Here is a 67872-nt window from a genome sequence, read left to right as displayed (position 1 = left end):
GTCATTTCATCAGAATCAGCTGATTTTACCTGAATACTAGTAAAACTGCTATTACAGGAGAGCATCCATAGCTCACATCGCACCCCGAAGGCTAAAGGCTGCATTAAAACTTTGATGTTTGTATTACCACACGATGCCACCAACCTGTTATGGCGTCTCTGTGTCTTTTCATATAATATATTACTCCATGTTTTGTTTTTTTCAAGGTCAGCTTTGACCTGGGATCCCAACAATGAAGATCAAATGCTTAGTCAACCCAATGGCCTTTGTGGGAAGTAGAAAGTTTCTACTGATTTTCACAGTTGCTGTGACCTTGACCTGCGACCATCACACAAAATTTGAAAATGAAACCTTAAAACTGTGGACGCCTGACTGCTAACAAACAAACAAACAGACCGATTACATGCTCTCTCCCTTTGGTGGAAGAACAGGGACTGGATGTTGATCCTGGTGTTAAAAATAGGTGAAAATGGGAATTTTCACATGTTCCAACTTGTTTTGAGCAGCCACCCATCACACGTGGAGACACAATGCCTTAAAAAGTGCATTTTGGATAAAATTTAAGTTTTCTCAGAAAACAACACGATCAAAATTACATTAAAAAGCTCCAGATTTTAACCCAGCTCTACTTGCTTCTCAGTTTTCAGCCTTTTTATATGTTGTCTTTGTACCAGATATTATCATATATAAAGCTACTTTGGGCTGCTCCTTTATTCACAGCAGGTAGCTCCACACATGCCTGATGCAACCACTCTCTGAGCCAAATGAGGGACCTTTCACCTGTTAGGTGAATGTGTAAACTGCTCCAGATGTTATCGGATAACAGGCGTGAAATGACGTGTAAATCATCTCCTTTATTTAAATATTTTTTAGTCCCAGCTTTGTGGAAAATAATTCCATCCATGAGCGGAAAAACAGTCCACAGAGTCTGAGAGGCACGTGACAGTTTATTTTCACACTTTGAAACTTTAAAGCAGCCAGTCAGTTAACCTAAAGCAAAGATAAGCCCCGCCCACCTTTTAGCTGTCGCCAACACTTGCTGCTGAGCACGTCTGTGTCTACAGAGGCCCAAGTAGGTCAAACTAAAGATCAGGTTTGCATGCTAAACTTTGTTCTGGGTGAGAGGCGGGCATCAGGACAGGAAGTTACTTCAGAGGCGAGAAAGGACACGGCAACATGAGCTGGTTCCTCTGAGAGTCCAGATTGACGATGTTGTTTCTCACTGAAAGACACAGATTATCGATTATTGATTAATGTATGAGGGATTTTTGTCAGTGTGCGATGTCATGATGGGCGGAGTCTCACCTGCAGCCACCACTCTGGCATCATGGTGAGCTGTGTGTCGGATTTCAGCTCTATGGTCGGGGCTCTCGAACCACCAGAGGGCGTGAACTGACGAGATGCACACAGTGACATTGTCAACCACTCACAGTCCCATGATCACTCACAGTGACATCGTCACCTCAATACCTCTATTTTGCAGTCCAAACTCGCAGTGGAAAGCTCCTATCAGCTTGCCGTACCCAGGTGCATCATGGGCATTGATAGCGGCCTGGAAGGCCTTTCCCCAAACTGCTGGTCCACCAGGACGCATCTGGAAAGAAACCAGCTCGTACACACCTGAAACAAACAAACAAAACAGGTGAGTGTTGACCAGCTGGGGATGATGTCACTGACACGTGAAACACAGAGGGCGGGGCTTACCACCCTCTTGCAGCGGACTTTGCAGGCGGCTCCAAGGAACCATATAGGTGACTTCGTTGTCCTGTGACGTCAGCATTGGTAAGGCCTTGGAGAGGTACTCTGACACCCAGGCGGGATCCTGAGCGAGCGTCGCCCGGACCTCTGCCCGCTGGGCGTAACTGTCTGAGGAGTGGGTAGGGACCCGTTACCTTTTAAAAGCCCCATGAAGAAGAAACACCTTCATATTGTGTGAGAGAAGAAGAAACAGGTCCTCACCATACTTCCATATGTGGAAGGCCTTGTTCAGGCCACCGTACTCAACGCTCCAGTAGCCGACCAGCTCGGAGTGGGCAGTGCGCAGGTGGATCTTCTCATTGGTCAGCTTGAGGAAGGCGGCATTCTGATCCGGGAGGATGCAGTAGGTGCGGAACTCATAGAAGGTTCTGTGTTTCTGCTGGGGACCGGTGCCGAAGTGCGCACGTGGCTGCAGAGAGGAGGGAGGAGTGCAGAGGTCTCACTCTGACAGAAAAGAAGGAGCATGGAGTTCATCGATACTCAAAACACATTCTGGTTTCTGTTGTCCTAAAATCAGCGTTTGTATGATACAGCAACAAGAACACGCAAGCCAATCAGCAAACAAAGAAACACATTTGGATCAAAAGGTCTGAATCATGGGCCAATGCTGCTGGGGCACAAGTCAGGGACCGATCGCCATTGGCTGGGTCACCTGAACGAGGACATCTGATGTCACAGGACTGAAACACCGGATGACTTCAGGAAACATCACTGATGATGTGACTGCTGAAAGAAGTGTACAGAAGTGTGTACAGGGCTATACTCCCTCATAAACTGACAGGATGAAGATTAACAGTGTGAATGGGTAATTTTATAATAAATAAGCAAATGAGTGTGTACCATCAGACTGTCCTTTATCTAAATAAAATTGGGGTTGAGGGTCATGAAATTATTTCTGTTTACCTAATATCACTAACTCCTCTGTGAGATGCAGTTTTTCAGCATAACGAACCATCTAAGGCTGGAACCAGAACCACAACCAGAACTGCTAAAGCATGTTTAAGGTAGCAGGAAGTCATTTGTTTGTTTGTTTTTTTTGTTTTTAATTTGTCAGAGATGTTTCTTATTTAACCACTCCCCTTCTCCCATGCCTTTTTGGGTCCCACATTAAAAAACTCAAAACAATCTGTTTATAAGTCTGTATTGGGGGCATGTGAGCCCTTTAATCTGTGTTAGAGATATGACCAGTGTTAGAGGAACATCCAGAACCCAGCATGGGAGGACAGACCCTGATAAAAATCAACACAAAACTGTCGTCATGGAAACGGTTTTAGTTGTATCCTGCTGCCACCTGCTGGGCTCCTTAAAACACTGCAGCTGAGGGATACGTGACCGTGGACCACAGAGCAGGCTCTGTTTGTGTCTCCGTGTGTACTCGTGTGCGTATTCACGTGAACCCACTGCTTTTCTGCTGCTGGTTAATTTTAAACTTGTGATCTTTGACCCAGATCAAAGCTCAGCAGGTCACACACGGAGCTCACAAACATGAAGTCTAGAGCAGGAATGTGCGTGTGCACAGGTTAAAGTTTACATGTTCCAGCTCGGACGTGCGTGCACTGTCAGGGTCAAGGTGCAGATTCGGTGCACTGACCTGCTGGGCTGGTTCTGGGCTGCAGCTGGACTCACCTGAGCAGCAGCAGCGGGTCTGAGGAGTAGCGCGGCGGACCTCAGAGAGCAGCTCAGCTTCAACATGTTGAGAAAGTGTCCGAAACGAGTGGAACTGCAGAAAGAAAGTCAGGCAGGACGTGTGCAGATCCTCTATGAGCGTGAGGTCTCACTCCTTAGTACTTCCTTCCGCTCCCTCTCAATGAGATGATTCCTATCAGGGTTTTTTTTTTTTTTTTTTTTAAATTCTACTGGTCAGTCCCTTGACACTGGCACTGACTCTGCCTGATGTCTCTTCTTTCTTACCTGCCCCCTTACTATCCCTGTGTCTGATTGGACTGATGCACCCAGTCCCTGCTCCAATCCAGCTGCACCACCACCTACTTTACCACCAGCTGGGGTCATTGAATGAGTTACTCAGAAGGCTCCAACCACGCATGACAGTACCTTTTCAATGTACGTGGAGACACGATGAGGGATTTTACATCCACAGCAATCAATAACACATAGGTAACTTGGTTGTAGCTGCTAGCTGCCTCCAGGCTTCTCCACCTAACGAGTAAAGACACAAATAAGACTTAAATACTATCTGGTGACAAATATTTATTGTGAATTGTCTGTGCTAAAGAATAAAATAAGCAAATTAATTAAGGCCAATCTGTAAACACTTTGTTTTTGCTTTTTGTTTTTTAAAGTTGTGCGTCTAAATTTAAGGCGGAGTGAGCTCTCCTGTCTTAACGTCTCAGATAGCAGGACATTATGACGTCACGACTTTTAAAACGTTTTCCATTTGGCTGAATTTATGAATTACTTTATTATCACTATCTCACGCGCAGTGTTTGATTTTTGATTGCTTAAAAAAAATAAAGTAAATGTTAAGTAAATTATTATTTTTTATTAAACCGGAACAAAAACAAACCACTAGCTTTACGTCACGTCCACAGGAGGAAGTTGAAGCAGAGAGGTCGGCTCCTCCGCGTGTGCTGAGTGCGCGTGCGGCAGTCGGGATGCTAACGATCCTGCAGGTGTGCGTCCGCCGCCACCTGTGGAGGAGCGCGTGTTCTTCTGCCGCGGGAGCGCAGAGGGGCTCTGGGGCCGCGGGGGGTCGCGGTCTGAGCCGGCCCGGGGTCCGGACCTGCACCGTAGACCCGAACCTGGAGGAGCAGTTCGTGTTTCTGGACTGCACAGGTGAGCGCGCAGGTGCTACAGGGATAAGAACAGGTTCAGCCCAGCAGGTGGTTAGCTGTTCTGCAACAGTTTAATGTGGAGATATCTCTGTTTATGTGTATCTCTGTATATGTGTTTAATATGGAGATATATCGGTTTATCAAAGAGAAACACTAAAATCAAGCACCAGCTGACAGTTCAACCTTAACTGGAAAGTTGAACTCTCCGGGAATAGTTTTTTCTCATTTATTATTATTATTATTTCTGCTGGATCAGTAAAGGTATTAGCATAGCATTACTTGTCTGTCTTCTGCTATGTTCATATGATCAACAGGAACAGACGGGTACTACTAAGAATCTCTTAATAATGCTTTGAATACTCTTTAAAAGCTTTAGACCCTCCTGCTGTCTGCACATTGAGGTCTGCGGGATCTTCCAGGAGTGGCAATGCTATTTTTTAGTGGAATGATTGGTTGGTGGTGGTTCTGTAACATAAGCTGCTCTGGAGCAGGTTAGGTGTGCAATCACTGAAAACCGAGCCTTAAAGCCCCAATTCCAGCTTCAGAGGACAGGTGTCTGCAAAGGTGTCATGAGTCTATCTTCTTCTCTCCTGGTTCAGATGCAGATGAGGACTCCAGTCAGGAGGAGAAAGAGCTCCTCCATCAACTGAGTGCCACCACTTCCTCCTCCTCCTCCGCTGCTGCGCCCGGATCATTGGTCGATACTCAGTTGTCCCCGCAGAAACACCTGAGGTCTCTCGAGCGTCAGCTGCAGCTGTTGAGGCATGGCGTCCTGAAGGAGCCGCAGGCAAAGCTGGACTCCCTGATCCAGTTCCATGATGTGGACTTCCCGTTGGACGAGAGCATTGTGGCTGCAAAGAAGAAAAAGAAGGCGGCTGTGGGGAAAGGCGAGCACAAGATCTACGGCACCCCCGACGTGGACGAGCCGGTCAGCGACACGTGCTGCTCAGGCTGCGGCGCCATGCTGCACTGCGCCGCCGCCGCTGTCCCTGGCTACCTGCCCAGTGAGAAATACAAGGTGCTGGTCCAGGAGGGTCGTCTGAGCGGCGCCACCTGTCAGCGCTGCCACCTGCTCACCCACCACCACAAGGCCCTGAACCTGCAAATGCCCAAAGACCAGTACCGGGACGTGGTGCGGCAGATCCGCCCGCACAAGGCTCTGGTGCTGCTCATCGTCGACCTACTCGACGTGCCGGACTCCATCATCCCCGACCTGCCTGAGCTGGTGGGACGCAACAAATACATCGTTGTTCTTGGCAACAAGATCGACCTGCTGCCCGGAGACTCGCCGAACTACCTGCAGCGACTCAAGCGGCAGCTCTCTCAGTACTGCAAGGAAGCCGGCTTTGGCGATCAGGTGACCGACGTCCACCTGATCAGTGCTAAGACTGGGTACGGCATAGAGGAGCTGATCTCCAGTCTGCAGCGGTCCTGGAAGTACAAAGGTGATGTGTACCTGGTGGGCAGCGCCAATGCCGGGAAGTCGACGCTCTTCAACACGCTCCTGGAGTCCGACTACTGCAAGTCCAGAGCCTCAAATGTCATTCACAAGGCTACCATCTCACCGTGGCCAGGTCTGCACCAGACTCCATGTACATTTTCCCCAATTTATCGTATCTTTGTTTTCATCCAGATACAGAGAAGTCCCAGAGCATGATGGGAGATGTTTATGAATTTGAAGTGGCTGCTTCTTAATTCGGGTTGAAAAAAATTCTGTCACAAACAAATCTGTCAGCGATACATTCAAGACAAATGCTACTGGTTTTAGATTTTTAGTTAAATCTATTCCGATCATATTTATTCTTTTGAGTTTCCTGTTTTCCCGTAGAATAATTTAAAGGAGCTTAGTTAACAGTTACTAATGACAGCTGCCCCCACGAGAGATGGTGTCAGAGAGTCTATTTTTATTTTAAGACATTTGGCAATAAAAAAAAAAAAAAAAAAATATATATATATATATATATATATATATATATATATATATATATATATATATATATATATATATATATATATATATATATATATATATATCTCTAAATACTGTTTTAATGATTTAATTCTTCTCCTCTTCAATTATTTCTGATATTCTTGTCTCTTGGTTAAACTGTTGAGTTTCCCATCATCATGTGACTGTTTCCTCCTGCTGTGGTGCATTCAGGGACGACTCTGAACCTGCTGAAGTTCCCCATCATCAACCCAACTCCGTACAGGATGTTCAGGCGTCAGGAGCGACTGAAGGAGGCGTCGCAGCAAAAGGAGAGCGAGCTGTTGCCAGAAGAGCTAAAAAGGCTGCAGTACTTCAGCAAGCAGGGATACTTAGTGGGTAAGTGGTGAAGGAGCAGGAAAGACGAGGAGGTGCTTCCTGTCTGAACATGTGTTTATCTCTTCAGGTCGCATTGGCAGAACATTCCGGGTTGAAGGATTCAGACCGAATGAGATCCAGTTTGATCCTGACAGCCTGGCATTTGGAGAAAACGAAGATGGCGAGGAGACCACGACAGGTGGGCGAACTGATGCAGGAATCTGTCGAAAGCATTTTATGAGAATCCAAAAATGTTTAAGTGATCATTATTGAAGCTTTAATTAGTGGTTATCTTGCTGTAACATGCTTTACCTTCTTCCTGTATTCAGACTGATATTTACTTACTCCACAGGAGACTCCATTAATGTTCTCTCCCATCTAAGCCTCCAGTTGTGATGCTCATAAATTATTACAAGTCTCATAGAGTTTTACTACACTGCTGATTTGACCTTTGACCTCTGTGTGACGTTGCCTTCCAGCTGCCAGCAGGTCAACTGAGGAGCTGAGTCACAACGAGCTAAAAGACGCCCACTGGCTGTACGACACGCCGGGAATCATGAAGGAGCTTGATGTGAGGCTCATTTTAATCTTCAGGCTTGGAGCTAGTCCTTTAAGAAGACTTTCTTATGATTGGCTACCCTTCGTCCCAATTATTGTAGTCACCTGAGTTCATTCTCTAAGCAAATATCTCTGGAGTCACCCTTACACTTTCATTAACTATAAATCAGTGGCAGAAGCTCTGATTTTACATGTTAACTGTAAATGCCAGCCTCCACACAGCAAGGGGCACTGCTCCACTGAATAGACTTCTCCTCAGTGTGTTCCTGACATTGGATGTTCACAAATCTTTCTTTTCCTCTCTCTTTCTCAGATTCTAAACCTGCTGCATGAACAGGAAGTGAGGTTGGTAGTTCCCACCCAGGCCATTGTCCCGCGAACGTTCGTTCTGAAGCCCGGCACGAGTCTGTTTGTGGGAGCTCTGGCCAGGATCGACTTCCTGCAGGTGAGAAGAAGAAGCTGAACAAAAGAACTGAAATCCAACTACTGTGGCGAAGAGTGAAAAAGAGCAAGAGAGGCAAGCTGTTAGTCAGAGTGGAGGAGCAGCACCAGTGAGAGCGGACTCCATCTCCACTGAGGTGGATGAGCTAGTGACTGTAGTCCTCGAAGTTTGGGGGAGGGGGTAGGGCAAGGCAGAACAAGGAATACTTTTGGATCAGAGTCCAACAGCGGGATGAGGCTTGCTGGAGAGGCCACTGAACGTATTCTTCAGTCATTTATTTATTAATGAGTACAGGTGTGGTCACCTGTACCTGTGGGTGTGAATGTCACAGTTGGCTGGGGAAAAAATTAAAGGGAAAAATCCAAAATAAATTTCAAACTTGTCAACCTAAATCTTTTTTTTCCTTTGAAGTCTTTACAATAATTCCACTTTGAACAAAGAACACTTCAAGTTTCTGTTATCCTGACCACACCAACGAGCCAGTATCTGTTTAAATTAACCCAGATGTTGTTAAATAAATTGATACATTCATGATTGGAGATGTTTAAGGATTACAAATATCACAGTGGCACATGGACGTAAGCCTGGGCTCTGAAACGGCACCACTGGTACTTGAACATGTGGATGTTCCTGAAGCAGCTGCTGCCACAAATAGAAATGAGCTCTTTGGTGCTTCTGAGCGACTAATAAGTGATTGATAAGCTGCTGATCTGCGCTGTCCTCCACAGGGAGAAAAGTCCTGCTGGTTTTCTGTCGTGGCCTCCGATCGGGTGCCGGTTCACATCACTAGCCTGGAAAAAGCCGACAGCATTTATGAGAAACACGGTGGACACGTGCTGCTGGGGGTGAGTTGCATGAGCCCTGCACAGTGCTGCTTTCGAGTGCTTGTGATTATTAATGCTTGTGTGCGTGCTGCGTTCAGGTGCCTGTCGGAGGCTCGGAGCGCATGAAGGAGTTTCCTGCATTGGTTCCTCAGGAGTTCAGTTTGGAGGGTCGGGGTTACCTGGAGGCTGCTGCTGACATCAAACTGTCATCTGCAGGTAAATTCATAAACATCACCTGCAGCACCTTCAGTGTCTCACCTGCCTCACCTGCCCATCTCTCGCACTGTCTCTCTGCAGGCTGGGTGGCTGTGACAGCAGTGGAGGGCGATCAGCTGCTGTTGAGAGTTCACGGGCCGCAAGCTGCAGGCTTCGGTTTGAGGACGCCGTCGCTGCTTCCTCACGTCATCTCTCTGAAAGGAGAACGTATCCGCAAGTCTGCTGCATACAAACCAATGAAAGCCGTGGGTCTGCTGCACAGCGGACTGTCGGCCACTGGAACCGAGAGGCTGCAGGTGAAGAGGAAGAAGAAGAAGAACTGAGCCAAGGGTAGAGGATGTGGAGGAGGCGCTCTCACCACCAAGACTCTCTGCAGGTGGTTGTAGCTCCACATCTAGAAGAACTGACCTCTGACCTCAAGGAATGTGATTCTGGATCAATTTGGCTTTGTTGGAGGATGTGTGTCGTTTTGTTAAATAAATATACATATTTCATACTGTTATCGTCAATGGCGTTTATACAGCTGTGTCTTAATGTTCTGACAGTGACAGGCTGAAATTCAGCCACAATAAATACGAAGTTATACTATCGAAATAAAATTAAATTCACACTTTTAAACCAACGTCCTCACAAACTGGGCCTCCAGTGCCGTTTCCTCACCTCTTTATTTGTGGTTCTTAAATAATTCACTTGTTTCCCCCGAGAAACTCCTGTTTCTTTCACTCTTTCTGGTAGACTTTAACCTCCTGGACAGTGTTCATCATTTGTTTTGTTATTTTCAGAGCGTCTTCTTTGAAATGGTTTATTTTATTGATGTTGCTCATAAGTGACATTAGACTTTGTATTTCATTAAGTTGTATACTAATTTTCCCTGAGCCAGTTCTGCTAAAGGTCTATTCCTGGTAAAGGGGAGTTTTTCCTTTCCACTGTCACCAAGTGCTTGCTCATAAGGGGTCATTTGATTGTTGGGGTTATCTCGCTGTTATTGCAGGGTCTTTATGCTTGTTGTTGTGATTTGGCACTATATAAATAAAATTTAATTTGTTTTAAATGTAAGGTGTAAAATCAGAGGTCTAGGTGGAAATACCCTCACATTAAATCTTTTTACTATTTAAACTCGTGTTCACAAAAATCTGTTGGGAAAACTGTTAATTTGGGGGGTTTTGGTGTTAGCTGGTCGTGATGCTTTGATTCCATTCTGTGCAAAAACACATCCATGTGTGATATTTTAAATGTTGTAAATATTTAAAGTCACACCAGATTTTCTTTGAAGTCTGATTTTTAGAAATAATGAGGCTTTTAATAGACTCCGAGCTCCGGTTAATTCTGAATATGTTCCAACTTTATTAAAAACGGGCAGACAGATGCTGAAGTTGCTGATAGTGTTTGGAAATCTTTATTTACAAAAAAGCAGAAGAAAGTACGTTACAGATTAAAGCTTTAATCGGTTAGTTTTTAGCTGAAGAGCGCACTCAAGCTACTCACAATAACATCAGACAGTTAGACAAACATTTCTAATTTGATTTAAACCTGACAGGAGAAGACGTTTCATCTTGTTAAACAGGCTGCAAACCTTTGTAAACGATAAAGTTGGTGTAATATTATCTGATCATTTTCATCACTCAGTTACTCTGATATTAAGCTGTACATGGGGCATGGTGGAGGCCAAGGTGCTCAAGTTGAGGCTTCAAGACGGAAACTAAAATACAAAGTCTGTAGAAGCAGGAAGAACCTTCTGATCGCAGTGTGAATTAGCAACAAAAGCGGTTTCGGGACGGACTTTTTGGCTCACGTAAATGTAGTGTCCTCTGAACGCAGCCCCAAATAAATTTTGTTCCTTTCTTTAAAAAGATCATTTTCACCTTTCTGTCACAGTTCAGTTAGGCTTAGAGATGCCTGAGAGCAAGCACTGAGGGCAGTGCTTGCTCTGGAAGACTCGATGAGCCCCAATGGGCTTAATTACAGAAAAGATCAAATAACACCATCCTTATCGTTAAGTTACAGAAACTACACAAGCTGCTGCTGACACAAACCTTTACAAGCAGTAACTCATACACATGATGTCGTTTTCATTTGATAGTAATAAGCCTCTGTAATAATAACAGTCCTCGGATGACGATCACTCTGTACAGTTGGAAAGAAAACACTTTGGCGTCTCCACTAAATGAAAAATAACCCCCCAACCCCTAACCATTAATGGAATTTAATGTTTTACTACAGCTGGTGTAATAACCAGATCTTTAATCAAAGCATTCACAAACTGGTACCAGGGCCACACTAAGGGGAAAAGGGAATTTTGAGAATAAAATTCATCTTCCTGTTGGCGCCTCTATAATATGGGCTGTGCTGACAAATTTGCACAGTCTGGTGAAAAGTATCCGGAATTCAGCTATTCCAGTTAGGCACATTTGAGCAGACTCAAATAGCTGCTAATGCACAGATGCAAGAACATCAGTGGTCACAATAGTGAGAGGCCACCACAGGAAACGGTGAGACACTTAAAGTGTTTGATCCTGAAGGCGTGGGGCTCAGGTGCTATGTGGTTTGAAGCCTGCTCAACACACACACACACACACACACTTTTTTTGTGGAAGCACAAAATAATTGTGTGAGCAGGTTTTCATCCTTTCAAAAATCTGGTTATTTTAAGTAGACTTACTATTTAGTTTGGTTTTAATCAATCTTTTCCATAAAGTAGCCCTAACACTAGTCCCTAACACAAAAATAGCATATTCAGACCAAATGCAAAGTGAAGTTTAAGTGCAGCGTGATTACAAACAAAGTTTGGAAAAGGTTGTGAAGAACTGAACACAAATTCAACAGATTTGCTTTGAGCTGTGTCGATTTTCCTGCAGACTGTCCATTTACTTCAAGCCAGAAATGGAGGAAAAGCCAGCTGCTAAATGATAAGGAGAGTAATCTTAGGACTTCATTTGAATGTTACATGACTCCAGGTATTGGTGAGGTTTATTAAGAAGCAGTCATCCCACTGGCTATTAATATATGTGATTGTGAAAAGGTCCAAAAACAATCCAGCGACTCTGCTTCAGGTTTTGTTTGAACACACCAAAGGAGAAAAGCATTTTTCTGCAGACTTGAACCTTCAGACGACAAATATAAAAACAAATGAGAAGAAAAGCGCAACATTTCAACAGCTGATTGTCAAAGGCACTGAATGTTTTTTCTTTAAAAAAAAAAAAAAGGGGGGAAAAAATTCCACTTTTACACTAGAAAATCTTTCTTTTTTTCCCTACATGGAGACTTCACGACACTGACAGGTTTAAAAAGGTCTCCAGATGTTCTGTGGAGGTCATGAAAATTGATATGATGTTAAAATTCATTGTATGTGCAACAGCAGAGTTGAGGTGGACATGATCTGAGAGAGAGAAAAGCCAGTGTGTCGGCTCAAACTGACCCTACAGACCAGACCAGACCAGCATGTAAAAGTTCAAAAGGGTCTGAGCACCTAACATAGCCCCCGACGCCTCTTCCAGGACTCCACAGGAGGAGGCGGATTCTGGAAGACCTTCCAGAATCCTGGAAGTCTTCAAATCAGCAAAACAAGAGCAAATCTGGTGATAACTGAATAGAATCAGCTGCTAAATTTAAAGAGTTGGTGCTCGGACACCAAATGATGAGACATTTGTTCAGTTTATACGTTTGTGCAGTCTTATTTCACACAACTGGAGTGTCTGCACTTTAAAGCAGAGACGGGTCCTAAAGATGCACAGTGTGCTGGATACAACTCCTCATTTCTGGGAACTGCTGTCCATGTAGTAGACGTTCACCAGGTGGCGGTTCAAGTGGCGCCGATACTCCACCTCCAGGGGGAACGTGCGGTCGCAAAAGATGCACATGTGACTCTTTAGCTCAGTAGGAGTTGGGATCTCATCAGTGGGTGTTTCTGGGTCATTGGACATCTTAGTCGACCCGGCGCCGTTGCCATTGAGGCCGGAGTCGTCGCTGCCCTCGGAGGCGCTGTCGCTGATGTCACTCCCTCCTTCGTGGCTGCTGTGGATGCCCTCGTCATCCTCGGGCTCGGTGGGTTTGCTTCGCTGCCCAGGGAGCACCAGAGAAGGTGGTGACTTGGGTTTTAGGAATGTTGGCGCAGGTTGTTCTTCAGCAGGAGAAGGCGTGTCCTCACCGGAGCTGCAGGTGGGTGAAATGTCCGTCTTCTTAGAGTGTTTGTTTGGAGTCTTTTCTGGCTCTGGTGGAGCATGTGTACTTGCGGTGGTTCTTGCTGCAGGGATGTGTTCTGTTGGGTCGCTGTGAGCGGTTTCCTTTGAGTTGTCCAGATGAGAAGAAACTTTCTGAGCCTCTGAGCATGGACTGTTGATTGAAGTTGCTCGACCCTCTGCTGGCTCCACAGCAGGCTGAGGGGTGGGGGCTTTCTTGTTGGAGCTCCTCGTCTTCTTCTGCTTTGCTGGTATTGCCCCATTGGACTTGTGTGCTGTCAGACTGGACTCAGTAACCTTACTGGTGTTTTGTGAGGCAGGTTTAGACTGAACATCCTCCACAGCTGAGGCTTTCACCCTCCTGGTCTTGGATGGAGTGCAGGGCTTGCTGGAAAGATCTAAAGCCTCCACAGCTCTCCTCTTTAATGCCTTTTCCTTGACTACCTTTTCCTTCTGACCTTTCTCTGGACACTTGTGTTTCTGTGGAGCTTGTTTGACGTGCTCTGCAGTCTTCTCAGACTTCTTTGTTCCAGACTTTCTGGCTTTGCTGGCATTTTTGCTGTCATTCTTCTGATTTTCTTTCTCTTTCTCAGGCATCCCTTTTTGTTCCTCTTTGTGCAGCTTCTGCCTGGCTGATCTTGCCTCCTCTGGCCTTTGTTGGTCAGATTTCTCTCTCTCTGCTGGGTCTTTCTGGGTTATGCGTGCTTCTGCTTGGTTCTGAACAGCTACTTTCTCTGTTGCAAGCTTCTTGGCTCGTCTCTTCACTTTGTTCTCTAAACTTTCTGTCTCCATCTGTATTTCTTTAACAGATGCGTTCTCCACCGGACTCTCAGTGACCTTCTCGACCTTCTTCTGTCTTGTGATCTTTTTCTCTGGTTCCACTTTGTCCTTCGCTTTTGGCAGTTTCTCAGATGTGATGGTTGATTTCTTCTGAACCTTGCCAGGTGTTTCGGTCTGTACCGATTGGCCAGTGCTGGGCCGAGTGTTCTTTCTGATTGACAGATTGATAGGACTCGACTCCTCCTCCCCGTTGTCCATGTCCAGGTCTTCCTCAATGCTGGATGAATCATCAAGCTTATTTGCTCCAGAGTCTGACTTTTCCTCTGCACTCTCGGGACCTGGTTTCTTGACTCGCAGCTTGACTTTGGAAACATCCAGGGCAACATTGCAGCCAGAGTGCCTAGACTTGATGTGATACTGCAGGTTGCATTTCTTGGAGGCAGCATACTTGCAGAGGGGACAGAGAAACTGCCGAGGATTGAGGTGGAGTTCAACATGCTTCTTGTAGTTGCTGCGATCAGCGGTCTTGTACTCACAGTAGGGGCAGGAAAGAGGTTTGGGACCATTGTGGACCTGTCGAGCATGTCGAGTCACCTCGTGTTGGTTGGCTGCCAGGTAGGTACAGCTCTCGCACTTGAAAGGACGCTCACCTGCACACAAGAAAGTGAGGTGTTACACCCTTGCAGTGAAGGCAGTAGGATATAGAAAAGCTTCATGCAGCAGGTGAGTCTGATACTTGAGGATCTATATACGTCAGTAGACTGATTCCTTATGTTTGTCTGTAACTGCTATATGTCTGTATTCACAACCCTGAGGTCCCTTTCTTAACCATAAAGAACAAAAAACACACCATGCACAAGTCTGACTCATCTCTAGTTCAAAGTAATCTCCTTGTGCACCTGTGGACAACTTCCCATTGTGGCTGCTGTTTTTTGAATGAGCTCCATGGTGAAATCGAGCAAACTAGCTTCCAAACATCAACTTCGGTTTAAAGTGGCCACCTTTCAGGCCAAAGATCATCACTGCTGAAGTTGAACGGTCTCCAGCTGGAGCCCATAGACCAAACATTTATCCAACGGTGTGAGGGAGGGCAATTACTGCTGACCAAACCAACAAAACTTTACCATCCTACCCTCCTCACAGAATTTGGTTACGTGGAGATTGGTCAAATTGCTGTTAATGTGCTTTTTGCTTTTTATAGGTGGAGTTTTTATTTAACCTTTTCTCAGCAAATCTATAAATTGTATCTTGTTTAGTAAAATCTGCAAAATTATTACTTTCAAATCATTCAGGTTTATTCGTGTATTCGATGGAAGCCAAAAAACTGAAACAGGATCGTTCATGCAGGAGTTTGAGGATCACAGAAGAGCAGATAAAACTGAAACCACTTAATCAGAGGCCGTTTTCTGACCCCGCTGATATGTTTTCAGATTCATCTGCTCTTCGGTGTGAATGCCCCACAGAGCAACACAACACAACACAGGAGGTGGTAGCATATAGTTCTGCTGTTACCATGTTAGTCCAACAGCGACAGCTTCAGTGAGAGCAACACAAACAGAAATGTTCAGAGTGAGTCAGAGGAACAAAAACAGAGCGAAAACATCAGTGATATTAATTCTACTTAGTCCTATCATATATCACTAATATCACCATGCTACATCTACTAAAGTACAGCAGTGTGAGCACTAAAACTACTGTAATACTAATACTTTAACAATTTTACTCTCGGGTCTTGAATATTCAACTATGAGCTAGATAAGAAAGAAAGGTACATTTCAGAATCTAGACCAAGGGTGTCAAACTCGGCCGTATTTTATAAATATGGGACAATCCTGCTTTCAAGGGACAAGAAACTACTACTACTAGGGCTGCACGATTAATCGTTAGAAAATCGCGATCTCGATTCATACTTATGTGCGATCTCATTTCCAAATGACAACGATTTAAAAAAAAAAAAAAAAAAAAAAAAGACGACGACGATTGTACCGCATTTTGATCCGGGACGCACTCTGCATGAAAACAAGCGCTCACTCTTCCTGCTCAACAAATGACAAGGGCGGAGCCTTATACCACGTGATACAGAAGCTGTGCCGTGTGATGCTAAAGTTAGCAGGGAAAAAACAACGGAGAGCACGTCAGGGATGACAAGAAAGTGACAGGAGAAAATCCGTTCCGGTCAACCACCCAAACACCAATAACGGGAACCTTATACAGCGCTTCCCTATACACGTCGAACTCAAAGAAATTATGGAGGCTATCACTTATCACCTGACCAAAGATATGGCACATCAACACTGTGCAAAACGAGGGATTTAGGAAAATGATCAACACCCTAGACAAACGCTACACAGTGCCGTCCCGCAACTATTTTTCTATCGTTGCACTACCTGCTCTATACACGCAGCGTCGAGCAACGGTGGAGACGGAATTTCAAGCAGTACAACATTTTGCAGCAACAACAAAACGTGAGACATTTGTTGTTTTTATGTTTATTTATTGTTTTTATGTTCAGTCTCAACTGTTACGAAGTTGATGTGCAGTTAATAAGTGCAATAAATATTTATACTGGAAAAGAAAATCGTGAGAGAATCGTGATCTCAATTCTAAGCCAAAAAATCATGATTCTCATTTTATGCAAAATCGTGCAGCCCTAACTACTACTACTGCCCTGACAAACTGCCCGGGTCTTTACGCCATCTGCTTAATCCTGGAACAAGTGCCAAACAAAGAGAGCAAACCACTCACTCTGGCTGGCTAAGAGAAACATCGAGCAGTGTTGTACAACTGATTTAACAGTTTACTATTCAACTCTCCGACTGATTTATTAGCCTCTACAGTTAGTTTTACCTGAGTGAGTCCTCATGTGTCGGGTCAGGTGGGTCTTCTGTGAGCTTGAGTAGTCGCAGTATGGACACTGGAATGGGCGAACACCTGAAATAGACAGAAAATAACACTGAGGTCCCACGACTACCTACATACAGACACTTTTAGTGCCTAAAAGACTTCAGACAGGCAAAAGACAGAAACGCAGAGGGTCGTCGTACCAGTGTGAGTCCGAATGTGTTGGATATAGTTGCTCTTGCGGTCAGAGAAGTAGGAGCACTGGCTGCAGGTGTGCAGTTTGCTGGGGAAGTGATTCCTTAGATGTTTCCTCCAGTGGTACTGACTGACGGTGGTGTATGGACACAGAGTACACTTAAACACCCTGCAGAGACACAGCGGCAGCACACACTCGTTACTCAGGTCGGTAAAACAACTGGTCATTAATTTTCCTGCAAAATGCTGGTATATGGAGGCAAAGTGTGTGTGTCAGTGCACAAGTGCAGGTCTTACCTGTGGTCTTCACCCTCCTTGTTGTGGTGTTTCAGGTGGGCGATATAGTGGTCGTATCGGTTGGTGTTGTAGCCGCAGCGCTCGCACCTGATCAGCCCTTTGATGTCATCTGCATTGGCTGCCACCTCCCCGCCGCTCTCGGCCTCACCACCTGCCGGGTCCTCGGGTGCTTCCGCCTCCTTTGCCTTGGTCTTGCTCCTCCCCTCCACCCGGTTCACCACCATCATCTTGCTGATACTGTGGGTGCTTAGATGATCCACAAACTCCTGCTCATTTTCCGCCTGGAAGTGACATGGTTTGCAGAGGAACGGTTTCTTCTTCTTCATGCTCTCCGTCACAGCAGGCGGGGTCTCTTTGCGTTTGGCACCCTGGGGAGGTGGTGTTTTAGTGGTGGTGGCGGAGGAGGAGCAGGGCTGAGGCGGGCAGGACAGATCTTCAGCTTTGTCTTCCTCATCCTTGTTCTCATTCTCCTCTGTCCTGTTTCCAACAACCACAGCACGGATACCTGGGCCCAGAGTCTCGGGATACTTCTCAATACCGGCATCTCTCTGATTCTGGTTCTCGTAGCCATACCTGATCGCACACACAGGTGAGTTAGTGGCCAGATGAAACAGGTATCTGCAATATTACTATCAGGTTCTATAGAGCAGGTCTTTCTTTTATTATCAGTAATATCTCAATCAGAAAATCTAGAGCATGCTTTAAAATATTTTGCCTGCTGTGGGCATCCTTTGCACAAACGAGGGAATTCCTCGCAATACGCACTCACAGTTAAGCTGAAATCAAACCAAACTACCCACACTAAGTGCTGCTGGAAAGGGAAAATGACTACAAAAGCAACAACTCATTCTTCATGACAGCAAAAAAGGCAGATAACTCGCTTCTGAACTGGGAGCACATGGGAGCTTCACGGGCTGTCCTCAACTGGAATATGTAACGCCTTTTGCAACTTCACAGGGAAACATAAAACATTTATAGATCTTAGCTTCCTTCATTTTAAATCCAGACTTTTTAATGACCTGCGGGAACCCTGTGTGTGTAATCATGTTTGACCAAATGCAATCTCAACAGAAAAAAAGTGTGATTATGATTTCTGCCATTCAGAGGAGCTGTCGCTGAAGGTTTTTTCTCTTAATGGCAAATATAGAAACAGCTGGATGTTTCCAGGAATAGCAAACAACCCATGAGTTAAAAAATAGTTCCAATGTTTGTTTAAAGTTTCCCTTGGTTAATATGGGGGTCAAGCCGAGGTCGGACTCGTTCTCACTTCCTCACCTGACCACACTCTCGTCCTCGCTGTCCGAGTAGCTGCCTCCCACGGTCTTCAGCTCCATCATCTCCTTCTCACCATCACAGCCACCGCTGCTCTCCCCGGCTGTCACCGCTGCCACGTTTGCCAGCATCACCAACTGAGGGGCGGGCAGCGTGTTCCTGGGCATGTCGCTGAGATTCTGCCCATCCTCCATCAGAGGAACACCCACGGGGAACATATCGAGTGAGAACACAGGCTGAACTGCCATGTGGAATTCAGCGCTTCACCTAGACACACGGAAAGCTGCAGGGACAACGACACGGGAGGAATATTTTTAATAACTGCGACCTCAGAATCATAACCACATATATGTTTCTGGTTATTTTTTCCTTTAACTTATGTGTAACACTGAACATGAAGAGTTCTAAATCCTCTCTGCCTAAGACGGACCACAGATAACAGTTTTTCTCATGTAGGATTTGAGCACAATCTACTTAATAATGTCCATAATTACAGATAAATGCAAATCTGCAAATCCACACAAGCTCATGGCCCTCATTTCTGAATATTTGAGTGGAACCGTTCCTACCCTGTGCAAAAAAATAATCTACAAAACATGTGGACCGGCTTGTTTTCGCATGTTACTAAATCAGACTCATTCTGAACCAGCAGGCTTGTGCAATCTGCATACTGCCACTACTTCTCTATCACTCCTCTAGTTTACCTCCAGTTGAAGCAGAAGTGGTGACGATGTTTTAAGAGAGAAACCTGCGTCGCTAAGGCAAGAAAAAAAAAAAGGGGGGGGGGGGAAGCGAGGTTCCACTTGATCACTTTCACTTTGGCTTTAGAACTAAAGAAACTCTTGGATGAGACGTGAAACGTTTTCAAGAAATTTAAATAAGTCCACTTGCCTTCTTATAAATCTTCCTAGGCTAACATGACCTGGATGACTGAGACATTATGGTTTGTTTGGGTGATTTTTGCAAACTGTAGATGATGACCAAAGGGCAATAATAACGACAATAGTTTTATTATTGTTATTAACAGCAGTTTTCTATTTAAAGACTTGTGCTTTTTCCTAAGAAAAGGGCCACTATTTGTTCTCATGCTGTTACATCTAAGTTTGAGGGTAGAGTACGAACACAGTCAGGTATAAAATTACTGATAAATCACTGGCTTGTGTGTAAATTTTTCTTACTCACAATTTACGCAGTGCATTTGCACAGCGTACTCCTACGTGGAATAAAATGTGTCACAGAAACAGTGTTTGTCTTAACTTTTAAAAAATGTATTCTTTTCCTAGTATTACTAAAACTTTTTAAAAATATTTGTAATACTTGGACTGTATGATACATTTTACTGATACAATGTGTGTTTTTAACTTATTGTAAAAAAAATAAATAAAAAAAATGGGACTTCATTTTATTTTATTTTGTTTAAAATATTTTTCATAGTAAAAAAGCGATTCGTTGGTCATGTTAGTCGCTTAAATAGCTTGGTCACTTGCGGCTTAGGTCTTTTTAATTTACCAATTTTAAATATTAGCGCTTATTACTAATTAATGAGCCTCCCGGGAGATGAATTTGCCTATTATAAAAAAAGAGGAAGTCATTACAGGGTAATTTTCCTTCCTCTCAGAATAAACATCCTGCAGTAAAGATGCCGAAATAACAACTGAAAACTTTCACTGCATCGCTTTGTCGGCCATTTTGAAAGCAGCACCACGGCTCAGTCGACAGCGCCACACAGAAGTCCCTCTGGAAAAACACCAAGTTTAGAGGACCATCCCGCGGGGAAGGAGGCCGCCTGGCAGCTACTTAAACCCCACATCTCACCAACTAAAGGTCAAAGTTATTCAGCAGAAAATAAGCCGAATTTATGGTGGAAAAACAGAAGTGAAAAAAACCTAAAACTCTGCCACATAAAAACACAAATACCTCCATAAATCTGTCGACATCGAATTAGCAGTGGTGGAAGTAAACTTGTTCAGCTGATTTGGATCAAGTTAAATAAGGTCAGAGTGGACAAAAGAAGGAGGTTTTAAGTGAAGGATTAAAAAGTGAAAGTCCAACAATCTGCCCAGATTTAGGATGTCTGGGGACTAACAACATCAGGAACTATTTTCTGTAGAAAAAAAAATCTCACTCACGATTTTTTTTCCTGAGACGTTTGATTAAATCACTTTTAACTTGAACCCATGAGATTATATTTTACTCGTGTAAAAATGGTAGCTGTAAAGCTGCCGTTGTAATTTACAGCCACCATTTCAGATCCTTACGGAGTTTCACCAAACTTCGTTTGCGGAAGCGCACAAGTCGAATCAAACAGCGACATTTTACTGCGGCACTTCGGAGTCGGTCTAAAGTGTTACAGGAGCTTTTCCAGCTGTTTTTCAGCGGCGAATCTGCAGCTGGCAGCCGGGAGAATGTGGGGAAAGTGTGGGTCGATGTGTTAGAGTGTTAGCCATGGTCCTGATCAGCCCCGGACAGCGCCTTCTTCACCGCCTCACCGCCTCCATTTTCCCAAACTGACTTCAACTTTGCAGCCGCTCCGCTCCGACAAAAACCCCGCACAGATGCGCTTTCAGCCCGACACTTCCCGCCCTGCAGCCTGGACACTCACCGGTTCCTCACGTCCGAACTCTACGAAACTTTTCCTGGACTTCTGCTTCTGTTTGTAGTTTTTCTTTCTCCCTTCGACGAACAGCGCACGGAGAAAAGTGAACACAACTTTCCGCACATTCCTCCACAGCGACGCACGACCGTGACGTCAGCACGTCGTTCACACAGCGCGAGGAGGTGTGGAAATCAGTTCCCAATCTTTTATTTTAAAGTAACCGTATTATTTATTTATTTATTTATTTATTTATTTATTTATTTATTAAATAGCATAATTCATTAATTTTATTCACTTTATTTCGATTATTGTACCTGATACATCCAGTTGATTTAATTTTTTTTTTATATAAAATGTCACAGTTACCTACAAAGATGACTTTTCCCTCATACAGAACAATAAAGACAGTTTTTTTGTTTTGCTTTTTAATTGAAAACAAAAAGTTATACTCTGTTGTTTCAGTGTTGTGCCAAAAAGTAGCCTTGTATTGTTATGGAACTCTTGTGCTTGCTACACCAAATAGCCAGTTCCTGTTAAAAAAAAAAAAAAAAGAAAGAAAGAAAGAAAGAAAGAAAGAAAGAAAGAAAGAAAGAAAATGGGAGACTATAGAAATGTCTGTCTCCTAAACAGCTAATGCAGTGCTCTTGTTAAACTCTTTGAATTAAAGCTGAAAGTCTGTGCCTCAATCACATCTTGTTTTTTGTTTGTTTGTTTGTTATTTTATTTTAAATCCACTGTGGTGTGGACAGAGACAAAACCACAAAATATGTTGCTTCCCCAAATTCTTTGGACATAACTGTACATAGTCCTCACCCTCACCTGACCGTGAAATTTATACAAATTGTAAAACCTCCATACACACCTATCGTTCAACTAGATTATCCCATTATTGATGAAAGTATATGAATCAGTATAATAAAGGGTTAAAAATGCTCACACCACTGATTTCTCAGAATCATTTTTGTTTCAGTCAATCAGGTTTGATTCCTTATTGAATGATTTTAAACACAAAATTAACATCTGAGTATATCAAAACAGTGCTTACAGACTGGCAAAAGCAAAGGAAAAGGCAGATAGTGAATTTTATAGGAGGTCGGATACTAAGGCATGAGAAAAGAACTTGTATCAACTGGCTAGGCAGAGATATCAAACTGTAAAGGATGTGCAACAGGTTAGGGTGATTAAGGGCAGAGATGGAAGTGTACTAGCACTCAAAATGAGTACTTTGAGTGGAGGATGGATGGTGGAAAGAGTGAATCAGGAAGAGCTGATGATTCGTAGGGAGGAAATGAGGGTAGCTATGATGAGGACAAAGAATGGAAAGGCAGATGGTCCAGATGACATACCAGGAAATGTCTAGGAGAGAGGGCAGTGGACCTTTTGATCAGATTGTTTAACACAATGAGAGTAGGGAACAGCTGGAAAAGAGCCCGGAGAGGCGAAGGCGTGCTCTGGAGAGGATGACTGAGAAATGGAATAGAAGTGCGTTGGTACCTATTTTCAAGAACAAGGTTCTCAGAGTTTAACAAGAGCAGTGAGCAGTATTCAGTGATACAGGAAACATCAGGGTAACGAGACACAGCTAATTCAAAAAGATGATACCTGGGCATCATTACTGGAAACAAGTGACAGGAGTTACAAAACAAAATACAAACCTTATTTATTTAGATTTTTCTAAAAGGATCTTGGAGCAGTTACCACTTAAAAAAAGGAATGAGAATGAGGAGAGAAAGTGGGGGTTTGGTACCTCTGGGCCTCCATCTGGAGCCTGCCTAACATTAAAAGTTTCATCCACAGTGAGAAACAACCAGCAGCTTACTTACAGGTATTATCACTTCTCCTTCAGTTTGCACAGACGACAGAGCAAAGACTGCCGGCCGAGGAAGACTGCAGGTGCTGCTAAACGCTTCTGGAAAAACATAACGAAACTGATTCCAAGTCCAGCATAAACTTTTAAATTTATGGATGGATACTTGATTTCTTTTTTGCCAGGCAAAAAGCTGTATTGAACATATTGTAACAACAACACAGGCTGACCAAATACAATGATCCATAAATATAAATATGAAAAATAAATATGTCAATAAATAAAAATTATACAAAAAGAAAAGAGAAAAAAGAAAAAAGGCACACACACATATTAAATTTAAATTACTAAGTAATGAGAGTAATTTATAGACTGATCCATTTTGAACTGCTTTCAGAGACTTACTAAACAGGTTTAGATCATTCGTCCAGAATCTGCATTTGTGAATGAAATATTTTCCAATTAAAATTACATTGTTAAGTTCAATTCACGGAGAATCTCCGTGAATTGCTACCTTATTGTGTTCCCAGGGATCCCAGGGGCTATGCTGTCTGGGCGCTTTTGCCCCCTGGTAGGGTCTCCCATGGCAAATTGGCCCTGGGTGAGGGACCAGACAAAGAGCGATTCAGAAGACCCTTATGAAGAAAAAAAAATAGGGTTACCGGGGCCCCGCCCTGGAGCCAGGCCCAGGGAGGGTGCCCGAGGGTGAACGTCTGGTGGCCGAGGCTTAGTCCATGGGGCCCGGCCGGGCACAGCCCGAAAAGGGGACATGGGCCCATCCTCCCGCAGGCCCACCACCCTTGGAGGCGCCATAGGGGTTGGGTGCATTGTGTGCCCGGCGGCGGCCAGGAGCGGAGGCCCTGGCGGACTGATCCCTGGCTGCCAAGACTGGCAATAGGGACATGGAATGTCACCTCTCTGGTGGGGAAGGAGCCCGAGTTAGTGCGTGAGGTTGAGAGGTACCGGCTAGATATAGTCGGGCTCACCTCTATGCATGGCTTGGGCTCTGGAACCAGTCTCCTGGATAGGGGCTGGACTCTGTCTCAGTCTGGAGTTGCCCCTGGTGAGAGGCGGCGGGCTGGGGTGGGTATTCTAATATCCCCTCGGCTTGCTGCCGGTACGTTGGGGTTTTCCCGGTGGATGAGAGGGTTTGTTCCCTGCGCCTTAGGGTCGGGGAACGGGTCCTGACTGTCATCTGCGCTTATGCACCGAGTGGCAGTTCAGAGTACCCAGCCTTCTTAGAGTTCCTGGGTGGTGTGCTGGAAGGTGCTCCACCTGGAGACTCTGTTGTCCTGCTGGCAGACTTCAATGCTCACGTGGGTAACGACAGCGAGACCTGGAGGGGCCTGATTGGGAGGAACAGCCTCCCTGATCTGAACCGGAGCGGTGTTTTGTTATTGGACTTCTGTGCAAATCACAGTTTGGCCATAACAAACACCTTGTTCGAACATAAGAGTGTCCATAAGTGCACATTGCACCAGGACGCTCTAGGCCGTAGGTCGATGATCGATTTTGTAATCGTATCAGCAGACCTGCAACCATATGTTCTGGACACTCAGGTAAAGAGAGGGGCTGAGCTGTCAACTGATCACCACCTGGTGGTGAGTTGGATCAGGTGGCGGGGGAGGACGCTGGACCGACCCGGTGCACCTAAACGCGTAGTGAGGGTGTGCTGGGAACGTCTAGCAGAGGCCCCAGTCCGCGAGATCTTCAATGCACACCTCCGGCAGAGCTTCAACAGCATTCCGAGGGAGACTGGGGACATTGAGTCCGAATGGACCATGTTCAGCGTCTCCATTGCCGAAGCTGCTGCATTGAGCTGTGGCCGCAAGGTGGTTGGTGTCTGCCGTGGTGGTAATCCCCGAACCAAATGGTGGACACCAGAGGTGAAGGGAGCCACCAGGCTGATGAAGGAGTCCTATCGGGCTTGGTTAGCCTGTGGGACTCCGGAGGCAGCCGACAGGTATCGACAGGCCAAGCGGAATGCGGCTCGGGCAGTGGCTGAAGCAAAAACTCGGGTGTGGGAGGAGTTCAGAGAGGCCATGGAAAAAGACTTTCAGACTGCCTCGAAGCGATTCTGGCAAACCGTCAGGAGTCTCAGGAGGGGAAAGCGGTGCTCTACCTGCACTGTGTATAGTGCTGGCGGAGCGCTGCTGACTTTGACTGAGAAAATTGTCAGGCGGTGGAAAGAATACTTCGAGGACCTCCTTAATCCCACTGACACATCTTCCGAGGAGGAAGCAGAGTCTGGGGATGAGGGGAATGACCCGCCAATTTCTGGGGGCGAGGTCACTAAGGCAGTTAAACAACTCCTTGGTGGCAGAGCCCCTGGTGTTGATGAGGTCCGCCCCAAGTTCCTGAAGGCTCTGGACGTTGTAGGGCTGTCCTGGTTGACACGCCTCTACAATGTTGCGTGGAGATCAGGGGTAGTACCCCTGGACTGGCAGACCGGGGTGGTGGTCCCCATCTTTAAGAAGGGGGACCGGAGGGTGTGTTCCAACTACAGGGGGATCACACTCCTCAGCCTCCCTGGGAAAGTCTATGCCAGGGTGCTGGAAAGGAGAGTATATCCGCTAGTCGAACCTCAGATACAAGAGGAACAATGCGGTTTTCGTCCTGGTCGCGGAACACTGGACCAGCTCTTTATCCTCTCAAGGACACTTGAGAGTGCATGGGAGTTTGCCCAACCAGTCTACATGTGTTTTGTGGCCTTGGAAAAGGCATTCGGCCGTGTCCCTCGGGGTGTCCTGTGGGAGGTGCTGTGGGAGTATGGGGTGTCTGGCCCATTACTATGGGCCATTCGATCCCTATACAACCATTGCAAGAGCTTGGTTCACATTGCCGACAATAAGTCGGACTCATTCCCGGTAGGTGATGGGCTCCGCCAGGGCTGCCCTTTGTCACCGATTCTGTTCTTTAGGCTGTTAGCCTGTACGTTAGCCTGTTATTGGACTCATCTCGGACGGGGATGAGTCTGCCTACAGGAGGGAGGTTGAACGTCTGGTGTCCTGGTGCAGCCACAACAACCTGGTGCTGAATGCCCAGAAGACAGTGGAGATTATTGTGGACTTCAGGAAGCACACAGCCCCACCCCCCCTGTGTTCACTGCATCATTCCATGTTTGGAACTGATCACCACCTGCACTCATGTATATATCTATCTACTTAGCACTTTTAATTCTTATTTTTATTTTTATGTCTATTTAAGCGTTATATGACAGTATGTTTGCACTAAGTACCGCAGCAATTTCCTAATGTTGTAAACCTGCTCAACATTTGACAATAAAACCCTTTCTGATTCTGATTCTGTTCATAATTTTTATGGACAGGATTTCTAGGCGCAGCCAAGTGGCGGAGGGTTTTCACTTCGGTGGCCTCGGAATCTTATCTCTGCTTTTCGCGGATGATGTGGTTCTGTTGGCTTCATCGGGTGAGGGCCTCCAGCTTGCACTAGAACGGTTCGCAGCCGAGTGTGAAGCAGCGGGAATGAGGATCAGCACCTCCAAATCTGAGGCCATGGTTCTCAGCCGGAAAAGGGTGGAGTGCCCACTCCCGGGTCGGGGATGAGTTCCTGCCCCAAGTGGAGGAGTTCAAGTATCTCAGGTTCTTGTTCGCGAGCGATGGGAGAAGGGATCGGGAAATCGACAGATGGATTGGTGCTGCAGCTGCAGTAATGCGGAGGCTGCACCGGTCCGTCGTGGTGAAGAGGGAGCTGAGTGTAAAAGCAAAGCTCGCAATTTACCGGTCGATCTACGTCCCTACCCTCACCTCTGGCCACGAGCTGTGGGTAGTGACCAAAATGAGCTTCCTCCGAAGGGTGGCTGGCCTCTCCCTTAGAGATAGGGTGAGAAGTTCGGCCATCCGGGAGGGGCTCAGAGTAGAGAAGCTGCTCCTCCACATCGAAAGGAGCCAGCGGGCCAGCGGGCATCTGATAAGGATGCCAGGAGGCATCCTTATCAGATGCCCTCAGGAGGTGTTCTGGGCATGTCCCACTGGGAGGAGGCCCCGGGGCAGACCCAGGACACGCTGGAGAGAGTATATCTCTCGGCTGGCCTGGGAACGCCTTGGTGTTCCCCCGGATAAGCTGGAGGAGGTGGCTGGGGAGAGGGAGGTCTGGGCTTCTCTGCTTAGGCTGCTGTCCCCGCGACCCAGCCCCGGATAAAGCGGATGAAGATGGATGGATGGATTGTTGAGCAAATTTCTGCTTTTCTATTCTGGCCTGCAACCAATCCAAAAGGACTGTATTGTTTTACACTGAATTTTTCTGACTCACTGTTACAAAAATACAGTGATTTACCTGTTCTTTAAATCTTAGTGTAATAAAATCATTAACTGGATAAATTTCATTTAAAATGGTTTAAAATGTTGTCTCCAAATTTTGGTTATCTGATCTGATAGAGATAAAAATATCTTATAAAGATATAGTGTCTTTTAACCTGATTAGTATAATTTTTTTAGCATTAAATGTAATATTTTCATTGTGGCGCAGATCAGGATCTTTGAAATCTCTGAGTGCTGCAGATCTTCGCTAAAGTTTGAGAGAGTGGGACTGTTTTATCAACTTTTTATAGATTTTTGGATTAAAGCGAAGACTGAATTTAAAACAAAGTTCTTGACACGGCCAGACACCACCAATATCATTCATTTATATGTGCTATTGCCCAAACGGATATTACTGAGATTGGTGTAATTAAGAAAACTTTGTTGTTGTATTTCAACATTTTGACCAGATGGAGGCGCAGTAAACATTCGTAAATTACCACAGCCCGTTCAGACTGTAATAATAAACTTCATGTCAACAATTTATTATACTTTTTAAGTTCTTTTGTGTAGTTTATATGATTTATTTTCAGATAATTTACTTGGCTTGTAGTTTTTATTTTGTGCCAATTTTTCAATGTTCAATTAATTAATTTCACTTTATTTTATTTTAGTTTTGTTTGCTTAATCGTCTAAATGCATTAATATTAAATTAATGTAGTCATTGTTTTAAAGGTACGTAACTGATTGTCACTTAAGTAACGACAACTCTGTTGTTTGTTTAACTGAAGCATTGTTTGTTGTTGTTTACCTGTTTATTGGTTGTTTATTAAATTGTTTCTTCTCATTGTTTTATTTTGTCTTAATGTACTTTATTTTTATCTCTTATTTTACTTTGTGTAATTCATTTGATTTAAGTAATTTTATTTTATTTTAGTATGATTTATTTCATTTCATTTCATTTTATGTATTTATTTATTTATTTTTTCGTCTTCTTCGTTTAATTTCTTTACAGCCTTTAATCCTTAAGAATAACTAGCTTGACTCAGGGAAGATCAATGATTCATAACGCAAATAAAAGATTTGTGAAGTCTGTAGGCGGTAAGAAGACGTCACTGCTTTGTATAACCGCAAGCCAAGTCTCTTCTTCAAATTCACTACCGTGAACTTCCTCCAGGAAAATCGTTGCGTTTGCCTTCAAAATAAAGGTCTGGCTAGGAGCTAAGAAGAGTTTAGCTAATTTTATTCTCAGGTGTTATCGTCACCCTAGCATATTAGCATAGGAAAAAAGTAACTGATTATGTGAGTAATTTCATTCAATAATCTGATACATCCTAAATGATTTGGTGCTCTGATAATTTTGACAGCTGTATATTTTTTATGTTTAACAATAATTTCTGATTTGAGTTCTAGTAGTTCTTACATTCGATGTTGTCTCATTAATCATCTGACAATTCTTCTGACCTCTACAGTTTGGCCTGGGTCTGCCTCTCCACTGTTAGGATAAGAAGATCTTTTGGAACCTTCACTAAAGCTGTTTTTTGTACTGTGATGAGCTCTGAAACCTGACTGGATCTCTTCAAATAAACCATCTTCAGATAAAAGGAAGCTTGGAGATTGGCCTATAATTAGCTAAGACAGTGGCCTTTAAAAATGATCATGAAAGTACTTGAAGGCATGTGGTACATAGCTGATTAACAGTGACAGATTAAATGGTGAGGTGTTTCTTTTATTATGTTTATCTATATGATTGGAGCAGAACTGGCTGAAATGTTATATTAATCACTATGTGCCTCATTGTGGCATTTTAGGGTACTGTATTGCACAGGTACAAAAGTGTGTTGCCCTTTCATATGTGAACACTCAATATGGTTTCTTGAATTTTTATTTCAATTAACTTTGGCCTTGGGCAGTGAGAGTGAAGGTAAAGGTCAAATGCAAGGCCTAATATGTCTTTAAAGCTGTGGATGCGAACAAACCGACACTACCTACTCCCTCCCTTGGGGTGGAGTGTGTGTGTGTGTGTGTGTGTGTGGGGGGGGGTGTTATATTAAAAAGAGTGTTTGTCAATAAAAGAAAAAAAAACTTATCAATGGATACATCCATGTTTTATATAGAAAAAGACTTCTTGATTGATTAATTCACTGACTGACTGACAGATCAGTGGGATTAATTTATAACATATAATTTATTAGTAAGCATTTAGAGAAACGGCACTCCGGGTGGTTTTGTGTTTTATTGTGAAAGTCTGAAACCGGAGGTGTTCACAATAGTTTCGTCACACTGACAGGTTAGTGTCCTCTGCGGCACGCGAAAGTTTATCCACTCTCTCCGGAACTTCGCAGCTCACCCTCCGAACTGACGTTTGCTGCTCCCGGCTCCGGTACTGACTGACGTGCGGATGTTTCTCTCGAGCACTTTTCAGAACTTTTCTGCGGGATTTGTTAACGTTTGTTAGCCAACTTTAAAAGAGCCGTTTAACGGAGACGCATAGTTTCCGAGCCGCGTAGCTGTGAGTTTATTTTAAACCGGAACTGAGGTGCAAACTAATTAATTTACCATCCACCTGAACGTGACGGAGCTCGTTTTTGTTTTTGACGTCTCGGTTATTCGCTTTATTCCCGCGACATTTCGCTCTTATTTTAACCGGATATCACAGGAAACTTGGAAACTTTCCCGACAACTTGCAGGAAAATGGAGTCTGAAAGCAGATAACATTAAGCGACCAGGGGAAACAGACGTTATTTCCGCTTCATCGGCCGGGTTTTAACGAAACACCTCCGGGACTGTGCGAGCCAGGATGCCCGGAGAGTCCTCCGTCAACTTCGGCGTCCTCCACCGGATTTGTAAGCTGGTGGTGCTGCTCTGCTTTCTCCACATCGCCGTCACTGTGGTCTTCTATGTCCGCTCCTACGATTTCCGCCTCGCCTTCGTTCAGAATCAGCAGTCCAGTAATAACATCCCTAAGATCCAGAATAACAACCCGGTGGTGACCTCCGGACTCGAGCCTGCGAAAGACGGGGATAAAGTCTCCGAAGAGGGGGAAGTCTTGGAGCAGCCGGTGAAGAAGCTGGAGAAATGCCCCGAGACGTCCCCCCTGCTGGGTAAGACTAGCCAGAACCCTGGTTCTGAGGTCCACAGTCTGTTTAAAGGTTTAAAACAGCACAAACCTCGGAGATTGACTAGTTTCGGTCCTCACATTTTAATAGGAAACAGGGCAGTATAATTGTGACAGTATTGGTTTCTGTGACTTAATAACCTATTCAAACAGACTTTAGCTTCAACTACCAAAAACAATAAATATGCTTTTCACGACTCACGATCGTTTACTTTTTAACGGCATAAATGCAGATTACTAACAATTAAAACCAAGCATTTGGGGCTTAAATAGTGTACTTGTTCCCTCCCGACACCTCACTGTATTTCTGTAGCAAGATACTGTACTGCTCCTTTAAGTTTCATCACCAAGAACAAATGAGGTCACTTGAGTGTTTGAATTGTTGTTTTAGAAACTGTTTGTGGAGCTGGATTTTTTTAAATAACTGCCCGAGGTTGGAAATGCTGCCTTATTGCAGGGGTAAGACATTGTTTAAGATCCATCCATCCATTCTCTTGCGCTTATCCTTTTCAGGTTGACGATGCTGTGACAGCATGAGTCGTGGCAGAAAAAAGCAGCACACTGGACATCGTGTCTTCCTTTCCTGACAAAAACTACAGTTAGGGTAGCTTTATCTACTAAACTTAGTTCATACTGGTTGTTATTATTTACGTATGGCACATCACTCTGCTGTGGAGAAGAGGCGCGAGAACAGTTACTCAAAGAGACGCCTTCACGTGCTCATCTTGTCCAACAAACAGTCCATACCTCTATGATATTAAATAAATGAAAACGGCACTTGAAGAGTTTAATTCAGAAATGTGGCTGCCTTAAAGCCACATTCCTGTACTCTTTTTGCCTGTTGCACAATCGAGTTACAAATCACTTTCTGTTCCCACTTTATGGCATTAGAGAGCACCTACTTTCAGTGATGCTGGCAGAAATGAAACTTACAGGTTTTAAAAGTATGATCTAAATATGAAGCTCAAGCTTCAGGATCTGCTCCAGTATCAGGATAGGTGAACAGACAAGGCTTTGCAATTTAGCTGAGATCTTTAGACTTGATCAGGTATTTTTCATAGGTTTTACAGCTTTTTATATTGATAAAAGACCCCTCCCTGCAATAGTAATAGATACACAAAGAAAAAAAGGTCACCTTCTGCCTTCTGGTATAGAAATTACTCTCTCTCTCTTCCCCCCCCCCCCCCCAGCGAGTTCAAGGAAGTCTTTTGTGAATGAACAAAAACTTCATATGTTATATTTACAGGACAGTCTGGACAATGAACCGTCAGCAGTTATATTTTCTGTAATTTTACACATTTTGTTATATACTTTCACTGATCCATGATGCAAAATAACTTTGAGATCCCTGGACTAGATTAACCAAATATGTTTTGTGGTACATGATATGTTTTGAAGTGTACCTGGAAATAGCTTAAATGACATCTCGGTCCAAAAATACCTCCTGCCTCCTTCTGTCGTGAGGTCAAAGATAGCTCTGAAGTACGACTGATAAGAACTTGTGCTCTGCCTTCATGCTAACAGTTTGTTACCATGAAAAAGTCATTACAAAAAAAAGATCCAGTGTAACTCCATTCTTCCTCCTTATTAAGGCTTCTCATGTCTGCATCACTATGAATTATGGGACAGCATTATCTCCTTTCCTTCCATAAAGGAGAATTCAAATGACTAATCTTGTCAAATTGCATATGTGTATGAATTTCATGGACACATGCTAAATCTAGCAGTGGGAAAGCTTTAATGTTTGTTTTGGGTTTTTTTTTTAGTAAACCAATTAGACAGAAAATATTAAAATTTTAATCACTCCTCACAGTCTTAAACCTCAAAAATGTGATTAATTTGCTTTAATAATAATAGTGCATGCACCTTTGCATTCATGTGCTCCTCGGAGGGCCGGAATCTCCCAAGCTGAGAAATCATTCCTATGATAGTATTGTGCTGATTTTGGCCGAAGAGGATTACTGCCAGTTAATACCTCTTCCAACTCATCTTTGTCTGTGAACGGTTACAAATTACAAACTAAATCCCAAAACAACGAAAAGTTTCAACTTTATTACCATTTTCCCATTATTTATTTTTTAGCCAGCTGGAAACAACTTTTTTCGATATCACATGACCGCGCAGTAAGATTGAAATAACCAAAATGAGAGTAATTGTTGTGTGTGTCGTTACTTTTTAAATAGATGAGGTGGAAGAACACGAGGAGCTGCCTCCACGTTAGGTTTCATGAATCTGTGGGGTTGCAGATGGCTCTAGTTTAAACACCAGAATGGGCTTGATTTATGGGGGAGTTTTGTGTGTTCTTGAGTTCATCTGATTGGAGTCCAAACAGCATTCAGGAGATACAACGTACAGCTGCAGCCAGGTGTTCGGTTACTTTTAAACTTCGTAGTTTTGGCTCACATTAAATCTCAGTGTCATCCAGCTGTGATCTAAAGATCTCTAATAAGGTGTTTCCTCTCTCCTCATGTCTCCTCCTGGTGTGGGGATGCAGTCAGAGGTGCTGGGATGTTCTCCAGATGTGAGATAATGCAAGCCAATCAGAGCCTCTGTACATGCTCCTCCTCTGAGTTTCTGCTGGAGCTCGGGTTTCTGCTAAAGCTGCTTGTCCTCCATGCTTTGTTTGTGAGAAACAGCCAACAGAAGCAGCAGCAGTTTGCAGGCTTACGAGTCTCTGAGGAGGTAGAGTAGAGGAAACCAGATGCTGTCTGTTCACATCTGACCTGAGGTTTCCAGTCCTGAGGCTTCCTTTATAAACACACACATGCAAACATACACACACCTCATGTCAAGGTTGGAATTTATAAGATAAAAAAACGCTTACAGAGCCCCTTTAGCGGAAACATTCAGACCAGCTGGCTCTCGAGTGCGTCTCTCCTCCCATAGACACACTCAATCTCCTCCGTGTTGGACTGCAGCTTGGAGTCCTCGTCTTGTTCTGCAACCTCTGTGACTTTGGCATAGCAGCACCCATGAACCAGTTCGCCAGCCTACTGCAGGTTTTAGCTAGAGTGCTGCAACTAAAAGGAGAGAATCCACATTCATGAGGTGCTTTGCATTTTTGGTTGAATGAGTTGTGTCCATTATGAGGTGGACTGGTTTTAAAACAAGTCTGTTCCAAATCACAGGTGCAGACAGTGTTATAAAATATTTTGTAGTGCAGGTACACTTTTAGTACGAGTTCTGTGTTCTCTTTCATAAACGTCCTCTCTGCGTGTTTGTCTGGACTTTCAGTTTGATCAGTTTGTGTAACTTTGATCAGGATGTTTGTTATTAGTCTGATGATCTCACCGTTTCCTCAGCTGTGACCTCTCGGACCCCCTCAGACCTCTCAGATCAGCTCTGTCAGCCCACAGACATTCAGCTTCATCGCACTCTTTGGTTTCTGAGTGCAAACTAGTCTGAACCCATCTTGACTTTTAACTACACAGAGAACTTGTGAAAGTGTGGATTTTTAAAATTGTGACCTCGTACAGACAGCTTTAGAAAATGTGACAGAAAACATACATTTTTAACTGTATTTTCATAAGCTTTATAGCTTTATCTACCCAATATATGGATGTTCATGCTACACAAAAAAGATTGTTTTTTACAATCTACTATAGACATTTATATATTTATTTATTCATTTATTTTTTGCAGTGTGCAATTAATATTCATTGCACACTGTCCATTTTCTTTCTGTTTGAGCCGGATTAAGTTTGCTCTCCTTGGTTATTAATGAGCAGTGAAAATGATCAATGGTTTGACTCTGTGAACTCTGTCAGACATTGTGTCATATAAAGAGGTTTCACTCTACAACACTTATTTGTTTCTGTAAGACCAAAAGCTCCTATTATCCTAACTAATATTTACTCAAGTATTGGGCAGATTACGTGGAGCCACAAGATGGCTCCATGTAATCTACGGTCTGACAGCCAGAGGTCAGTAATGGGTATGTAGGATCAGTCGATTGGTCAGCTGTGGGGTTATTTAGGTCAAGTGACTTGTGTTTGCTCCAATCTCATAGATGGCAAACTGGCTGAAGTGAACCCTCACTATCAAATAGGTTTGAATTTTCACAGTAAAGAAAGACCATTGAAATCCGCTTGTTAAGTGGATATGATTTGCCATTCGCTCTTTCTGGGTCCAAGCGCTCCTTCGGGTTTCAGAATCAAACAAGCACTTAAAAACAGTCCAAATTCTTCTAGCTCCAGTAAAATGATCTGTGCAAGTCTGCTTTTTAAAGACTGCCCTTAAATCTCCTCAAAGACCAGCTTGAATGATCCAGGAGCAAAGTGACATTATCCAGCAGTTTGTATCCATTGGCAGGAAACTTCTCAACTTTTAATTCAACTGAAGACCTACGAGCAGTCCTTTAAAAGCACAAACTGTGATTAGCTAGGAGTGTTGGTAAGTCCAGCATGCTACGGAGGATTGAAAACGTTATGAAGGAGACTCACAACTGTAAATACGGACTCTACACTGTAAAAGTGAATTATTTAGCAATAAAGTCTTTGAAACTTATGACATGCTTATGATTGTTGTTCACTGTATCATAGGGAGAAAATTGAGCCATTGCCCAAACTTTTGTATATGACTGTAAATACTCAGCTCAAGATTAACTCCCCCTTTATAAAAAACAAACAAAACTCCATTAGGATATCTCAAAACTCCTGAAATATGATTGCACGCTGCTCTATTTAACAAATCAAATCTCACACAGGCGTACATCTTTTAATAGCTGACCTTAAATCTTTATCCAGAGGGATGACCAACTGAAAGCAGCTTGAAGTGGCTTAAAGATGAACATATTAACATGTGAAACTGTGCTGAAACCACGAGTGGAAGGCTAACAGTGAAGGATGTGGTAAAATGGTTCCAGCTGTGCTCCTGCTTCCTCTGTTAGGGAGTCCTGTTTGGTTTCTGTTGACACGTCATCACACGGTGAGAAATTGTACTCTGGACTTGCAGAGGAGCAGAACATTTTATCTGACATGAGTAGGACTCTGTTCTAGCTGTAGTTTTCTTGGCACTGGTCTAGCATGATGTCACTGTTACAGAGATGTCCGTAACGCGCGGGCAGACATGTTTCCGTGTTCAGGAAAATGACGTGAATATACAGGCTGTATAAAAGTTGTTGACCTGAGATCAGCGTCTAACTGCTCTCTGGATGAAGAGCGCAAATCTTTGTGTGTTAATGAGCTGTTTGGACTTTTGGACGCTTTCTGCAGCAGCATATTTCTCTGATTACACACTGAGAACTGCAGAAGGTTGGAAAATGTTCTGCAGGACAAAAACAGTTTTCTGTCCTGCTATTTGTGCTCACATCATTTCAGTCAGAATAAACCAGAACAGACTGGAAGAACACGCTGCAGGCGTACACAAACACATTTAACCTGTCCTGACGATTATGTGACCAGACTCTTCACAGCAGTTTTCCTCAGATACATTTTACTTCGTCTCTCAGGGGCCGCTCTTTTCATTCATTCAGATATAATGCTTATAACACATCAGAGTTTAATGGGAGGCGGTGCTGGTTATCTTGGTGATATGTTTGGCATGAAAGGACTCCGCATCGTTTGATGGGAATGAAATTTATCACTCACAGAGGGATGAACCCTGAAAATCAAGGTGTGACTGGCTAGTCCAGTTTGCCCAAATTTCATTGTAGCAACTCAAAAGCGGTTCTCAGTAGTTTGTATGCCTCCCCCCCCCCCCCCCCCCCCCCCCCACCTGCTTGTATGCATGCCTGACAGTGTTGGGCCATGCTCCTGATGAGATGAGATGGTGTCCTGGGTATCACTGAGCTCCTGGACAGTCTGAGTTGCAACTTGGCATAAGCCAAACATAAGTTTTGAGCGCAATCTATCGGATTTAGGTAAGGCAAGTGTGGAGGCCAGTCAGTAGTATCAAATCCTTCATCCTTCAGGAACTGCCTTCATACTCTCGCCACATGAGGCCGGGCATTGTTGTGCACCAGCGGGAACCCAGGGCCCACGGCACCAGTGTATCGCCTGACAACAGGTCCCAGGATTTCATCCTGATATCTAATGGCAGTCAGGGTGCTGTTGCTGAGCCCGTGGAGGTCTGTGCGTCACTCCATAGATATGCCTCTCAGACTATCACTGACCCTACATACTAATACATACATGCTAAACAATGTTACAGGGAACATATTGTTCTCCACGGCTTCTCCATATGCTTTCACGGCTGTCACATGTGTTCACGGTGAAGCTGCTCTCATCTGTGACGAGCAGGACGCCAGTGGTGGACCTGCCAGTTCTGGTATTCTATGGCTAATGCCATATGGGCTAAGGGCCTTCTATGGCCCTGTCCAGCACTCCCAGGGTACCTGCCTGTCTCCCAGAATATTTGGAACAATTTTTATTCATTAGCTTATCCTACTGTATTTTTCCATGTGGATGTTAGTGAATGAGGCCTAGTTGTTGTATATTTATATATTATTTAACTTTTTGTTTTTCTACACTCTATTTTTTTTTTTTTTAAATAATACTTTGTCTCAGTTTTTTGCCTGTGGGTGAAGCTCTCTGCTGTGGCCACCTGAAAAGGTTGTGCTGATCCTTTACTCTGTAGTCAGACTCTCTGATGTTGGTGTTTGTGTCCTCAGTGGGTCCCCTGCGAGTGGAGTTTAACATTCCTGTAAACCTGGAGCTGATAAAAAAGGAGAACCCCAACGTGCAGCCGGGCGGACGCTTCAAACCCAAAGACTGCGAGGCGCTGCAGAAAGTGGCCATCATCATCCCGTTCCGCAACCGAGAAGAGCACCTTAAGTACTGGCTGTACTATCTGCACCCGATCCTGCAAAGGCAGCAGCTCGACTACGGGATCTACGTCATCAACCAGGTACACTTGCGATGTGTGTTCATACATGAGAACAAAGGGACAATTAAAATCCTGTGTGTATAAGTTCCACTGTTTACTTGACAGGGTGGACTGTTGGCCTCTTTGCGTAAAAATGAAATGAGAGAGAGCATGTTTATCCAGAGTTTGGTTTCACAAATAGTAAAATAATACATCAGGTCTCCTGCCTGTGTGACGCCAGTGTTGGCATGAATGGCTCTTTAGCCTCACAACGCCAGATACATTCCTGGAATTCAAGCTTCAGCTTGTTGCTTACATGAAATAATCAGTTTGGAGACATTAAATACACTGTTGTGTCTGGGTGCTTCCTCCTCACTATCACTCCCCCTTACTGTGCGATGGCAGGAGTTTGTTTTGCAGTGTGCAGCTGTCAGTGATAAAAAGAAGTTTATCAAATGTGACTGATGGGGGTGTGTGCAGGGGGTTGATCTTGCTACTTCTGACCAGAAATACCAGTCAGTTAAGCTATTCATGTAGCTAACTATTGATTTACAACAGGAATAAACCATTTATAATAAGTCCTCTGTACAAAATCAAACTTTTTATTAATGCAGTAACTACCTTTAAAATTACTGTTGAGTATTAGATTAACAAGAAAAATAAGTAATGAAAGCAAGCCATGGGGTTTAAAAATAAGATGATAATCTTTATTTATTTATTTTTTTGCCTCTTTTTGAACTGGACCCCATCTTATAACTAAAAAGGAGCAGTGGCTATCAGATGTAAAGCTCTTAAAGTTCCTCTTAGGGTGGAGAACAGTGGTTAAAAAAAGGCTTCAATCCTGGAACAATTAATGAAATACCTTTGAACTTCTCTGTCTACTCTTCAATCACATCATGATTGTTTAACATAAAAATCCACAGGTGGTTCACAGAGTATCTCACAGTAAGAACTCTAAACTTCTTTCTTACGCGAAGCTTCTTCAATCAGCAGAATTTACTATGAATTCTTGGAAACTGGGAGTGTGATCACTAGTGCTATTGATGTTTGCAGGCCGCAGTGTCACATACTTTTGAGGATTCTGGAAACTGTGTGACTGAAAGACTGGTGGCTTTTGCTTAAGTACACAGAGAGGGTGTGTTCACTGTGTTTTGTGTTGTGCAGAAGGCTTATCAGCACAACACAAACTGGAGCAACACTAACAGCGTTAGTGGCTTTGGAGCTGAAATTCGAGTCGGATCAGTCACCCATCTCAAACAATTTTAGGTTTAGATTGGACTCTGGTTACTAGGAAGATTCATTGTATTGCAGTTACTCCCACCACTTATAGATTACCAGAGGAGTTATTTAACATCTCTCTTAGCAGGACTGAAGTAAATACGCTTAAATCTATTTTAAGCCCAACAAAACCCACTCAGGCAAATTATTATCAAAATAAACTATTGTTGTACAGTTTGATAAGCTGACAGATTCTGCTACTCCAAGATGTAGGTGATGATGATGCGTTTAACTAAACAAACGAATGTGTCTGTGTGACATCAAGTGTTGTGTTTGGATAGTAATGTCTTTTCTCAGCTTCTTAGATCCTGTTCCTGATAAATCCTACAAAGGGAAACAAAACTGAATTGAAATAAAAATTCAAAATTAATAACTCTCATCTGTGTTGATTATTTTTTGATTACTTGAATAAAAGGACAGTTTTTAGTTTTGGGGCTCAGAAGTCACCAGTGTTTCTGGAGCTTGTGATATGCAGTAGAGGCCATCAATTAAAAACTTGTTAGAAATTTGTTATTGCTCCCAAATGTTGTGCCTCTGGGCGCTGCTTTCTGCTGTCTGTGTGGGAATAAGAACTTTGCGTATAGTTACAGTCTGCGTGCTTGGTCTGAGGATCTTTGCTGCTTGGTTTGATGAAAGCCAGCCACCAGGCCTCTGAGGACGGATAAGCAAGCTCGGGTGTTATTTACATGTAAATGAGCTGGTGCCCCACCTGCAGACAGAATCAGGGTCAGTTTACACCTACCCAGGTGAACCCAGGTGACCTAACGAATGAATATTCGCTAAATACGTGGGAGTTCATTTGCAGAAAACTTAAATAACAGAGACGAGTAAACACGAGTAAACTAGCACCTGCTTTTCCAGTCAACAAAGACCTCAGTGTTTTGCCTTTCTATACCACGGAACTCTATTCAAATATCTTCTAATTTACCTGCAGTCACTCTGCATGTATCCAAACCTAATCCAAATGTTTCCCAGCCTCCATTCAAATATCTGCTGATTTACCTTCTCTATAGGTATATGCTAACGTAAACATACACAAAACTTAATTTAAGATAAATGCTAATATAACATCGGTCTGCACGTAGGCCAGCAGGAGGCTGTCGCTGATGAAAATTTCACACAATTGAATGGAAGATGACAAACAATAGTTTTGTAATATAATCATTTTAAATTGAAGGGTTTGAATCATAAATATTTAACACTCAGTAAATATATGTGGTGATAGTGACTGTTTACAAACATCATCTGGCACACGCAGCTGTTGTATGTAGTGTGTGTGTGTGTTGTTGTAACTGCATGGACCCCAGTGACTGAAGACTGAACGTCATAGTCAATCACCTGACTGATTTCTGAACTTTCTTCTTCTGCTTTGTTTCTCTGTGTGACTCACAGTTGTTGTTTTTCTCTTTCTTGTGTGTGTGTCCTTCCTCCTCCTCTTCCTCCTCACTGTGCTTATCTTGCTGCCCCTCCTCACCCCTCCAACCTCCCCTCCTTTTGCATGTCAGGCCTTTCTGATCAATGGTTGTGGCCCTGGAGACGCTGAGGCTCAACCCCCGTTTGGTGTTGACTGAGGGGGTCGCACTGGTAATACAGGCTTCCTTCTTCTCTTGTTTTCTATCTGCTCCAACTTGTTTCTACTGTATTTGTTTCCTGTGAAGCTTTACTAACCTCTTTGTGGATCTTTTCATTCTGGCAACAGGAATTTTATCAGTTCCCTTCGGGCGCACTTCTTATTTTTTTGCATGATTACACTTGTTAAAGCATGCTACAGAGCTGCTGTGATGCAGATATCTGCAGCAGCTGCAGATCTCAACTTGCCTTCATGCCTCATGAAGTCACCTGAAGGATCTCTAGCTTTGTGTGCTTGTCAGCTGAAACACAACTCCTTTGTTGGGTTGATTTTGCCCTAAAAATAAATATGTTTAGTTTAGTCTTTTAAAAAGAACGCTTGTTTGGTTTGAGCATTAAAAACTACTTTGTTAAGATTAGTCACTAACAAGAACTCAGTTATGTTTAGGCCCTCCATACACCTTGGTCAGGTTTAGACTTTAGAAACTACCCATTAATTGGCTTCTGTACTTTTGGATGGAAAATCTGAAGATTTACGTTTATGTAGATGTACATCAACCTTCATCTTTAGGCTCCCTTCACCCCTGCTCAGTGCTCACGTTTGTTGCGTAATCACCTGAGGTCTGTTTACTGCTCCCATAGAAACCCGAGTTGTTATTATTAGCACAGCAGCAGCAGGCATGAAGTTCTGAAGTTTCTCTCATCCATCCCACGTGGCTGCTCACAGCTCCTTTATTCATCATGAAGGACAACTGGACCAGGATCAGTGAAGGAGTGTTGGATTCACTGCTGGTCTGTTTGTGAACAATGGTCATGAGTACCATTCACAAACAGTTGGAGAATGGCTGCAGTAACAGCATTGTAAGATGGTGAAAGATGTACCCTTAGGTTCTGTCCTCGATTTAGAGATGGTGAGGTCTTCCTCACAGCCCATTGTTCATTCAGTGAGCTTGTTTCAGTTATTATGCAAATATACGGTTTATAATGTTGGGGAAACCCGCAGTCACCTGAGACACTTATGTTACACTTCAATGAGATACTTTTTACCCCCCCCAAAAAAGGCAGAGGTACAGGGAGTGCAGAATTATTAGGCAAATGAGTATTTTGTCCACATCATCCTCTTCATGCATGTTGTCTTACTCCAAGCTGTATAGGCTCGAAAGCCTACTACCAATTAAGCATATTAGGTGATGTGCAACTCTGTAATGAGAAGGGGTGTGGTCTAATGACATCAACACCCTATATCAGGTGTGCATAATTATTAGGCAACGTCCTTTCCTTTGGCAAAATGGGTCAAAAGAAGGACTTGACAGGCTCAGAAAAGTCAAAAATAGTGAGATATCTTGCAGAGGGATGCAGCAGTCTCAAAATTGCAAAGCTTCTGAAGCGTGATCATCGAACAATCAAGCGTTTCATTCAAAATAGTCAACAGGGTCGCAAGAAGCGTGTGGAAAAACCAAGGCGCAAAATAACTGCCCATGAACTGAGAAAAGTCAAGCGTGCAGCTGTCAAGATGCCACTTGCCACCAGTTTGGCCATATTTCAGAGCTGCAACATCACTGGAGTGCCCAAAAGCACAAGGTGTGCAATACTCAGAGACATGGCCAAGGTAAGAAAGGCTGAAAGACGACCACCACTGAACAAGACACACAGGCTGAAACGTCAAGACTGGGCCAAGAAATATCTCAAGACTGGTTTTTCTAAGGTTTTATGGACTGATGAAATGAGAGTGAGTCTTGATGGGCCAGATGGATGGGCCCGTGGCTGGATTGGTAAAGGCAGAGAGCTCCAGTCTGACTCAGACGCCAGCAAGGTGGAGGTGGAGTACTGGTTTGGGCTGGTATCATCAAAGATGAGCTTGTGGGGCCTTTTCGGGTTGAGGATGGAGTCAAGCTCAACTCCCAGTCCTACTGCCAGTTTTTGGAAGACACCTTCTTCAAGCAGTGGTACAGGAAGAAGTCTGCATCCTTCAAGAAAAACATGATTTTCATGCAGGACAATGCTCCATCACACGCGTCCAAGTACTCCACAGCGTGGCTGGCAAGAAAGGGTATAAAAGAAGAAAAACTAATGACATGGCCACCTTGTTCACCTGATCTGAACCCCATTGAGAACCTGTGGTCCATCATCAAATGTGAGATTTACAAGGAGGAAAAGAGTACACCTCTCTGAACAGTGTCTGGGAGGCTGTGGTTGCTGCTGCACGCAATGTTGATGGTGAACAGATCAAAAACACTGACAGAATCCATGGATGGCAGGCTTTTGAGTGTCCTTGCAAAGAAAGGTGGCTATATTGGTCGCTGATTTGTTTTTGAATGTCAGAAATGTATATTTGTGAATGTGGAGATGTTATATTGGTTTCACTGGTAAAAATAAATAATTGAAATGGGTATATATTTGTTTTGTGTTAAGTTGCCTAATAATTATGCACAGTAATAGTCACCTGCACACACAGATATCCCCCTAAAATAGCTAAAACTAAAAACAAACTAAAAACTACTTCCAAAAACATTCAGCTTTGATATTAATGAGTTTTTTGGGTTCATTGAGAACATGGTTGTTGTTCAATAATAAAATTATTCCTCAAAAGTACAACTTGCCTAATAATTCTGCACTCCCTGTATTGTTGTCATTCCGCCAGGTGGCCATGTAGTGTAGACATCCAGGTCAAAGGTCAACTTTCCTTAAACTCCCCTAGTGTGCGATAGAAATCCTATCTATTAGGATGTTTTGTTGGGCATTGTGCCTTTGAAGAGTGAAGAGTGTAGACACACAGGATTTTATTTGATCAATGTGACTTGAAGCTGTCAGACCAACTTTATTTACTTTATGGGGTAGTGCAGATGTGTGACTTAAATGTTTTTTATTTATCACCTCGAGGCAGTATGAAGATTTGGGTGGCTGGTAACAAGTCACCGAGGAATCCAGAAGACTCAGTCTAATAGCTTGAATGATCCATCATGCTGGGATTAACTATATTTTTTTTCTAGTTTTCGTCCATCTGTTTAAAGTTTCTGTGCACTGTAATAACCTCTATTTGGAGCAGCTTCGTGCTGTCTTATTGTCCTTAAACGGCTCTTCTGACTTCACTCTCTCTTTGAAGGAAGTCATTTTTTTTCATATGAAGCAGAAAGTACACTAAATGCAAGAAAAATGCTGCAAACTTATTCTAATGACCTCATCAGGGGGAATTGTTAGATTATAATATTATTTTATGCCATGTTATACCCCTAATTAAAGATTGTGAATTATTATGTAGTTTTAGTTTGCATTATTCTCCTGAATTAGAAGAAGCTGATAACTATTGCATTAGTTAAACTGATTTGCATTACATTAAACTGCTGACTTGTTGTGAATGAATGATATTGTTTTATGATGCATTATACTGCTGAGTTATAAGAAATCTAATTTGTCTGAGTAGAAGAGAACAGAGTGTGCTGGAGTTTTCTGCCCCATTTCAGCAGGAGCAGATAAACAGGGAGCCAAGGTCGTAGCTTAGGCGCTGTGTGAGAGAAAGCATGTGAATGTTTAGGCTTTGTATGATAAGGTGGAGGCACCAGAGGCTATAAAAGTTTGAGCAATGCTCCACCATTTTGAGATTTTGAGGCTGTCTGCATCAGTGTCCATCTCCCACGTGTGTGATCATTAAATCATCGTTTGACTCAACCCGACCGGACCAGTGTTGTTATTGTGGTTTTTCTCTTGTCTCCATCCCCAATATTTTGAACCTTAACAGCTTAAAGTGATTAAGAGTGTAGCAGGAGACTCAAAGTCTGTCACCACTAAATGGGTGATGCAGATTAGGCTGCATTGAAAGTAGCCCCTGTAATCTTATGACACGATAGTCGTACGTCAGCGCAGACATAAACATTTTTAAACCCAGTAAAATTTCATTAAACTGTTTGTGTTGTCTCAAAATCCTGCAATGTTTTAAGGTCATACTGAGCTTTATCTTGTATTACCTCGAGGGAGGCTTTTACGCATATCAGTTTCTGCATATTTGTACAGTTCAAGTTGTCTAACATTCTTCAAACCGGTCGATCAGGAAGCTGCTGTACAAGGAGACAAAAAAACATCATTGTTTGCCTGGTGATGGATTCATTACATTTGATCTATATTATATACTCTACGATACAGGTCAAGTTTGAAAGTGTTTGAAAGTGTTTGAAAGTCAGGATCACTGACTTCCTGACGGACAGGAAGCAGCACGTGAGGCTGGGAAAGAATGTCTCGGACTCCCGGACCATCAGCACCGGCTCCCCTCAGGGCTGTGTTCTTTCTCCTCTGCTCTTCTCCCTGTACACCAACTGCTGCACCTCCACCCACCAGTCTGTCAAGCTAATCAAGTTCGCAGATGACACCACCGTCATTGGACTCATCTCGGACGGGGACGAGTCTGCCTACAGGAGGGAGGTTGAACGTCTGGTGTCCTGGTGCAGCCACAACAACCTGGTGCTGAATGCCCAGAAGACAGTGGAGATTATTGTGGACTTCAGGAAGCACACAGCCCCACTCCCCCCCATCATCCTGACTGACACCCCCATCACCTCTGTGGACTCATTCCGCTTCCTGGGTACCACCATCACCCAGGACCTGAAGTGGGAGCCCACCATCACCTCCGTCATCAAGAAAGCCCAGCAGAGGATGTACTTCCTGAGGCAGCTGAAGAAATTCAACCTGCCAACACGGACGATGATGCAGTTCTACACTGCAATCATCGAGTCCATCCTCACCTCCTCCATCACCGTGTGGTACGCTGGAGCCACTATCAGGGACAAACAGAGACTGCAGCGTGTTGTGCGCTCTGCTGAGAAGGTGATTGGCTGCAGACTCCCATCTCTGCAGGACCTGTACACCTCCAGGACACTGCGGCGTGCAGCCCGGATCTCAGCTGACCCTTCTCACCCTGGACACAGTCTGTTTGACCTGCTCCCCTCAGGCAGGAGGCTCCGGTCCATTCGCACCAGAACCTCTCGCCACAAGAACAGTTTCTTCCCCTCTGCTGTTGGACACATGAACAATAACCACATGATTGTCCCCGCCACTAACACATGACCCTACGCTGTGTAACTGCATCATTTCATGTTTGGCACTGATCACCACCTGCACTCATGTATATATCTTTCTACGTAGCACTCATAATTCTTATTCTCATGTATATATCTCATGTATATCTCATGCAAATATCTTTCTTTCTACATAGCACTTTAATTCTTATTGTCTGCACTGAAGCACCGCAGCAATTTCCTAATGTTGTAAACCTCAACATCTGGCAATAAACCCATTCTGATTTCTGATTTCTGGTTTTTTGTGACTAACTTCACACTCTGTTCTTTAACCAGTGCTGCACTTTTAACCCCGTGATTACCTGTGTGTGTGTCAGGATGGCGACGAGACCTTCAACAGAGCCAAGCTGCTGAACATTGGCTACGCGGAGGCCTTGAAGGAGTACGATTACAACTGCTTCGTCTTCAGCGATGTCGACCTCATCCCCATGGACGACCGCAACACCTACAAGTGCTTCAGCCAGCCTCGGCACCTGTCTGTGTCCATGGACAAGTTTGGCTTCAGGTGAGACGCCACAGGAAATAAAGGGATGAGAAACTTAAACGACAGTTACGCTACGGAAAACTGAATGGAGGTGCAAGACAAGCAGATTTATTGTGACCATCTCCAATGAACTTGGGATCTCATTGATTTGAAGTGATTACTTCAAAGTCGGGGACCAGGTCTGCAATAACTTGCAGTCTACTGTTGTCTTCAAAGCAACTTTAGTGCATCGAGATGGGACGGAGACAGACAGTAATGGTTTATCAATTTCTTGTAACCTGACCCTGTTATTGAGGATCTCTTTGTCATGCTTTGAGCTGATGGTGTCAAACTCTGTTCTGTTGAGGTCAGCTGAGAGAGGCACAGTATGTGCCGTATACCTGTCAGATACATGTTTTGGGAGGAGACTTTTAAAGGAGTCGTGTTTATCTCAGCTATGTAACCCAAGGTCGAACACAAGGTCAGGCAGAATTATCTCATGATTAGTTCATAACAATACCCTGGAACTGTAAAAAATGACCCCTGCTTGCATGCATTTAGAAGTTTTTGAGGAAAAACATCCTCTTCCTTTTTCTTGCTGGATCCTCCAGCCTGTCTGACTGCATTGCAACACAGGAGAGGCTGTGCAGCTGCTGACTGTAATGCTGTGTTTGAGGCTGGGATAATTATATAACACAAAAGTGATTGAACTCATTAGTCACAGTTTTGGAGTAAAAGAGACTTGCTGCTGGAGATAAATTTTTAAAAAAAGCCTCCTTGAAGCATTCCTAGCTGAGAAATGAGGGTCTTTTTTTTTTTTCTTTCTAAAAATCCTTGTCTTTGGTCTCGCTGTGAGATGTGAAACGAAAGTGCCATTTTTGGCATCGGATCATCCCGCAGAGCTGACGTGTCAGTACTCAGGTCTGGATGTGCTCAGCACTGAATCTGTATTGTGGGCTGGGTTAATCGTGCAGACAGTGTGTAGTTCTAGTGAAGAGAACAGACAGACTTTGAAACCACTGAGAAAGAGGTGGGTACTGAAAGAAAACCTCCCTTCCTGTTTCCTGTCACCGCTGTCCCTGAGCAGCAGCATTTCCTGTCAGGAAGCCCAAAGAAGCTGATGTGTGTCATTTCACCTCCTGCTGTTGTTCTGTGAAAAACAGGCTGAGCATGGAAGGAAAAAATGTCCACTGTCACTCAGATCACGACACGAAGTGTTTACACAAAACTGCTTTGTACAAATACAGGATGGTAACTGGTTATGAGAACAAGTGAAAGCTGCTTCCTCTATGCTCTGCAGGCTGCAGCTGAGTGAGGCCTTATCATGTCCAGCTTTGTTTTTCTTCTTGACTTTATTAGAGTCACTTTGCACGATTCACAGTTTAGAATAATAATAATTTACCTTATATTAGGCCTTGGTGCAGTCCCTCAGTTCATGCTTTGTCTGAAATGAGCCATTTTAGCTCCTCTGCCTTTAATATCCAAGATCGATCATGTCGGTCAGCTTTAATGACCTGTTTGTCCTCTGCAGGTTACCGTACAATCAGTATTTTGGAGGCGTCTCCTCGTTGAGTAAAGAGCAATACTTGAAGATCAACGGCTTTCCCAACAACTATTGGGGCTGGGGAGGAGAGGACGATGACATCTACAACAGGTACATTTTCTGCTTTACATGCTGCAGCGGACTCGCTCGTGTCATTACAAACACATCACATTAGGGCTGCTCAATTAATCGAATTTTAATCACGATTACGATCTGGGCTTTCAACAATCATTAAAAATGACTGAGCCGATTATTAGCCCCTCCCTCATTTATCCGCAACACCTTAAAGGCCGGTCCGTGAAAATATTGTCGGGCATAAACCGTCCGTGGCGCAAAAAAGGTTGGAGACCGCTGATTAAGAGGACCCGAGGGAAGCTCGGAAAGCTAAGCAGAAGTTATTTGGAGAGTGACTGCCGTTGGTTGAAAAGAGAGTTTAAAAAAAAAGAAACTTCAGTGGTGTTGCACACTATTTTATATTATTTTTTAAAGTCATTATTCAATACATTGTTATTGTTAACCCTTTAAAGCCGGTCAGAGCTGCACGCTCCGTTTTGTGTAACTATTTTTAAATCCCTGTAGAACCTGAACTGTGTAAGCTAGCGCAATAATTTGTTTTGCATATGAAACTTACATCTTATGCCATCAGCTTGTCCTCGGTCACGGTTTCCTTCCACATAAAGCTTTGCAAAAATTGCATAAAAAGCGCTTGCAGGAACAAAAACATAATATTCCAGAAACACGCTTTGCCGATCCGATCAGCTGTTCGTAACACTTCCCACATTGAAACAGACGTCACCGCTAACTATCGCATGTCCGCCATTTCCTGCCCGAAACCGGAAGTGACGTCATTTTCGCGGAAAATGTAGTTGTTTTTTTTAACTTGTAGGCCTTAAAAGCCTATACTGGTCATGTTTGACTTTTCTGAATAGTTTCTGGGATGCTTGCACTGCTGGAAATAGTTTATTTTGATGCACATGCTGTTTTCTTTGCAAATTTGCATCATAGGATTGTTTTTGTTTTTCCTGCAGTATATAAAAATTGCTGTATCTCCAAAATAAAACTATGAAGACACTCAAAATAAATTTCCTGTTGTTGTAAACTATTTTTTCCAACTTTTTTGTATTTAAAGTTTTGAGGGATAAACCTCTTAAATTTCTCCAAGTAGAAATATATGTAAAAAAACAAAACAAAAACGATTTTCAATTTTTTTTGTAGTTTATTGCACTTTTTTGCAATTAATGTAGTTACTATGGACTTAATGCATACATATTATTAAAATATGGGCTATAACAGTTGTATAGCAACTTGAAATGCTCCCACAAATGGCACTACAACATGTAAAAAAATAATATAAGCTCTGGCGGACTTGGTTCTATGGTAGGTCGTTAGGGTTAAATAAATATCGTCAAATAATCGAGATCTCAATTTCAGTGAAAATAATCGTGATTATCATTTTTGCCATAATCGAGCCGCCCTACATCACATACCGTCTTTATACACATGTCACATGATCCACAGTCTACAGGTCAACCACAGCTCCAGTGTCAGTTTTTATGTGTCTGAGGCTTTTATTTGATTTGAATTGACAGCAAATATGTGTTGTTATCCACTCATCAGCTAATGAATCATCATAAAAATGAATAAATATGTGCATGAAAATTACCCACGTTTGAAAAGAACATTTTTATATGGGGCAAAAAGGAAATATGTAACATTTACAAACACTTGGAAAATATTATATTATAAAATATATTATAAAATTATGAAGAAAAAAAAATGCATGCCTGGACAATAATAACAAATTTTTTTTAATTACCAAAAAATAATTCAATGCTACAAATTAATTATTACCATCTTTATTATATTTAAAAAATATAAATCAAAGAAAGACAGTTTAAATATATTCTTTTAAAAAAACTGTTGTGTTTTCAGGGTGGCATCTAAAGGAATGTCCATCTCCAGAGCCACCGGTGAAATCGGGAAGTGCCGCATGATCCGACACAACAGAGACAAGATGAATGATCCAAACCCACAGAGGTGCAGACCCAAATCATCTTCACACAACTCTGCTTGTTATACCAGACACACACAACACACACTGTCGTTTATTCTGCATGATGACAGGGAGTCACGCTGGAGTACACCCACTCCTGAACTGTTTTCACTTCATATAAAACTTGTCACATGAGATTTAATTTCATTAATTTCATTTCCAATGTTATTCCTCACTGTTGCATACTTTGGAAATATAACATTGACTTTCACTGCTATGCCGATGATCCGCTGCAGTGTATTTCTTCCAAACCCAGTTTTTCCCTTCCACCCATCTCTCTTTGATTGCTTTAAGAAGATTAACCAAAGTTCTCTGATTTTCTCAAACTCAGTGGTAATAAAATAGAAGCTCCACCTGTCAGCACAGATTCCACTTCAACTAAATCCTACAGGTTTTCCATTAATATTGATGACAACTCCATCCTTCTCTCCACTCAGGTTAAGAGTCTGGGTGTCATCCTCGACAGTACTTTATTAATCTTCCACTTAAGCAACATCAGTCATCTCTATCCCATCATCATCCTCCATGCTGCTGCCACGATTAGTCGACTAGTCACGATTACATCGACTATCAAAATCGTTGATGACTAATTTAATAGTCGGCGCATCGTTTGAAGCTTTGTAAGATCCCAAAAGACGCAGGAATAAGTAGCAGGATTTAAGAGTGTAATAACGGACTGAAACAGAAGATGGCAGCACTGCATGTACAAGGATGCCAGCTGCCGTTAAAACCCGAAGAAGAAGAAGCAGCGTCCGGTATCGTAGCTGTGTCCAAATTCAGGAACCGCATCCTCCTGTGACCGCATTTGTAGGCCGATTACGTTACAGTGACACGACGAAGACTGTCCAAATTCGAAGACTCCCGACAAATGCGGCCGACAAATGCGCCCTTCATTTCCCCAGATTTGAAGGATGGGTCGGGTGTATACTTCGTGGCCAAACCTATCCCAGAATTCATAGCGCGGCCCTGCTCAGTTTCCAACAATGGCGGCAGCTAGTTAGTTTTGATATTACTCTTATTATTCTTTCTGGGTCACAAAATAAACATTTAACATATTTTCAGGCGAGAATGTAGCTGTGTAAACTTCAAATATCTGCTCAGTTTATCAAGACACCACATATAGGGCTGGGTATCGTCACTGATTTCTAGAATCGATTCAATTCCGATTCACAAGGTCCCGAATCGATTCGATTTAAATCTGGGAAATTTTGACAGTCAGAAATATTATAATTCAGATCAGTACATTTACATATTTTTGTATCAATAAAAAGGAAGCTGACACACGCAAGACTTTATCACAGGTGTGAGCATCACAGCAGAGGCCTTTGTGTCAAAGTAGCTGAAGGTAAAACACAGAAAAACATGAAGGTGATTTTCCTGGCCTGGGATTTTATAAAAATATTATGCAGTACATCAAAAACGAAAGAAAACCATTAATCAACATATGAACATTACCTCTGACGTTACAGCGGTTTTATTAGAGACACGGTTAAGCGTTTTGCAATTTGAATAATTTTAAAAAGTTTAAATTTGTTCAGTATTGAACAGCAGAAATTAGGTTTTCTTTTCAGAAGAATATAAAAGGGAAAAAACAGCGGCTGACAGCGCTGTAAACAACAGTAGACTTTGCGTAACAAGCAAGCGAATAATGAAGAAAGGGAAACTGTTCTTGAAGTACAGAGAGAGAGAGAGAGGGGGGAGGGAGAGAGAGAGCTGTGCATCGCGGTGGAAGCAAAACAGTAAAAGTCAGAGTGAATTCATGACGATGTTTATGTGAAGCGTTTGGATCTTCTTTTGCTGCTGGTTCGGTCAATATTGTTTGGAGAGAGATCAAACTAACAGCTTTAGAATCGGCTCATTAAGGGCGTGAACACAAAGCGCGGAGCCGCCGACAGATCAGAATCAGCGAGCTGTCGGCTTTCAGCCCCGACTGTGAGAAAGGCAACATCTGATTCTGATCCGCGGGTCGCGCTGTGTGTTTAAGTCTATGTGCAGAATCCGTGTTCCTGCTCTCATTTACTGTCTTAACTGTTTGGTGGTTCTTGAAATTTTGTGAGATGTCACCAGAGATTCTGGCATTTTGGGCAAAATAAATTTATATTAAAAAAATCGATTCAGGATTTTAATGAATCGATTTTACGTTATCCAAGCCAGAATCGATTTTAATCAATGAATCTATTATAAAAACCCACCCCTAACCACATATTTTCAAAAGCGCTCCGACGTTTTCGGAGACGTCTGTTACCCACTAGCTCGATAGCTAGCCGGGGTTCAAGGCTCACTAGAGCTCGTGAAAACATCGAACTCTTGGTAAATCGTTTTCAGACCCACCGCCGTCTTTCGCTACTCAGGTTAAACATGATATATGAGTCACTTAGATAACTTAAAATGTTATTGTTTGGTTTTTTTTAGTATTTTATTTGTTCCTGAGTAAATCGGTTTGGCTGAGATTAAAGTTATAGTTTTTACACAGCTGAATAAACATCAAGCAGACAACTGATTATCAGAAGTGTGAGATGCTCGAGAATATTCTCCGGTGTCCTGTTATATTTTAGATAGCAAGGAGCAGACGGCTGCGTTTATTAAACTCCACCAAGACAATCTGCTAATTTCATTAAAATTGAATAAACTATCATCTTGTCTTTATTTTTAGTTAGCACATACCTTAAACACTCAAAGCTGTAAGCTAATGATAGTTATATAAGAGCAGATCCATGCTGGTGCAGTAAGCTGTACGTTTTACGTCCAATGGATGCATGATCTGATTAGTCGACTCATGGCAAAAATAATCGGTGACTAGTCGACTATCAAAATAATCGTTTGTGGCAGCCCTACCCTCAATGCTGCTGTCATCCTTGTCCATGGCTTTGTCACTTTTTGGATGAATTATTGTAATTCTCTTCTCTTTGGTCTCCCTAACAAGTCCCTTGATGAACTCCAGAATTCTGCAGCCTTGATCGTAACTCGCCCACACCCTCAGAGAGCACATCACCTCTGTGTTTCAGCCACCTCACTGGCTGCCTGTAGTGTCTAGAATCACTTTTAAAATATTGCTTTTCACTTTCAAATCTCTCCATAACCTGGCTCCTCCCTGCTTGTGTTGCTAGTCCCTTCCGCTCCCTTATGTCTTCTTCTGATACTCACCTTATTGTTCCCCGCACCCATCTCACCACTTTTGGGAACAGAGCTTTGAGCTGCTCTGTTCCCCAGCTCGGAAATTCACTTCCACCTGATATTAGAAACACAGGCTCTTTTCCCTTATTCAATTCAAAACTAAAAATGCATCTTCAAACTGGCTCACTCTCTTTAAACATCGACTCCAATTATTGTCTAATGGTGTTTTGTTTTTTTGTTTTTTTAAATCCTTTTTACTCTTTGTCTTCTATGCTTTGAACACTGACCTTGGGTTTTAGTAAGGCGCCCACAAAAAATGTGTTATTATTGTTATCAGTACTGTTAGGTCTACACTTATAGACCTCGCTGACTCAGAGACTTATTCCCATGAACAAAGCAAGACGAACAGAGATCGATCGGTTTTAACTTGCGCATGGGGAGCCCAGTTGGAATCTTAGAGCTGTGAGTTCTGCACCCAACCTCAGAGGCCTCCAACTCTGGCCCCCTCCTGCAGAACATATGTCGTGTGTGTCCGCAACAGTGAACGTGTGATGTGTGTGTGTGTGTGAGCATGTGATGTGATCAGTGAAAAGTGAATGTATGTCTGTGTAGAAAACAGAGGTGAGCATTCATGCTAAAGACCTAATCATCTTGCACACTGACAACCATAATGATCCACAATTGTCTAACAAGTACCATTACTCATCAATATTTATACTGCTAATTAAAATGATGGCTAAATGTGGTTTTAAGAGTGAGGCTGTTGGTTCTGAAGGGTCTGGATGCTGTTTTTGGTTCCAGGTTTAACCGGATTGCTCACACTCGAGAGACCATGTACAAAGACGGCATAAACTCTCTGAATTACCAGGTGGTGAGCATCCAGAAGCTTGACCTTTTCACTATGATCACCGTGGATGTGGGAAAGCCATGAAGGATCTGTGGCACTGGGACCAGGCTGAAATTCACACCGTGCCTCTGACACTTGAAGCTTTAAGTTCTGGTTCTGCTCCAGAACTACTGGACTGTTTCCATGATTTTTCTTTTTTTTGTTTTTTGGGTTTTTGCACAAACAGACTCATGGTTTGTGGAGTTTTTTCGGGGCCTTAAGGACTCATTTCTGATTGGTCAGCTGGAACCAATCAGCTCCCACCATCTGTGCGTCAGACGCTGCTGCTGGGATATTTCCTAAACAAGACTTTTGTTTTGAAAATCAGACAATCAGAGCGGCCCTCAGGGTCATGTGGTCTGGGCTTTACTGCTGGAGGATTAGGGGTTATTGGGTGTGTCTGTTTTACCTTTTTTAAAAATCAGGTTTTCAATCAGTGATCAATGTTTCTTTTCTTTTTACAGCCAAAGTTTAATCCAAAATGAAACAAGAGTCTGTTCCTCAATAGATTCTATTACTAATTAATCAGCACTGATTGATTATCTGCTCGTTTTGATTCCAACAAAACAGGAAAAAAAAGAAAAATGATAGATTATCGGTGATGGTTGGTTTCTCTGTTGACTGATTAGCTGTACTTCATTTTGATTGATTGATTGATTGTATCTCTAAGTGTCCTTATTGGTACCAAAGACTTTACTGATCCTGTGGATGAGGTCAACTGACTGCTGGACAAGTTCGTTTGATTATTGATGACACATATTGATTCAGTGTGTGTGTTATCTGTCCTGCATGTTCATTTGTGTCTGCAGACCAGTCTCCTCCTCACTCTGTGAACAAATCACCTGTAAATGTGCCTTAGTGGTGGGACTGGTGGAGAAGCCAGTGTATGAATGTGTGGGTTCTTTTTGTTTTGTTTTTTTCCCCTTTTAATATGCCATGTGTATGTTCTTCTTTGTGTCTTGTTTCACTCGGTGTTTGTGGTGTTGTCTCTGTGGGTCATGCTGTGCTGTAGATAATCATTTCCAGGGTGGAGGTCAGCCTGACCCACAGAGATGAAACGTGAATGGGAACACAGCAGGCTAGAAAAAAAGAAAAGGTAATGATCCTTTTAAAAGCACTAAATTCAGATTCATAAAACCAGTTAAATCAATAAATACCTGAAATCAGATTTCTGTCCTGCTGCAGTGATTTTGGCTATAATATGTTTCTGTATGTGGACATTAAAGATGATGTGTTGGGCTTTTCATTGTTTCCTCTATTTGGATTCCTTTCCTGTAATGCAAACAGCATTTCACAATTTAAAAAAAAATTAAGTAAATAAAGAATTATTTGGTTTCCCTGCACCATTAATATGCTTTGATGCTTCTTAGAAGATTATAAAAGCTTTTGCTACTGAAAAACAGGTTTTTTAGTTAAATGTTATTCACAGAAGCCCCGCCCAACTGCTCTTTCTGACTTGGAAAGCTTATTTAACGTTTGAATCTGTTTTGCCTGAAAAAGAAAGACACTATAGTCCTGTCTTCCTGTCTTCACCCCCCAACTTGTTGCTGCAGATGGCTACCCCTGCCAGTGCCTGATTCTGCAGGAGGTTGTCTGACATTGGGGTTTTCGTAAGCTGTAAGCCATAATCATCAACATTATAAAAAAAATAAAGGCTTGAAATATCTTTCTTCATATGTAATGAGTCTATATCATATATTAGTTTGACTTTTTAAGTTAAATTACTGAAATAAAATAACTTTTGCAAATCTTCAAATTTTTCAAGTTTCAGGAAATTCTATCCAAATTCAATAAAAGCTGTGCCTCCGAAGCATAACAGAAAAGGAACTTTGCTTTGATTAAAAAACATTTTACGCCAGTAAATGAGGGAAAGTGATACAGTCCTAAAAGCAAATATTTAAAATCACAGCTTAAAACTGACCACTGCATGTACAGAATCATTAGAAACAAAGTTACAGGGCAACTTAACAAATTTCTTCCTCGAGATCAGAACACAACAGAGAAATACTAAATTACTGTGGAAAAGTATTAATCAGAGAGCACCTGAAAAATATATCCATACAACTTCAAGTAAACTGGGCCATACAAAATGAGTCTCGTTTTTGTAAACAGTTTTAATGACTATTTTATTAATGTTTGTTATTAATATTTTATTAATAAAGTTTGCAGAAATACAATCTGCTTTATTTTAATTGGTAAAACTACTTTAACTCCCAATTACAAAGATGATGATGATAAAGTACGTAAAAATATCTAAACTATAGCCAAACTCATGAGCAAAGTGCACCTGGGGGCTTGATACTTTTCCCCTAAAGAATTATAAGGAGTTTTTAACTACTTCTGTTAGTCATTTTATTAATTAGTCATTGGAGGAAGGTATATTCCCATGCCATTAAAAACCTCTACTGTAACTCTATCAATATACCACCAGCCTCTTCAAAAATGATTGAAAAGGTTGTGTCTAAAGAACTGATGGCCTATCTAACTGGAGAAAATCTACTACACCCCATACAGTTTGGTTTTCGAGCTTACTGCTCCACATCTAACTCCATCTGTCTATCAATGCCAACAAACTGGATTCAGTCCTGACTCCTGCTTATTGTACTGCTTTCAGTGTTTCAGGATAAAACTGAAAATATAACTGAGAGCCTGTATGGGAGTACCACAAGGCTCAATCTTAGGACCATTGCTGTTCACTATAAACAATTTAGTAAATATGATTTTCCATCTGTGTGATGGTGTTAAAACCTTGATGTATGCTGATGACCCAGTGCTATATTTACACGTTAAAGACCTTGAACAAATTGCTGCCAAATTAACATTCAGTATTCAAAAAGTGCCAAAATCATTCATATTTTATTCTGAATAAACAGAAATCAGTGACTGTTCTTTCAGAATGAACACAACGTATTCACCCAAGTATCTACACTGATGGAAAACAGTTAAAAAAATGCTGTTCAGTTTAAATATTCAGAGGTTACCTTAGATTCCACTCTTATATTTTAAAAAACATTTCAAAAAGATGTGTCATATGCTTAAATACAGCATAGCTACTTTAATTCATTAGGAACTAACTGACAGTTGCTGCATCGAAGACATAATTGAATGCAATGATTCTTTCTTAATTTCATTACTGCATTTCATGCTGGTCACAGGACTGGATTAAAATCCATCAGATCATTTCACAAATGAGTTCTTCAAGTTCTGGATACTATTATAGTGAGATAATTACTGAAAATAACATGTAACATTTTGATAATCTAATATTGTATTGTTTATACATAATGCTGCTCTGACACCTTTGATAGAGAATGAAGTTTCACCAAGTCATGTAGTATAAAGAAGAGCTTTATGACTTGACCAAAGAGTTTCAGCTTGTCCCCTTCATCAGGGTCATCAAGAACAGTATTGCAGACAGCATTTTAAATAAATTAAGTGTCTGAGTAGAGAAAAAAATCTAATAGGAAACATTTAAAACAACCGATTGTATGACCTCAGTGTATTTCTACACCAACAGAGCACCAGCATGGATGGGCTCAGCATGTGGTCATGTGACATAAGACCAAATAAAGAGTGACTGATGTCCAGAGATGGGCAGTAACGCGTTACTTGTTACTGTAATATAATTACTTTTTCAAGTAACGAGTAAAGTAAGGGTTTACTATTGTAAAAACGGTAATTAGATTACTGTTACTTTCCTGTAGGAACGCTGCAACAGTGGATCATATATCGAGTGCGGGAGAGAGTATGAGCATGCAGTGTTTAAAGCGTGGAAGTACTGACCTTACTTTGAGTTTGATTCCATAAAAAGTGACAAAAACATTAGCGTGGGAAGAAAACTTCTTTTTACAGCGAAAAAAACCCTAAACAAGCTCCTAGTGCGCAACGACGTAATGGGAAATTCACAGAGAAACTCGCAGATTCTTCCACTGACCACTGCGGCACACCTGCACCAGGGCACACCTCCGCCTACTCCACTCCTGTTTTACAGGTGAAAATAGAGCAACAGGACCGCTAGTCTTTGATTTTATTTATTTTCTGCTGTGTTTTACTTGCATCTATTTGAAAGACTGAGTGTAAACACAACAAATATTTTATTTTATGTGCTGGAATGTGCAGAAAATAGGTTTAGATATTAAACTAATTTCTTCAAGTCAGAGAATGGTGCATATAATTTAATTTTTGCTTGATGCATAAAGTTAAAAGATTAAAACTGATAAAACAAGTTTAAAAAAAAAGAGACTTTTTCATTTGATTACATTTTGTATGATGGATTATGCAGAAAAAGTAGAATTGGGCTGAAAGATCTATCGCTTTATCACCTATTCAGGTTGTAAATCGTGTTTTTAAAAAGTAACTAAGTAATTCATTACTTTTGAAAATAAGTAATCAGTAAAGTAACGGGATTACTTTTTTGGGGAAGTAATCAGTAATTAGTTTTGATTACTTTTTTCAAGTAACTTGACCAACACTGCTGATGTCACATCTAAGTGTGAGATTTGTCCAGCACTGCTCTGAGTAAATAAACGGAGCTAATGGTAGGACTGTAATATACCTTTCCAGATGACACTGGGAGTGTCAGCGGGAAGTTTAAGGTGGTTTTCAAACAAGATTTATAACCAAACACCTTTATTATCAGCGTGTTGATCAGAGTGAGTTTACTGAATGTAGTCATAAGAGAAAGTTTGAGAGAGTTTGAGGTATTTTCAGACCTGGAGGTTTGATGATTGCTAAAGTCTCCATGAAACAAATTGAAGTCACAGCCCATTGTTCATTTAGTGGGCTAGTTTCAGTCATTGTGCAAATTTACTGTTTATAAGGCTGAAGAAACCTGCAGTCAGCTGAGACTGAAGAAGTCACTTGGATGAGTGACAAAACGATTCTCCCACTGAAAAAGCTAAGTCCAGATGAACAGAATCAATCTTTTGGGATCTTGATGAAACAGCACACCCCTGCTGAAGGACCAGAGTCCCTGCAGCTCTTCGCTGTTTCAGGACTCCGAAGTTCTGCTGTCTCTACAAAAAATAAAATATAAATAACTAAAACTTAAGAAATATGAAAAATAACAAAATCACAGTTAAGGACTTTTAAATACTGAATGCAATACAAATTTCTTCAAATTTGTATTCTATTAAGGAGGTCAAGGGCAAATGTGGCACCATATATTGACCTCTTACTCTTACTCTTAAACTCAACCCTGAGATTTCTGCTATATCTTCTCGCAAGTTCCCAAAATGCTGTCCTGTTCAGTCACATATTTGACTTTCCAAGTAGGTACAAAGGTTTTGCATACAGTTGCAGTGATCTAGAACGTTCCACTCAATGCATGTTTTGCGCTCTCCTCAGTTGCATCTTCTTGTGCATTACTTCTCATAGCATCTTCATGTCTGCAGCCTTACTATCATGAGAAATATCTCCTGTCTGAAGAATCAGGTGTCAATTTGTGCTCCCTGATGATGTTTCATTACAATTGACAAAACCAAATAAAGGTATCAATCACCATATAACAGACTACCTATAAGCATTTAATAGTTTCTCATTTTCTGTGAAGAAGCAGTGTCATTGTGGTGCTACGAGTGCTGATCATCAGCCTGAAACCGACCGGCTTCCTCAAATTTGACCCTGGCTCACTGTCATTAACAACTGTTTAAAACCAGTCCTCAAGCTGCTCTGCTCACCTTTGTTTTGGAATAAAGTTGTTTTCCTATAACTTCGATACCCTAATGTGGCTTCTTGGGGAAAGAACAAGAGTCAAGGTGTTTGCCAGTCTGAGTTTGGTTTGAATTAAACGAATGTCTCATGCCGCTGGGGCTCTGGGATGCAGAAAAGTTTCTAGTTTGGCAACTAATCTTCAGATAAGAGATAAACCTGACTCATTCAAAGAACATGAAAAAGGCTTGGAACATAATCTGAAATCTTACTGAAACAAACCCGAGATTTTAAAAGTGACAAGTTGTTGACAAACTGAGGTGACAGGTGCACATTTAATCTGTTCTTTCCCCAAACAGAAGATACAAAACAAGCCTGATATAAGGGAAGCGACCTCCATACACCCACATGTGAAACCAGACTAAGTGTGGAGGCCTGAATTTCCTAAATGAAAAAACTGGAGAATCATTTTTAGAAAGTGATGAATGTTTGAGACCATCACTGCACTGTGTTAAGCCCTCATCAGACATGTGTCAGAGATAAGGGAGGATAAGGAAGTTGGCGGTTACTTCTTTATGTCATGGTTACCAACTGCCTTTGCAGGTTGCGGTTCATTATCTGATAGCACAATAGCAGAGGAGGCATTTGGTGCATCGTTTCTCTTCTATTCAAACTTGACCAAGTGAGCTCCAGTCAGAGACGTTATCAGAGGGAGAGGTGACAGACAACAGCAGATAAAGATCTATAAGCTGCAGAACAGCATTAATATTCCTGTGAATTTATGAGATAATATTAATGCAGTAAACAAGCATGAAACTGTGTTCTTATCACTGTCTATGAAACAGTTGCTTTGGTCTTTTTTAAATATTATTTTCTTTTGTCTTTGTTTTTATGTGTTGCCGTGTTCCACTGCCCCCTGGTGGTCAACACAGATGCTGCAGGTCACCTACAGTCATTTAGAATTAAAAAAAAAATTAAAAACAATTTTCTTTTTACTTAACACTTAAATTTAAACCTCTTTAAAAACCAGAAGTAAAAAATTAAATCCATATTTGATAAATGCACGTTATGCTTCAGTTTTTAATTTTGATCCTGATCCCATCTTTGGGTTCATTAACAGCGGGACAATTATCAACTTCAGACTATCTGAAAATCTAAAGGAATCATGAAAATACAAATTTTATCACGCAGTGTCTCCAGTTATGCTGCTGCTGTGTCTGCCATCAGGAAGCCAAGCTGTTCATGTTGGACTTGGAGCCGATTAAAAAAAAGAAAATAGTCATGGCTAAAGGTTTTGACAGTGTCAGAAATGTGTGCTTCAGCTTTTTTAAATGTCTCCATCTCATAGAGAACAAAGCAATTTATACATTTTAAAGGCTTTTATTGGCAAATAAATCAAATGTATGCACAGAGTTAGTATTTACAGTGTTGACCCTTCTTTGTAACCTCTACAGATCTCCGTAATGTGCTCTAGATCCATTCCTGCCTCATCAGCACTCCAGTTGATCACAGATTCTCAATCTCATTAATAGTGGAATTTTCTGGTCCTGGATCTGAGATATTAATATGCAGATCTCTGAGGGATCACTTTACCTTGTGATGTGGTGAAAAAGGCACAGACTGTCACCAAACTGCTCCAGGATTGTAGGAAGGAGCCGCTCTTTGGTCAATCCTCAACTTCTCTGAACATTTATAATTTTGACATTACTTTTTTTTTTTTTTTTTAATATTCCCCCCTCACCCTCATCTAGTTTTATTTATTTTCATCTTGAGTCTGTCATGTTTGTGGTTTTTGAGTGGGCAGGTTCTTTGACAGCTGCTTTTCAAAAACGTTCAGACTGGAGCTCCATGTGAAAACATGTAATGATCCTTTAAACACTGAACAGCTGTAGCCATGCTCAGTGTAATGTCACAGAGCCCAGGAGTGACATCACTGCAGCATTACACCTGGACTCAGGTCTGAAGTGGTCTACAGTGTGGGCTCTGCTGGTTCAGTCGGTGTCCTGGAGTCAAGAAGTCGTCTAGAACGCCCCCTGCTGGACCTTCCTGAACAGCTGCTGTCTCTGCTGGGCCGTCATGGTTTCGGCACTCTGCAACAGGTTTGCGATGATCAGCGTCTGCTGCACGCTGGCCGATTTGACCCAAATGCGTCCGTTCATCCCGACCACAAGCTCACACGGGAAGAGGTGCTCAAGGTCTGAGCGGATGTTGCTTTGGGGTGCCAGCAGCCTGAGGGGGGGAAAGTAATGTTTAGCCTGAGTTAAAAAGACCATAGACACAAATGCTGGTGTCATGTTAGCTGCAGAGGGTGCCATGTGTCAGTTACCTTCTGACAAGACCAAGAGAGACTCTGAATAGCAGACCTCCTGTTCCAAACACTCCCATCCCATTAGCTCGTCCTGAGCTGTCAATACACACCAGCTCTGGTTCCATGTCCTTATTGGCTATGAGGAACTGAGCAAACACCAGGTCGCCCATCTGTACAGGTGACACACAAACACACAGGGAGGAGAGAGGGGGAATCATTACAGTGGCTCTCTTTAACCTAAAGGTGGATTACCTTTAGAGTTCCCTGCACACCAAACTCCAGTCTGATTTTGGATACCTGGACGTTGGGTCTGTTCCTCTTGGTCGCTCCTTCGAATGCCAGGTAGGACAGAGACGCCTGCTCACTCCCTCCGAAGTCCACCTTGAAGACATCTCCAGATTTGGCGGTGACGATCCCGATGATGCTCTCTCCTTTAGCTGGGACATACTGAGGATAAAGAGAGACATAATCAGCTCCCAGCACGCACTGGTTTACGGAGGTCTGCTTGGTGCTGTGATTAATTCGGGGTTATACTTGAACACTGAGAGAAACACACGTTTCACACTTCCAGGTTTCTGAGATAAATTAGCATCCAGAGAGCAGAAAACCAGCCCCTATCGATGAATTAGGTTATCAGAAACTCACACTGGCGTTATCTTACTAATATTTCTCTCACCCTTCTCTGTTGGGAATCGATCCAGAACACGTTGGGCTCCTTGTGTCGCAGCACGCCGCTCTTACATACCACTAGCCGGTCACCGCAGCGCCGCAGGCCCGGACCGCACATCACCTTCTCCGACTTCACCGGCGCCGTCAGAGAAATGTTCTCTTCGGCCTCGAAGGAGAACTCGTCCCCCGGTAACAGCACCTCCCCAACCCTTTCCTTCACGGTAGAAAACATGCTGCCGCCTATTCTTCAGCGTTAACTCCTCTAACAGGTTGTTGTTGTTTTCCACCGGAACCCCCCCAGTATCACACGCAGGAAACATCCAACAGCGCCCTCTGTCAGTCAGGAGGTATTACAACATGCTGGCAAACATGCCAGTAATTTGTTGGTAGATTTAGAAAACAAAACAAAACAAAATAAAAACCAAAAACATGTGTGACCCAAACCATTGTTACCAGGTCTGACTGATCTTTACCTAATTTTTAACATGTCTCTTTATTAAATATGTTATTTAACATCTCAAAGTGATTATAAATTGAGAACAAAAGCATACATCATTATAGTGTTATTTTATTCTTCAGATACTTTGATATGACAGTAGATTGAAAGACAAGAGAAAAAAATAGGGATACGTCTGAGAAAAAAGGCTCAACAGTGAAGTCCCAATTGTATCAACAAACAATTAAATAAACAGGGAAAAAACAAAAATCCAAGAGTAACATTATAATTTACAAGAAAAAAAGTGTCATTTACAGTGAGGATCATTGTACACCTAAATAAACAACTAAATAAATACATAAATATGTGTAGACAAACAGAGGATCCAATCTAAATTAATTTACAATAAAACAGTTATGTCACATTATATAATTAATGATTCTTTAGTTGTTACATTTTGTGCATTTAATGGCACTTACTGTACATTTTAATTGGTATGAATATATTTTTGTATTTATTTTATATTTTGGCAGGTTTTGTCCTCCATATTTAATCCAGTCAGCTGCTGTTTTCTATTTTTATTTATGTAAATATACACCTCACACCTAGTTAATTTCAAATTAATTTTGCGCATCAGCAGATCTCTTTTCTTGAGCAAATGAGAGATCAATCAACTCATTCAATTCAGGCCATAATAAAGGAAAATAGCAAAATTTAGAGCATAGATTTTTACCATTAACTCAGCAGAGACAGATCTTTTTTAAAATTTTCCACCACCTTTGGCAGCAAGAACTACAATTGGGTTTTCTGATAACTGACAATATAAGTCTTTCATATTGCTGTGGAGGAATTTTAGCCCACTATTCTTTGCAGAATTGTTTTCATTTCATACACATTGAAGGGTTTTCCAGCATGACAGACCTGTTTAAAGTCACACCAAGGCATCTTGGCATCTTGGCTGAGTCAATCTGGACTTTGACTCAGCCACTCTAATGCCTTCATTTTGTTTTTCTGAGCCATCCAGAGGTGGACTTCCTGCTGTGTTTCTGATCTTTGTCCTGCTGCTTAACCTCAGTGTGCTTGAGCTTCAGGACAGGAACTGATGGATGGATTTTAGTAGAGAGCAGAATTTATGGCTCCTGGGTACCATCACACTGCCACCACCATGTTTGAAATGTGAAATGTTGTTAGTGTGATGTAATGGGATTCAAAATAGTTCCACTTTTGTCTATCCAAACAGTCTACAGAATATTTTCCTCAAAGTCTTGGGGATCATGCAGAAGCATTTCAAAAAATGTGAGATGAGCGTTTGTCCTGTTTATACTCAGCAGTGGTTTTCTCCCTGAACTCTCCCTTGGATGCCATTTTCGCTCCATTTTTTTCTTAATTATTATTTTTTTTTTTACCTCAACTGAGATGTTACAGTGAAATGATCAGGGTGACAAATATGCAAAAAGCTAAAATCATGAAGGGGGCACACACACAGTAATATAAATGTTCTTGAGGGGGTAAATGAAGTATTACTTGTGTTTTAAAGTAAAGGGTTGTACCGAAGAAGATTAGGGCCAATGGAAAAAAAAATGGGCACATCTTTTTTTTTTTTCTTCTTTTCCAGAATTCTGAGATCAAAGTCAGAATTCTGATTTTTTTTTCTCAGAATTCTGACTTTTTTCTCAGAATTCTGAGAAAAAACAATTCTGAGGAAAAAGTCAGAATTCTAAGAAAAAAAAAGTCAGAATTCTGAGATTAAAGTCAGAATTCTGACTTTTTTCTCAGAATTCTGAAAAAAATAATTCTGAGGAAAAAGTCTGAATTCTGAGAAAAAAAGTCAGAATTATAAGAAAAAAGTCAGAATTCTGACTTATTTTTCTCTGAATTCTGACTTTTTCCTCAGATTTATTTTGATGTGCGCACTTTTTTCCCCCAGTGGCCCTAATCCTATTCTGTTAAAGAGTATGACTTGCTCACTTCCATGAAAATCCCACTTTGTTGGTTTTTGGAACAGGAGCCTAACATTTAAAAACGTCTTAGCTTGATTACACATTACAGCAGTAATGTGATTACTGTGGGGTTTACTTTTATATAGAAGATATAGTAGGTCGGAGGGCACTCTGAACTCATACTTATATAGATGGAAATATATCAAATGCGTTATTAGTTAGTGCACATCAACATGTTAATATATGACTCTTGTATTTGAAGTATTCTGTGATGCTAGAACTGCCCAGTATGTGGTTATGTGGTTTAGGTTCTGACACCAATCTGGTCCACTGGATTTATAAACATCTGGACACTATAGAGAAGAAATGTTGATATTTGCAACTATTTTAATTAAGAAGATGACAGAAGATGAAAGTTTGAACTGCAATTTATTTTGAATCATCAGACTTAATCCACACCAAGGACCAACACTTCAAGTGTGGTAGCAGTAGCAGATACTAATGTAATTGCACTAACAGTATAATGTAACTATAGTAACAGTAACTGCTACTATTACTATCCGGTCTTTAATTGATGACGTGATGAATCCTGCTTCCAAAGTACCCTGCGTTAAATAAGGCTTTTGTGTTTTTAACAAGTTTTAATGCTTTGTATCTGGTTCTTTTTATTCTCAAAAAGCCCCTAAAACAGTCAGTGATCACTGTCGCCCTCTCTGTTTTTATTACCGCTATTCATTTTAAAGCTCAGTGGATGAATTATCTCAGTTGTTCTCCTGACTTAAGTTTGGTCCGTTTACAGCATCCTGCCATGCGATTGCATTTGACCCTGACCATCAAGAATCCTCACGGCAACTTTTATCGAGTGGAATAAAGTTAGCGTTCATCCTCGACCTTCACTGTTTATATTATGCTAACATAGCTGTGTCGCTAGCGATCACGTAGCACATCAGCTAGCCAAACTTCAGTAACCCTACAAACGTCAGTGCTGTTTACTTTCTTGTCTTCATTTATGTCGGAAGTGATAGCAGAGCTGTACGTTTTAATTTGTTTCAGAAATCTCTCAGTCAGGACAGGCTATATTATATTTAGATAAAAACTAGCGAGCTAACTTCCTGCTAACTCCATTAAGTTTAATAAATTCCGTTTTCATGGATGCCTGGATGTTTAACCTAATTGTTACACCTGGTAGAGCAGCCACACTGATCATTTTATTACAGATGAAAGACAGTAATTTTTAGTAACAGATATTGATAAGTTGACACAAGAAACATAAATATATTGGTGGAAATCTGTGTAGAAAAACTAGTTATGCGGATTGGAAAATGTTTCGGCACGTTCTTCATTCAGGAAAGAGTTGCAGTCATCTGCAACAGGCTTACCAACAGAATCTGGGCTAAAACCAAGGATGAATTTGCCAAAATCCCCTTAGAGAAGTTCACAAACCTCGACAGATGATTTTTGAAGTCCTGTGTAAAAACTGGACACATGGAGAAGTTCTTATGGAATTACATAGCAAATTAATTGAAGATGAAATTGTTGATATTAAATCGGACGTGGACAAGCTGTAGATATTGAACCTTCGAGTCAAGTAACAAGGTTTCTGTAATGTAGGAAAAATAGTGATATCGATTTTAAAATGTTTCTAGAATACTAATTGGAGACTTTAAATTGGCTAGTTTTAAAATTATAATGGCTCTTTTAAATTCATGGAGTCACTTTTGAAAATCCTTTGACTGGTCCTATAGCAGGCATTCGATTCGATTCATCAGTATAAAATATTTATGTTCAAAGCACATTTCTCAGATTAAAAAGGTACAGAAAGGTAATTTGTTTTGTAAATAAATATAAATATACAGCAGAAAAGTTGTTTGTTAAAACAATGACAAAAATGTTTCTGAACCTGCATGGAACAGTTAAACCTTTCCCAATACACTGTGAACAACAGGCAGGTAAGTGTCTTAAACTCTCACACATAATAGCATTTCTGTCACACTTCACTATCAGAACCTTTTGTTCCGTTTCAGCAAGAGCGGCTTTTCTAAATTGACAGAGGCTATCTGGCTTTGTTTGGCTGTGAAGAGTAAACCAGTACAGCTAAAAAGTTGTTCACACGCAGCAGAAGCAAGCAGAGCTGTGTTCAGCTTAAGAGAGAGGTTCTTGATGGCTGAGAAGGAGTGCAGCAGCTCCATGGTGTCTGTGGCACAAGCAAGATAACCATCAAGCTCAACTGCAATTTGCAGCCTTCTGGAGATTGGTCTGGAGAAGAATTCATCTTCATGACTCTCTTTGCTGATCCTCACTCTCATGCTCAATCTTTTAAAGATGTTGTATGATGTATGTCAAGGCTGCAAGTAGATAACACAATTTTGTTATTTAAATTTAAGTAATTATTCCTGAACACACAAACTTAAAATCAGCTAATTCTCAACAAGGATCGTTTGATATTAAGGACACACCATCAATAACTTACAATGTATTAGGTGACATAAACATGTGTTCAAATGTAATAATACACAAAAATGGGATCATATGAATCTGGCATACCAGCCTACATTACATCTGCTCTATCAGTCCAGGAAGGCTTGAACTTGGGTAAGAGGACTGCAGCTGCAGCCAACTCTGGATCCTCCATCATCGGTCCAAAATGCTTTTGAAGGCCATGTTGCACTCTGATGAGTGGCATGCATGTCTTGCTTGATGTCTCCAGCCTGCTAAGTTTGGACAGTAGTTGTTGGATTACTGGCAGCAGCCCTCCCATGAAGGAAGTGGACTCAGACTGGAGGATGTTTGAAGCTTTCACCAGTGGCTTCATGGTGGTACAGCCTTAGGAATGCAACTTCTGCGGGACTCAACCTGTAAGATACAACAACAAAAGCCACTATGACTACTAGGGGTGCAACGATATTCGTATCGATATTGAACCGTTCGATACAGTGCTTTCGGTTCGGTACGCATATGTATCGAACAATACAAAATTTGTAATTTATTTTATCAACTTTCCTTCTGACGATGCTGTCTGTGTTGAGCGCTCAGTGAATCTGCGTTCGACTACTCCGCCTAGGCTCGACAGTGCAGCCTAGGCGGAGTAGTCGAATGCAGATTCACTGAGCGCTCAACACAGACAGCATCGTCAGAAGGAGCAGGGCAAGCTAGCGAGACAGAAGTTAAGCTCTCCTTGCAACATGGACCTCCCCCACCCTCATTCAGATCTGGCGTTTGGAATTATTTTGGTTTTCATGTGACGTATGACCCTGAAGGTAAGCGCGTCATGGACTAAAGTAAAACAGTATGTTGGATGTGCCATGTAATGCTCAATTACATTGGTGTGAACTAGTGTGTTAGCGCAGTTAGCTCGTTAACGTGTTGGCCGTCTAGCCCCATGCACGGAGCGATCGGCAGTAGCTCGTTAACGGAGATTTGCCGTGTTGTGGCGTTAAGGTCATTTCAACGAGATTAACCTGAAAGCACTAGTGGGAACACAACGAATATGACTGTACATTTACGCCGACATCATCCTAGTGCAAAGACAAAAACAACAAGCATGCTACTAACTTTAGCCGAGTCATTTAGACAGCTGTTAGCACATGATTCTCCTTATGCTGCTGAGAATATAGCCCAGAAGAAGCGGATAGTATAGCTTTTATTTTGGAAAGAGGCATTTCTCTGTAATAAACTCTCTTTTCCAAAGATGAGTGATTCCTCAATCAGATACAGGGCTCGCAATATCGCTAGCCCGACGTCCGGGGGCTAGCGATTTTTTCAGTCGGGCTACCAAAATCTATCTCTTCCCTGCCCGTCGGGCTATTGTAGGAAAAATATATGTCAATGCTTTTGCATTCTTTCAGAAATGTAGCTGGGT

The 67872-nt window shown here is 42.2% G+C and overlaps 5 protein-coding genes across 5 annotated transcripts; 2 read left to right on the top strand and 3 right to left on the bottom strand.

Annotated features, from left to right (window-relative positions):
- Nucleotides 1-929: 929 nt before the first annotated feature.
- Nucleotides 930-3624, bottom strand: nipsnap3a (nipsnap homolog 3A (C. elegans)). The gene is made up of 6 exons (XM_004571153.4): nucleotides 3385-3624; nucleotides 1960-2167; nucleotides 1705-1866; nucleotides 1471-1620; nucleotides 1306-1392; nucleotides 930-1222 (listed from the first exon to the last, which is right to left on the bottom strand). Exons 1-6 carry the CDS (start codon nucleotides 3448-3450, stop codon nucleotides 1146-1148), a joined length of 750 nt encoding a protein of 249 aa, XP_004571210.1. The 5' UTR covers nucleotides 3451-3624; the 3' UTR covers nucleotides 930-1145.
- A 180-nt stretch (nucleotides 3625-3804) lies between these two features.
- On the top strand, nucleotides 3805-9404 carry noa1 (nitric oxide associated 1). The gene is made up of 10 exons (XM_004571151.5): nucleotides 3805-3873; nucleotides 4308-4551; nucleotides 5150-6124; nucleotides 6712-6876; nucleotides 6944-7054; nucleotides 7335-7426; nucleotides 7727-7858; nucleotides 8584-8700; nucleotides 8778-8895; nucleotides 8977-9404. The coding sequence occupies exons 2-10, from the start codon at nucleotides 4371-4373 to the stop codon at nucleotides 9216-9218; spliced, it is 2133 nt and encodes a 710-aa protein (XP_004571208.2). The 5' UTR covers nucleotides 3805-3873; nucleotides 4308-4370; the 3' UTR covers nucleotides 9219-9404.
- Nucleotides 9405-10275: 871 nt separating this feature from the next.
- Nucleotides 10276-21212, bottom strand: rest (RE1-silencing transcription factor). The gene is made up of 6 exons (XM_004571150.3): nucleotides 21058-21212; nucleotides 18459-18738; nucleotides 17184-17756; nucleotides 16895-17055; nucleotides 16698-16781; nucleotides 10276-14500 (listed from the first exon to the last, which is right to left on the bottom strand). The coding sequence occupies exons 2-6, from the start codon at nucleotides 18701-18703 to the stop codon at nucleotides 12645-12647; spliced, it is 2919 nt and encodes a 972-aa protein (XP_004571207.3). The 5' UTR covers nucleotides 18704-18738; nucleotides 21058-21212; the 3' UTR covers nucleotides 10276-12644.
- An 8175-nt stretch (nucleotides 21213-29387) lies between these two features.
- b4galt1l (DP-Gal:betaGlcNAc beta 1,4- galactosyltransferase, polypeptide 1, like) lies at nucleotides 29388-54255 on the top strand. Its single transcript, XM_004571149.3, has 6 exons — nucleotides 29388-30221; nucleotides 36846-37081; nucleotides 45270-45457; nucleotides 46947-47069; nucleotides 48891-48995; nucleotides 52927-54255. Exons 1-6 carry the CDS (start codon nucleotides 29918-29920, stop codon nucleotides 53054-53056), a joined length of 1086 nt encoding a protein of 361 aa, XP_004571206.1. The 5' UTR covers nucleotides 29388-29917; the 3' UTR covers nucleotides 53057-54255.
- Nucleotides 54256-60020: 5765 nt separating this feature from the next.
- Nucleotides 60021-61931, bottom strand: exosc3 (exosome component 3). The gene is made up of 4 exons (XM_004571147.3): nucleotides 61645-61931; nucleotides 61266-61415; nucleotides 60987-61138; nucleotides 60021-60889 (listed from the first exon to the last, which is right to left on the bottom strand). Exons 1-4 carry the CDS (start codon nucleotides 61867-61869, stop codon nucleotides 60682-60684), a joined length of 735 nt encoding a protein of 244 aa, XP_004571204.1. The 5' UTR covers nucleotides 61870-61931; the 3' UTR covers nucleotides 60021-60681.
- Between the last annotated feature and the right edge of the window lie 5941 nt (nucleotides 61932-67872).

Source organism: Maylandia zebra, linkage group LG2 (genome assembly GCF_041146795.1).
Source record: "Maylandia zebra isolate NMK-2024a linkage group LG2, Mzebra_GT3a, whole genome shotgun sequence".
NCBI classification, from domain to species: Eukaryota; Metazoa; Chordata; class Actinopteri; order Cichliformes; family Cichlidae; genus Maylandia; species Maylandia zebra.
The sequence above is the reverse complement of the archived record's forward strand: the minus strand, read 5'-3'. Positions and strand labels throughout refer to the sequence as shown.

Excerpts from the sequence above, each read along its gene's own strand:
- b4galt1l (XM_004571149.3), top strand. The coding sequence starts at position 29,918 with ATGCCCGGAGAGTCCTCCGTCAACTTCGGCGTCCTCCACCGGATTTGT. Across the intron at positions 30,222-36,845 it reads CGAGACGTCCCCCCTGCTGG|TGGGTCCCCTGCGAGTGGAG; the intron begins GTAAGACTAGCC and ends TTGTGTCCTCAG. Across the intron at positions 47,070-48,890 it reads GACGATGACATCTACAACAG|GGTGGCATCTAAAGGAATGT; the intron begins GTACATTTTCTG and ends TTGTGTTTTCAG.
- nipsnap3a (XM_004571153.4), bottom strand. The coding sequence starts at position 3,450 with ATGTTGAAGCTGAGCTGCTCTCTGAGGTCCGCCGCGCTACTCCTCAGA. Across the intron at positions 1,867-1,959 it reads CTTCCACATATGGAAGTATG|ACAGTTACGCCCAGCGGGCA; the intron begins GTGAGGACCTGT and ends CCCACTCCTCAG. Across the intron at positions 1,223-1,305 it reads TGCCAGAGTGGTGGCTGCAG|TGAGAAACAACATCGTCAAT; the intron begins GTGAGACTCCGC and ends TGTGTCTTTCAG.
- noa1 (XM_004571151.5), top strand. The coding sequence starts at position 4,371 with ATGCTAACGATCCTGCAGGTGTGCGTCCGCCGCCACCTGTGGAGGAGC. Across the intron at positions 4,552-5,149 it reads CGTGTTTCTGGACTGCACAG|ATGCAGATGAGGACTCCAGT; the intron begins GTGAGCGCGCAG and ends CTCCTGGTTCAG. Across the intron at positions 8,896-8,976 it reads CATCAAACTGTCATCTGCAG|GCTGGGTGGCTGTGACAGCA; the intron begins GTAAATTCATAA and ends GTCTCTCTGCAG.
- exosc3 (XM_004571147.3), bottom strand. The coding sequence starts at position 61,869 with ATGTTTTCTACCGTGAAGGAAAGGGTTGGGGAGGTGCTGTTACCGGGG. Across the intron at positions 61,416-61,644 it reads TCGATTCCCAACAGAGAAGG|TATGTCCCAGCTAAAGGAGA; the intron begins GTGAGAGAAATA and ends CTTTATCCTCAG. Across the intron at positions 60,890-60,986 it reads TCTCTTGGTCTTGTCAGAAG|GCTGCTGGCACCCCAAAGCA; the intron begins GTAACTGACACA and ends TCCCCCCCTCAG.
- rest (XM_004571150.3), bottom strand. The coding sequence starts at position 18,703 with ATGGCAGTTCAGCCTGTGTTCTCACTCGATATGTTCCCCGTGGGTGTT. Across the intron at positions 17,056-17,183 it reads AAGGAGGGTGAAGACCACAG|GGTGTTTAAGTGTACTCTGT; the intron begins GTAAGACCTGCA and ends GTGTCTCTGCAG. Across the intron at positions 16,782-16,894 it reads ACACATTCGGACTCACACTG|GTGTTCGCCCATTCCAGTGT; the intron begins GTACGACGACCC and ends TGTCTATTTCAG.